A 72,089-nucleotide genomic window follows, 5' to 3' on the forward strand; every position below is an offset into this window, starting at 1 on the left:
TTCACACCCTTCCCCAAAAATGGACACATGTCATCTTCAATTTACTCAATTTCAAATTTATATCATTGTCATTACTTTTTTATTTATTTGCAAATGATTCAAGGTTTATTTTTTACCTACTACATCACTTTTATACTTGTCATTTTCCCTTTCATCTTTTAAAAAATATTCTTTGACATTGTTTATTTATCATTGTTTTATATGTTATTTTCAAATGAACCAAGGTCTACTTTTTACTTATCACATCACCTTTACACATGTCATCCCATCATTCACTCTCCAAAAAATACATTTTATTTTTCACCTCTTTACCTTTACTTTAAAGTATTTATTAAAATATCAAAGATCAAATGTGCTTTTAGGGTTTCATCTTACAAATTTTACATTTACCCTCATAAAAATGAAAAATCCAAAAAGAAATAAAATAAAGCTCATATCATTTCTTTTTTATTTTTAGTAGTTCATGTCATTGCTTTTTGTTTTTAGTAGTTCATGTCATTTTTGTTTGTTTGTAGTATTGGACCATTCTATCTTAAAAATATCTCAAAACCTCTATAAATAGTTTCATTTCCTATAAGCAATTTATGTTTTACATGCCCCATCTCTCAACCTAAAACTCTATCAAAATCTCTATTCAAATACTTTTAACCCTCTCTCAACTCACCCTCACCTCAAGAACTTTCAACCATCTCCCAACTCCCTACAAAGAAATCTCATCTTTCTAATCTTCAACTCTCAATTAAAATCCCCAATCTCAAGTTATTTCATTTAAAGACTCAAGTTCATTTAAGAACACAAGGGACAAGGTGGGTGTAAGTTTAGGTTATTTCTTTAAATACTTGTATCTTTTACTTCTAACCCTATCTTTATTTTATGTTCTGGATAGTCTTAAGTATGTAATGCACTCCTTCTCCCATACTCAGTAGGTTGAACTTCAGTTCGACCGAAATGATAGGAATTGAAGCCCTCTTCGACCTTTACTATCTCTCATAAATCATATGGGACACAAAGTACCCACATCATACATGCTTGGCAATTATGAAAAAATGTGTCCCCTTCATGTTGAGGTGGAAACACTAAGTTTTTAACCATGCATGTATGCATCAAGGTTATGGTCTTAAGGAAATTTCATTCATGAAATTTCTCTAAAATATTAAACCAATATTCCTACTCATAAATAATGTAGATCATATGGGGGTATGTTTTTCCATAAGATATCCCTAATGTCTCACATTAATATGAAAACCCCTCTCAAGGTAATATTTTCACTTGTTGCACACACCACCTCGAACATGCACCTTCATGCATTTTTTTATTTTTATTTTTATTTTTAAAATTTTTTCAAAAGATTGGACAAGTTTTAAAAATAACTACTTATGACGGAGAGGGTGGGGTGTCTAACACCTTCCCCATCCTCTAACTAGATTTCCTTACCTAGATCTTAGGTAGATCATACCCTTTTCCATAAATAAGAGTCACTATAATGACAAAATCAAATTTTAAAATCATTTCGGGTGCCTATTTACACCTATTTACCAAAAAGAATGGTGGCGACTCCAATCTAAGTAAAAATTGGATTTCAACAAAAACCTCATGTTTATAGTTCTCTAAAGACTTAGCATCCGACATATAATCAATATCCATTGCTCCATACCGGATGGCACTAGTGGAGACTTGTGAGTTGAAGGCTCCGATTGATGAACTTATGAGTTTGGATTTTATTAGACTGATTTTCTTACCTTGGGGAACTCTGGTTCTCTTTGTGAAGAAGAATGATAGTCCATTGCTACTATGTATCAACTATAGAAGATTAAACCAGGGGGTTATCAAGAACAAATTCCCTATTCCCTAGATTGAGGACTTCTTCAACCAACTACAGGGTACCTAACATTTTCCAAGATTGATATCAAATTTGGGTACTATCAACTGAGGATAAAGGAAAGAGACATTTTGAAGACCGCATTTTTGTACAAAGCTAAGGTGCTTTGAGTACTTAATGATGTCTTTTGGATTAACGAATGCACTGACGATGTTTATAGACCTAATGCACGGAATATTCTAGAGACACCTCGACGAATTTGTTATTGTATTCAAAGATGATACCTTAATCTACTCTAAATCAGGTGAAAACACAAAGAGCATTTGATGATCACGCTTCAAACTTTGAGAGAGCACTAGTTGTATGCGAATTCAACAAGCGTAAATTCTGGGTAATTGAGGTGAAATTTGTGGGACACGTGATATCGAATAAGGGGATTTCAGTAGATCCTACGAAGGTAGAAGCAGTATTGAATTGGAAGTAGCCCAAGACAATTATAGAGATTAGAAGTTTTCTTGGAATGACTGGGTATTACAAGATTTTTGTTGAGGGTTTTTGCACTCTTGCAACACCTTCGACACGATTAACTCAAAAAAGCATAAGGTTTGAAAGGGACGACAAGAGCGAATCAACATTCCAAGAATTGAATAAAAGATTGACAACCGCAACATTAATATGATAGTCAAAATCCCTAAATCCTTATTTTATCGGTTACGATTCTCTCTCATCTTATTTGTTTCTACAATTTAAACATGGCCGGCTCAACCATGAAGCCATTTAGGCAATCACCCAAGGCCCCATTTTGAGGGAAGGCTCCCCAAAAAAACTTCAGATTTTCATGGTAAAATCCTACCAATAAAATTATTATTTTTTTATAATAAACCCTTACCCCTAATTAAGAGAAAGCTTTAAAAAAATCATTTATAAAGTTCTCATAGTGGAAATTCCACCCCCTAGTTGCAATAATGGTCCTATAAAATCCTATCACTCTGTCATGATCTGCTATGGAGCTGGAGCAATGAAACAACATTTTTTTCTTTTGATGGTTTGACCTTGCTCGATATGAAAATTAGCAAAAATTAACCTTGTGGTGCTAGCATTTGCAATAAAAGAGCTTGTATGATTGTTCGTGGAAAATGGGAGGGAAAATGATTTCTCCTAGAAAACGTGATTGTTTTGCATTCATAGGACTTTTTTTTTTCACATGTTTCATAATACATTTTTTTTTCGAGATATTTTAAAATATAAGGGGTGTTTAAGATATGTATCATATAATTAAATGTTACGTTTTAGCTTAGGAAAACCTCTCTAAAAAACTAATATGATGTTAAATATCCATAATACGTTATTTGTTGCAATTCTCTCTAGCTAAATGATTATCTCTCATATTCTTTGTCTTTGCAATTTAAAAAGGGCAAGCTCAACCATAAGGCCAAAATCTAGAAATCCTTATTTTATTGGTTGCGATTCTTTATGGTTGTACGATTCTCTCATATATTTTTTGTCTCTTTAATTTAAATAGGACCAGCTCAGCCATAAGGCTATTTAAGCAATCTCTTAAAACCCCACTTTGAGGGAAGACCCAAAAAAAAAAACTTTAGATTTTCACGATGAAATCCTACCCATAATTTTTTTTTAATGTTATAATCATTTCTCTTAATGAAGAGAAGGCCCTAAAAAATTCTTTTTAAAATTCTCATAGTGGAAAATCCACCCCCTTACTTGCAATAATGGTCCTATAACATCCTATCACTCTGTCATTATTTGTTATGGGGATGGAGCGATGAAACAACATTTAGTTTCTTTTATTGGTTCGACCCTAATCACCATAATAATTAGCAAAAATTGACATTTTGGTGCTTGCATTTAGAACAAAAGAGTCTATATGATTGCTCGTGGAAAATGAGAGGGACAATGGTTTCTCTTAGAAATTAAATGTGATTGTTTGGCATTCATAAGACTTTTTTTTACACATATTTCATAACACTTTTTTTCCGAGATATTTAAAAATATAACGGGTGTTTAAGATATGTATCACATAATTAAGGGTTAAGTTTTTAGCTTTAGGAAAGTCTTTCTAAAATACAAATATGAAGACCAAAAACCAAAAATCCTTATTTTGTTGGTTGCAATTCTCTCTGGCTATATGATTCTCTCTCGTATTCTTTGCCTTGATCTTTAATTTAAACAGGACCGGCTCAACCATAAGGCCATTTAGGCAATCGCCTAAGCCCCACGTTGAGGGAAGGCACCCCAAAAAAACTTTAGATTTTCATGGTAAAATCCTACCCACAAAATTATTTTTTTACATAATAAACCCTTGCCCCTAATTAAAAGAAGGATCCAAATTATTCTTTTTAAAGTTCTTATAGTTGAAATTCCACCTGCCATGTTGCAATAATGGTCATGTAACATCCTATCAGTCCGTTGTGATTTGCTATGGAGATGGAGCGATGATTTTTTATTTTTATTTTTTGTTTTATTGGTTCGACCCTGATCACCATGAAAATTTGAAAAAATTGACATTGTGATATTGCAATTTGGGTCTATATGATTGCTCATGGAAAATGGGAGGGAAAATTATTTCTCTTAGAAAATTTGATTGTTTGATATTCAAATGATTTTTTTTTTTTGCACATGTTTTATAATAAATTTTTTTTTTTAAATATGTATTTAAGATATGTGTCACATAATTAAGGGTTAAGTTTTTGTCTTATTTTTTTGATAATAAATAATAAAATTAACATTGTTTTTGTAATTTTCCCAATAAATTATTTGTCAACATATTGTGAAAGATCTTCCTCATTATGGATTAGTTTCATGTACCCTTCAAGTTTAAAATAATGTAGCACTACTTGGGTGAAGGATCCATTGGAATTTATTGGTAGTGTTATTGCATTTTCTTTTAATAATAATTATTATATTTACTAATAATTCATTAAATGCAATCAAAGTAATTTATTAAATGCAACATTATTTTAATTTTTAAAATTCACTTTATAAATAGTAAAAAATGCAGCAACAAAAGCCCATGATTCAGAGGAGTCTATACTTTAACAGTATTTGATTTCATCTTCAATCTCTTTAGAAATTCCTAATTTTGTTTGTCAAAAAATTCAAAATGTCTTCAACTATCTTTTCTTATTTTCTAAGGTTTGAAGAAAATAAAATCTTGAGGTTGAAGATGAGATTAATCATTTTTACCTTTGAGACCGAAGACAATAAGTTTTCGGGGGGAAAATGGTAATTTAATAATATTCCCCTGTAAAATTGATGATATTAGGTTTACCCCATGCAAAATACAAGATCTTGGTACTCCCTCATCGAAAGTCGATGTTGTTTTTTTTATTTTTTTATTTTTTATATTGATAAATTAATAGTGAAACTTTGATTTTATTCAAATTTTGATTTCGGTAATTTAAATTATTGGATGACATTTTGAATAAAATCAAAATTTCGCAGTTAACTATGAACAAAAAAGAGAGGTTGACTTTCGATTATGGAGTTAACTCTTATCTTGCATTTATCAAGAGCATGAATATAATAGAGAAACATTTTCCTTACTAACTCTTAGTAAGATTTTAAGACTTACTAAGGGTCGTCTTTCTCAAATGGACTACCACATTAGAAATCCAACACCATAGTTAATTGAGAGAATGTAATAAAAAGCCAAAAAAAAAAAAAAAAAGATCTTTTGGACTTGATCCAAGATTTTGAAAGTGGACAACTATGAAACTCACATAATTCCAAATTTTAACAGTAAAAATAACTTTGATTTTCAAAGTTCGTACAATTTTGTCCCTTACAACCTTGAAGATAGTAAGGCTAGATGGACTCAACATAGTATCATCAGTGTCACATAGGTATTGAAAATGTTAAAGATGAGGATATTTAGATTTTTTTTTTGTTAGTTTCAAAGAAAAGACCATGGTTCATAGGTATTTTAAATTAGAGCGCTACGATTGGCACCCCAAATTTTACGCATTACATCCAAATTTCTTAAATCATTTATCACACTCCAATTAAATATTAAAACACACCATTCGAATATTACAAAAGTTTTCTACTCAAATTATTATCTCAACATTACAAAATTAGGGCTTAAAATAGGTTGGGTTCAAGGCGGGTATGTGTCTACCCATATCTGGATATTTTTTATTCGGGTCCAAATCTGGATTTGACTCGAATCCTACTAGATTAAATTATATTCGATTTTTTTTTTTTGTACTTTCATTAAACCTATATCCGGATTTGATTTGACCGAATTGATTGATTTGGGTCGATCAGATTGAATATTTTCAAACTATTTCAAAATAATTTATTAAAAAATGTGACTTAAATGATTTGAAATAAAGACATCTCCCCTTTTGAAAAGAAGTTTTGATCACTATACATAATATTAATTTATTGATAAATGATAGACTAAAAAATATAAAAATATAACATACAACATACAAAATAATATATTATTTGGATATAGACGAATATAGTGATGGATCCATATCCAACTCAAATCAAGGGACATCAACCCATATCCTACCCATATTTTTAATTCGGATATGCTTGAAGAAACCAAACCTGCTAAAATCAGATTCGAATGACTCAGATTTCGAAAAAAATTTGACCCATTTTAAGTCCTATACAAAATATTATAACACTCCTTCAAATAATTTCAATAGTTGTTTAAAAAAATTAAAAACCCAAAAAATAGAAATCTAGCAAAATAATGGTAGACTTTTTATTGGCACTCTAGCAATCAAGTATTTATTTTCTTTATTTTTAATTAGGGTGTAATAATTAAAAGTTGGGGGTGCCAATAATAATTCTTTTAAATTATTTAATATTTTTATTATATTATTGAATAATTATTGTGGTGGTGTTAACAAAAGTTGATGTGACAATAGAAGTTATCTTATTCAATTAAATATAATTATTTGAAATTATTGAGAGAGATATGGGATTAATTTGTTAAGAATATAGATTATTCATGAATTTTTTTTTATAATACAGATTCTTTGTATTAAAATGAATTTTCAGCTGAAACAGATTTAGCAACAGATGTCGTCGATAGATCAACAAGTGGTTTGTCAATCATTTATAATATCGAAATATTTGATAAAGACGTCTTTATCAAAGTTCCTTTATCAAAGACCGTCTCTAGAAGAAAGACTAAACATGTATAAACCTGCTCTAGATTTAAACTAGCGAACTGAAGAGAGAAAAGACGACTAAAAAAATCCTAATTTTCTAGAGAGAGAAAAAAAAAAGTTTCAATTTTACTTCTCTGTAAAACCCTAATTTCGATAGTTCTCGAATTTTTCCCTCTTTTTTTCCTCGACCAAAAGTGCTTCAGCTTCATCGATCGAATTAAGTGAAACATCTCTATTTTTCACTTCTAATCGAACAATCCATGCAGAGATAGTTGATTCAAGTTAAAGTCTGAATCTTTTTTAGTTGTTTTGAGTTTTTGGGGATTTTTGTTTAGGTGATTTTTGTTGTTGTGCATGTGAACTCGAAGAATTTTTTATTTCTAGGGTTAACTTAGATTCATCAAGGCTGGCGGGTTTCAAGGTCAAATGATGGCGGATCTGCCTGGTTTCCGCCCTTGTTTGAGATTCATAGAAAAGGGGATTTTTCTAGGGTTAGGGTTTGAGTGTGTGGTGGAGAAGGAGAATAATCTTGAGGAATTGTTGGAGTGGCAAGTATGTTGAGCGTGCTTCGTGTGCACCTTCCGTCCGACATTCCCATCGTGGGCTGTGAGCTTACACCATACGTGCTGTTGCGGCGCCCTGATAGCTCAATCACCACTGATGATGTTCCCGAATTTGCCCCACTAAATGGGTACTACTTGAGATACAAGTGGTAAGTATTGAAGAATTATCAAACTTGGAAACTGTTTGTTTGCACTTGTTGTCAGGAAAGATTCAACCTTTTTGAATCCCTTATCAATAACATGCAGGAATTGTAATTGGGGTTGTTCTTTGGTTTAATGCTTTAAAAAAAAAGGAGGAAGAAAACGTGCAGGAATTGTATCGACTTGTTAAAGTTTCCCCTGAATTTGTTGTTGGTTACTTAGTTTTGTATCATTGTCAGTAAAGATTCAACCTTTTTAATCTCTTATCAATAACATGCAGGAATTGTAATTGGGGTTGTTCTTTGGTTTAATCCTTTAAAAAATGGGGGAGAAAGAAAACATGCAGGAATTGTATCCGGTTGTTAAAGTTTTCCCTGAATTTGTTGTTTACAGTTGTTGTATTGTTTTCAAGAAAGATTCAACCTTTTGAATCTCTTACCAATAACATACAGGAATTGTAATGGGGGTTGTTCTCTGGTTTGGGTCTTGCCTTAACCCCAATCATCTTTAAAAAAACAAGCATGCAGGAATTGTATCTGGTTGTAATGTTTTTTGTGAATTAGTTTTATCCGGTTGTATCGTTTTCGGGGAAGATTTGACCTTTTTAATATCTTATCAATAACATGCAGGAATTGTAATTGGGGTTGTTCTTTGGTTTAATCCTTTAAAAAAAAGGGGGAGAAAGAAAACATGCAGGAATTGAATCCGGTTGTTAAAGTTTTCCCTGAATTTGTTGTTTAGAGTTTTTGTATTGTTTTCAAGAAAGATTCAACCTTTTGAATCTCTTACCAATAACATGCAGGAATTGTAATGTGGGTTGTTCTCTGGTATGGGTCTTGCCTTAACCCCAATAATCTTTAAAAAAAACAAACATGCAGGAATTGTATCTGGTTGTTAATGTTTTTCGTGAATTAGTTGTTGGTTACTTAGTTTTTGTATTGTTTTCAGGAAAGATTCAACCTTTTGAATCCCTTTTCAATAACAGGCAGGAATTGTAATTAGGGTTGTTCTCTTGTTTGGGTATTGCCTTAAATATTCCTTCATAAAAAGAAAACATGCAGGAATTATATCCCATTGTTAATGTTTTTCCTGAATTTGTTGTTGGTTACTTAGTTTTTGTATTGTTATCAGGAAAGATTCAACCTTTTGAATCCCTTATCCATAACATGCAGGAATTGTAACTGGGGTTGTTCTCTGGTTTGGGTCTTGCCTTAAATAGTGCTTTAAAAAAAAGAAAAGGAAGAGAACATGCAGGAATTGTATCCGGTTACTAATGATTTACCTGAATTTATTGTTGGTTACTTAGTTTTTGTATTGTTTTCAGGAAAGATTCAATCTTTTGAATCCCTAATCAACAACATGCAGGAAGTGTATCTGGTTGTGAATGTTTTTTGTGAATTTGTTGTTGGTTTTTTGTTTTGTTATGTTTGGTATCTTTAAGCAGATGTAGTTGAACTGTGGGATAAAAAATGAATATTGTTGAGTCATTAGTTTTATAATGTGTGGTTGTAGATGATGACAATTAAGGGCCTGTTCAGATTGCCCGTTTTGCATCGAATAATATATTTTTTTGTTGAACTCTTAAATGTAATTTTTACAAGGGGTGCAAAAATGGCTATAAGGGATTGCCGATATGTTAATTTTCTACTTGGTAGCAAAAAAGGAAGTCTTTTTTGGTGGTTTGTAATTTTGAGACTGTCGATTTATTAATTTTCATATTAAGTACAAAAATCGGGAAATATTCTATCAATGTCTCCTTTTGGTCTTCATCGAAGTGGAGATACTTTGGTATGTTTCATGGAAAAGGAAAACTCTCAAAATTTAATACATTGTGTGTGATACTCATATTTAAAAATAATATCCAACGTACTTATGGGATGCTCCCTTGTGAAGCCTATAACACAAATGTGCCCATGCACACTACTATAGTAATGATAGAAGGGTGAGTATGTTGACCAAAATTCACATTAAATAATCTCTTCGATTAACCTATTGGCGAGTCTTTCCTTATCCACTGGCTTGAGCGATGCATGGGTTTTAGAGGGAGATTAAGGATGGGTTGTTCTCGGAGAGATCTTTCTACTGGTCCTTTCAGGTGGAGGATGGGAATGTGTTTCCTTTGTTGGCAATCTGGGTGCCAAATTTTTTGTCTAAGATCTCTTTCTTTATCTGGACTGCTTCCTTGCACAACATCCTTACTTTGGATGGCCTCATTTGTAGGGGACTACGCACTCCCAACTTTTGCACCATGTGTAGGAGAAATGGAGAATCTGCTAGGCACTTGTTCCTGAATTGTTTGCTGGTTCATGAGATTTGGATGTGCTTTGGGATCCCTTTTGCGTGTCAAGCTGCTTCTCCGACTATTAAAGGTCCTTTTGAGTCATGGATGGGTTTGGGTTCCTCGTTCTCGCTAACTAAGCGTATTCTGTGGATTCTTACTCTTTTTGCCTTTTGTTGGGGTATTTGGAAGGGGAGGAACCAGCGAGTCTTTCAAGGAAATGGAGGAACCAGTGAGTCTTTGAAGAGTTGAAAGGTGTTTTCTTTGAGGATTTCATTGGTAGATTAGAGTGGGTTTGTAGACTGTCTTGATGTAGCCCGAGTGTTTGATTGTTTTGCACTCTTTGGTTTGATCTATCTTGTTTGTACTCTTTGTTGGTCATCTCGACCACTTTTTAATACAAATTGCATTTACCTATTAAAAAAAAGAGATAATCTTTTTATATTACAAAAGTACTCTTTAAGTGCCGTAAAAAGTAGCATTTTTAAAAATATGTTCATTTGCTTTCTTCTAAATAGAAGGGTGAGTATTTTGAATGATAGTTAATACGTCTACTCTTTTATTTCTCCTAAAAAGTATGGTGGGTATTGTTTACATTAATTAATTTTTTTTTAAAACAGTTTTATTTCTCTAAACTCTCTTCCTCCTAAAATTTGTTCAATATGCACCTGCCTACTCCTTTATCTGATAAACTCTTTCTCCCTTTTGAAAACTGTACTAAGTGACTCACCTCTCTTTTATCTCCTTACAGATAAAGATCCTCTTATTTTATTTCCTTACGGTAGCCAAGACACTAACCCTACCTGTACCTATTCTTTTTTCTTCTCTATATTTTTCATTTAATTTGTACTAAGAGTTAATTTATCTGTTTTTTTTCCTTATATTTTTACATCTGATTTTTCAGTCGTATGCATCATGCGTGCATTCTACAAGTATATCATAATAGATAATACTAAAGAAAGACATGCCAAAATATAAGGAAAATGCTTCCATAAACAATATAGTTCTAACTAAATATAAATGGATTTATAAAAGGAAAAGTGTCAAATTGCCATAATTATGTTTAACAACTTAATGGCATGTGGAGGATTTAACACAACAAAATAAATGGTAAAACTAGAGTACCTATAGTGATGTGTCGGGACGGTGGGACACGTGTATTTGGTATCGACACATAAAAATACATAAAAGTGTCAAGCCTTTTTTATATAGATCGTGTCTGATATTTATGTTAATTTATCGAGTTTTCCATATTCAGATGCATTAGATTTTCCTTATTTCTCTTTTTTATTTTGTAGGTATCGCATCCAAAGTGACAAAAAGGTTGCCATTTGTAGTATACATCCATCTGAACAAGCAACCTTGCAATGCGTGGGTTGTGTCAAGGCAAAAATACCGGTCGCCAAAAGTTACCATTGCTCTTCTAAGTGCTTTTCAGATGCATGGCAACATCATCGTACTTTACATGATCGGGCGGCAAGTGCTGTAAATGAAAATGGAACGGAGGAGGAAGAGCTGTTTGGACGCTTTAATAGTTCTGGTTCAACACCAAGCATAGGACATAACCCAAGTTTAAATAATGGTTCTACTCCTTTATATCCCACAATCGTCACAGAAAGGAATGGTGGTGAAACTTGGTTTGAAGTGGGGCGCTCTAAAACTTATACACCAACAGCTGATGATATTGGTCATGTTCTTAAATTTGAGTGTGTAGCCGTAGACACAGAAACACAATTGCCCGTGGGGCATGTTTACCCTATCTTGACTTCCCGTGTCATTCCGGCTCCCACTCCTAGTCCCCGATTTTTGATTCCTGTTAATGGAGTTGATGTGATGGGGAATTTAGATTTACATGGTCGTACTGCCTCATCGGGAACCTTTACTGTCCTTTCATACAACATTCTCTCAGATGCTTATGCCACAAATGAATTATATAATTATTGCCCTTCTTGGGCCCTTTCTTGGCCTTACCGCAGACAAAATTTGTTGAGAGAGATTGTTGGTTATCGTGCTGACATCCTTTGTCTTCAGGAGGTACTTTGTGCAAACTTATTTGTGCAGTTTTTTTCCGTTTTGAAATGTAATAGTTGACTGTGTTTTGATGTGCCCAAAGAATATCTATCTTACTTGATAAAAATGGATAAGCTTATGTTTCCTTCCTCTCGGACTCTACTATACATTTTCATGAAATAATGAGTATGGTACTTTGTGTTCTGACATTGAAAATGGTCCCCAAGTCACAAGGACATCCTCCTGTTTACAAATTTTAATCCAATTAAGCATGTTTATGGCTTCCTCCTTTCAGGTTCAGAGTGACCATTTTGATGAATTTTTTGCCCCTGAGCTCGAGAAACATGGTTATCAAGCTCTCTACAAGAGAAAGACAGCAGAGGTTGGTTCACAAACTTGTTTCTTTGTGCTCTTGACCTCTAAAACTATTTCCTTATATTCATGTACTTGTTAATGTTTGCAGGTTAACAATGGAACTGGTTATGCAATTGATGGTTGTGCAACATTTTTCCGTAGAGACAGATTTTCACATGTCAAAAAATATGAGGTCTGGAATATTTTAGTAGTTACTTGTTCTTTACCATGTACTAGAAGGTGGCATGTTCAATGCACATCTCTGAAAGGTTTATTGTAATTTAAAATATTAGTTAAAGGGTGGTTTTGAAGTTTATTACATAGTTAAAGTTATATGTTTTTTAAATTTTTTTGAAAACTAATCAACGTGATTTTGGGGATGTGGGGTCGCAATTTTATTTGATTTTGATCTAAATGACCCTGATTATATTAAGTTTATATGTGAAGGTGGGGCATTTTTGGAATCCCAATTTTGGTGTTGAATTACTACTACCCCGCCTTCTCTCATTATAATAGTAAAGATAAAAGGTTCACTCTTATTTGCAGGTTGAATTTAATAAGGCTGCACAATCATTGACTGAGGCTGTGGTTCCAAGCGCTCAGAAGAAAACTGCTTTAAATCGACTGTTGAAGGTCACATGAGTGTGCATATTATCTTGGCTTATACCCAGATTCTCCTCAATTGTCTATTGCTCTATTAATTCGATTGATTGTTTGGATTTTTTTATAGGATAATATTGCACTAATTGTGGTTTTGGAAGCTAAGTTTAGTAACCAGGGGACTGATACTTCTGGAAAACGACAGCTTCTTTGTGTGGTAAGAAAATAATCAGACTTCTTTACTTGCCTTGTCTATGGCTCTTTATGATTCTAACCTGTTTCATGTTGAGTTGGTAGCAAACGTATTTATCCGTGCATTCGTGATATTTGGAGCTCTGTTTGGAGGAAACTTTTGAAACAATTTTTTTGTGGAGGTTATTAATCTGAGTTGGAACATGTAGGGGCCATATCTGCCGCACTCCTTAATTTCACCCTTAAGCCTGTCTACACATTCTTAATTTCACACTTTCACCCTAGTTCCTTTGGATTCATTATGATCCTAGTTGCATAGAGGAGTGGATTTGAATGTGGTTGTAAGGGGAGATAGCTTAGGATGGATGTGCATAGATTACTGTAGAGAAATTCAAGATAATATAGTAATATACTTGTTTATAAAAGTAGGCAAGGTACCCCGGGTGCACAAAGTAGAGGAGTTCTTGCAAAGACAAGGATTTCATCCATGTAAACTGGGGTGGTGGGGTCATAGTTGCTAAATTCACGACTTATTGTTGGATTTTTTTTATAAAAAAAAATGATATTCAACACTCAATTTTCAAATTAGTAAAAAATTTAAATATTAGAATACGGGTGCACAATGTAGAGGAGTCCTTGCAAAGACAAGGATTCCATCTATGTAAACTGGGGTGGGGGGTCATATTTGCTAAATTCACGAATTATTGTTGGATTTAAAATAAATAAAATGATATTCAACAATCAATTTCCAAATAAGTAAAAATTAAAAATATTAGAAATGTATCTTACATGTTTTAACTCATATTTGCATATAAAAATTTGTGAATGTGAGGGGACAATTGTTTTTTAAAGAAAACTAAACCTAACTAGTAACAACCTCTTCCATATTCCTGCCCTTATCTTTTCACTTTCTCATCATTTTCTCTGCCACTCATATTTATTTAATCTCTATTAGTTGATGAGACTACAGGCTCGCCTAGCAAAATAAAATTGATGAGACTAGAGGAGTCAACGCGAAGCTAGAATTATGTTGGGAGATGTTGGAGTCCCAACGGTTTTAGGATAAGTAGAACTAAGATCGAGTGTGTGGAGTTTAAATTAACTACTGACCTCTATGAAGAGGAATGTCCAATAAAAATTGATGGTTTGGAAATACCTTGAAGTGGTCATTTTCATTAACTTGGATCTATTTTGCGTGAGGATGAAGAGATTGAGTTGAGCCCAAAAAGGAAGATGAGCCCCAGAATGGAAATAAAGACATTTTAGTCGAGCATTCCTTAGCTTCAAAAACCCAGACTTTCTTTTCCTCCCATATCCCCAAAAAAATAGCCAAGGGGATAATAATCCATAGCTTCCTCTTGAATGCCAAGAACAACGAGCCAAGCGATAACCAACTCTCGCGAAGCACTCGGATGGATCAAGGGGAGCACCAAGAAACCCCAAATAATCATCAGAACTGCAACCAAAACTTCTAGCCTTCTTGCAATGCAAGAGCACATGGTCTAACTCCCTGTCCATCTTGAAATGATACCTCTTTTAATAACATTATCCGACGAATCGTCCCCAAACTTTAAATTTGCTTTTATCAGTGGCTGAAGTCTTGGCGTTCCAGGCATTGCTAGCTGTGCTTATGGCAGTCCCTGGACTAACATTATATCATACATTTTTTGGTGGGTTTATGATGAATTAGTGGTGAAATGAAAAGGATACAAAATCAAGAAGATTGCCCTACTTCTTAAAAGCATAAAAATATGTAAATATTTTTTTATATAGTAAACATATAAATTGATTATCTATCTAATTGATGATAATGTCTATTGGCATCCATCAAATGGTGGACATTCTTAAGGCGACCCGATTTTCTTACATCCTCCATGTGTGTACTAATATTAAGCTATGCATGAATACTTATATTAAACCAATACTTTTGCAATTTAATTATTTTAAAGTCAAATCCCAACTTAGAATATGGTCATGGCAGTGCTCCAACTTGCAATATACAGACTAAATATTTTAAGAATGTGTCTGTGTAATCAGTGTATGGAATATCTTTAAGTACATTAATTAGGAATCAGGAGCATCTTGTCATCCTAATGGTCTTTTCTGTGTGGCATTGGAGTACAGGCGAATACGCATGTAAGCGTTCACCAAGATCTCAAGGATGTTAAGCTCTGGCAGGTACTCATCCTAGCATTTTCTTTTTCTTGTCTAATTGATATTTGCTTCTGGATTCAGTGCGAATCAACAAAAATGTTCCTTTATTTTATTTTATTTTAATCTTATCAGGTCCAAACTCTCTTAAAAGGATTGGAGAAAATAGCTGTCAGTGCAGATATTCCAATGTTAGTTTGTGGGGATTTTAATTCTGTTCCTGGAAGGTTTGGCCTTTTTTCTGAGACGATTTCAGTTCTAATGTAGAATGTGTAATTCATCTTAGGGTATTTTCTAAATTGCCCCCCCTGTTAAATTAGTGATATTAGGTTTACCCCCTTGCAAAGTGCAAGATTTGGTTTAACTCCCTTGACCGTAAGTCAATGTTGCATTTTCTTGATAATTTAACGGTGAAAGCTTGATTTTTTTCAAAAATGCTCTTCAAATACTTAAATGTCTAAATCAAAATTTGGAAAAAAAAAATCAAACTTTCACTGATAAATCATCAAGAAAAAGCAACCTAATCTTGCATTTTGCAAGGGGGTAAACTTGATATCACCAATTGAACAGGGGGGTGTTTCTAAAATACCTTTCATCTTAACATCACATCTCATGGAGAACATTGGACTTGATTGCAGTGCTCCTCATGCACTTCTTGCAATGGGTAAGGTTGAGCCAACACATCCAGATTTGGCAGTCGACCCTCTTGGAATATCGCGCCCTGCCAGCAAGTTAACTCATCAGCTACCACTGGTAAGTGTAGTTTTGGATATCAAGAACTTCTGTTGGTTGTGACTAGGGTTACCCAATTTGTTATTGAGGTAACAAACCGCGAATTGGTTTGAATCGAACCAATTCGTGGTACATTTTGCAATGGGTTCATGAAATGCGACGGAACATACTCCATTAATTTACTGTAATATTTTATATTAACCCGTTAAACATTCAAACAATGTCATGCTCCTTTGACCTTTGTCTTTATTAATAGATTAATGAAAAACGATCAAATGCTCTCATCTTCAATCTAAAATTAAAAAAAGATTGATCTTTTTTCTTTCCAAAACCTACTACCTTCAATATCTTTTTTACCCTACATCAATCTTGAAATTCCGTCATCTCTGTCTACCCCTATGAACTGGGTTCATTCTAGAGTGGCAAACCTTGAATCGCGAACCCAAATTCAAACATAGCAAACCCACAAATTAGGTAACATAGGTTGTGACTTAATTTCTGTTACAGGTCAGCGCTTACTCATCCTTTGCAAGAATGGGTGTTAGCCTTGGTTTAGAGCAACAAAGAAGGAGAATGGATCCCACCACAAATGAACCTTTGTTTACGAATTGCACAAGGGATTTTATTTGCACCCATGATTACATATTTTACACAGGTAGACTTTTTTAAAAGATATTCTTTGTCAACCTGTATGTTCCATGATTGATTCATATTTTCATTTCCATCCATTTTCTATATATCAATTTTAGTAATAGAATTTTGCATGGGAAAGCATCCTAATGTATCGGCATGTGGTTTTAGCGGACACTTTAACGGTAGAATCCTTGTTGGAGCTCTTGGACGAGGAGAGTTTACGGAAAGATACAGCGCTCCCATCTCCAGAGTGGTCCTCTGATCATATAGCACTCTTAGCTGAATTCCGCTGCAAGCCTAGAACAAGACGTTGATGGTGCAGGGTAAGCAGCTGATTTCTTTACCTTCTTACTTAGTTTCCTTTGTTATGTTGCTTGTTAGAAAAGTGCTAAAGCTCATGATGCTTACGGCTTATCCAACCAAGGCTTTGGAAAATGTGGATTGTTATGTCTCCACTGCAAGATAGTTCAGTTTCATTTTCATTTTTTTTTTTTCTATCCAACACCTTGGGGAAAAAAATAATAAGCTGTTCTATATCTGTTAGCATCAATGTAAAACAATACTTTATCCCAAACCTTGGGAAAAGGTCAATAATGTGACGAGTCTGTACTAATTTACACGATAGAATTGGGGTTCCGAGGTGCTGGATTTGGAAACCACCTCTTCATTGTTCCCAATAGAATAAATTGGATTGGACTATCATCTTGAACTAGTGGAGGCGGCATGCATTTTGCATATTATGGAATAACCCTACTTATTCTACTTATATGGTGTTATGTGTAAAATTGGTCAACAACAAATGTACCTGAGATTAGATTTATTTATAAAGAGTAGTTTTTAATAAAAAAAATGCAATTTTATCATAGTGTAAACAGATAATTCCTTGGGGCACCTCCCGCATCCAAAGACAATGTTGGGTTGGCCTAACCAGCCCCCAACTTTGTGGGCCAACTCCCGTAGGGGGCATTTGAGTTCACTGTTGTGTTGGCTTGTCATTGTGTTAGTGTTGCATGAGGAAAGAGGCACTTGGTTGCCTCAATTTGATAAATTGGCTGGCTTGCATGTGTTAGGACAATGCAGGGTGCGATGTTGAGTCACTTCCCTGCAGCCAAACAGCCTGACCAATGAAGGATGTTATGTTTTGTTATCAATTAACATAAAAGTCTTCAACTTGAGGAGGCTTGTAAAGCATAAACCAAGCAAGCGAACTCTTAAGTAATGCATCTATATATGTTTATATTTATATCATGTTAGTCATAAAATAACAAAATGGTTATTTTTATTGTAAGTACTAGAAACTAGTACTAAGATTTATCACATTGGTGACCTTTAGAATCTACATCTTTATAATTAGAAACTACAGACTAAATTCCCAACTAATGATGCTAACATCGATCCATGGTGGAGGGACCAGACTTTCCATTTTAATAGTAAATGCACAAACTTATCAATGGCCTTCTGAAAAAAGGCTTAGTTTCGGACGAGTTCAATAGAAATTAGATATTCACATTCTATGAGATCACCGTTGATTGAAAGGCGTGATGGAGTTGTTATATATATGTGTATTTTATCATAGTAATGTTATGGGATTTTTAGATTGGAGTTGGGTTTTTTTGTGGAAGTGGTTTTCTAGTTATATGAGGGTAGTGGTAACCAACCACTATCCCATTGGGTTTAGAACTCTACTCCACCTCGAATTTGAATCCTAGTTGATCTTTAGTCCTCCCCCCTATATATTTGGGTATTGGGTTGTACTTTGTATTAAGTCAATTCTTCTAGGGTTTGGGAGAGAAAGGGAGATGGTGTACAAGAGTTTCAAGGCTTGGGTTTGGATTTAAATCCTTGAATGGTTATTTCTTGTATTGTTCTCCTTTGATTTCTTAGTGAAGAAGATTAGATCTATCAGTGGATATAGGCATCGTTGCCGAACCACGCAAATCTTGGTGTGTTTTGGTTTGTTTTTTGATTTTCTTCGTAATCGTATTGAAAATGGATCTCCATATTCATTACAATTGGTATTAGAACAATTAGATTCGTACAGAGAAATCGGTTGTATTTTGGAGATTGATTTCTCTTGTTTTTTGTGGAGGAACACATCATAAAATTAAGATTTAATGTGATGACAATGAAGGGTTCGAACACGAAGTTCAAGGTTGAGAGATTCATCGGAAGTGGTTTTAATAACTGACAAATTAGGGTGAAGGATATCTTGGTCAATAAGGCCTAGTTAGGGCGTTGAAAAGGAAGTCTATAAATCAGAGAAGATGACTGATGCGGATTGAGAAAACATCGAGGTGAAAACGATTAGCATGAGTTGGCCCTATCTTGTAGATAACGTTTTGTTTAACGTTATGGAGGAAGAATCAACACTGAAACTTTGGGAGAAATTGGAAAATCTTTACATGGTTAAGAGCTTGACCAACAAGTTTTTTTGAAAAAGGCAATTATATGCCTTGAAGATGGCAGATGATGCGTATCTCTTAGAACACATGAATCTATTCAATCAGATATTGGATCAATTGCACAAAGTTGATGTTAAGTTGGAGGAAGAAGACAAGGCTTTTATTCTTCTAGCCTTGCTTTCAGATTCCTACGACGATTTGGTGACAACGCTTCTTTACGAGAAAGATACAGTGAAGTTGGAAGAGGTCAAAGCAGCACTCCTATCTAATGATATTAGAAGGAAGCCCAATCTTAAAGGTAACGGTCAAGGGTTGATTGTTCGTGGAGGAATTAACAAGGAATGACTTCCAATACGGGATCTGAAAATACTAGGAATAGATCAAAATCTAAGGGCAATGGCAACGTACAGTGTTAATACCCTAAGGAATATGGTCACATCAAGACTTTCCTGTTCGTGCGAAAAAGGAACAAAAAAAAGTAGGGATAGTTCTGGCAGTGCAACTATTGTAGTGGCCATGAATATTACTATGAAGATTCTCTCACAGTCTCCAAGGTAAGCACACTTTCTTTGATAATGAGTGGATATTAGACTAGGTTGTTTGGTCACATGCTTTAGGAAAGATTATTTTGATACCTTCCAAGAAAGGAAGACAGGTGTGGTATCCTTGAGTGATGGATATGTTTGTGATGTCACGGAAATTGGTACAGTAAAAATCAAAATGTTTGATGGAGTGATACGTACTTTGGGTGTAGTGGCTTTTGTCCCAAAGATGCGAAATAATCTAATATCACTTGGCAAGTTGGGCTCCATGGGTGGTAGGTATTCAATTGGAGATGGAGTTAAGAAAATTACACGTGGTTGTATGGTTCTAATCAGGGAAGAAAATTTTGGTAGGGTTGTATCGTCTAGTGGGAAATACAGTGATACATGGTATTTCCAAGACTTCGATGGTGATTGGAAACGGGTGTATAGAGTAGTAGACTTCTACATAGAGTCTTTCAAAGATGGGGCAAAAACGGATTTGAGTTTCCAAATTGCATATGATTGTGAGGAAGTTCCTACAATTTGAAAGGACAAATCGAGGACCCTATCTGGAGTTGACTAGGTAGTCAGCTCAAGGTAACTACACATGTATTGGCCATGTGATCGAGTCGGGGTAGACCAGGATGATTCGATAGTGTGTGTAACGGGTGATTTAAACGGCCAATGGTTGTTTGCAGTGTTAGCAAATATAGGTGACTGATTTGGGTTGATTTAGGTTTGAGGTGGAGTTGCATCCCAGGTATAGGTGATGCAAAGCTCGTCGTGGAGGACATGTACAGTTTATCTCCAAGTTGGTTATGGTATTTAGGCCAAGGTGGAGTGGTGGGCACGTGTGACAAGTGATTATCCAATGTGATCTTTGGTATGACTGTGGCAAAAGCCAAGGTGGGGATTGTTATATTTATGTGTCTTTTGTCATAGCCGTTGGATTGGATTTCAATCTAATGGTTAGGATAAGTTTCACTTTTGGAATCTTATAAATAGTAATGTTATGGGATTTTTAGATTTGGATTGGGTTTTCTTGTGGAAGTAATTTTCTAGTTACATTAGGATAGTGGTAACCAATCATTATCCCATTGGGTTTAGAACTCTACTCCAACTCTAATTTGAATCATTGTTGATCTTTAATCTTCTCCCTCATATATTTGGGTATTGGGTTATACTATGTACTAGTCAATTCTTTTAGGGTTTGAGAGAAAGGGAGAGGGGTGTACAAAGGTTTCAAGGCTTGGGTTTGGGATTAAAACCTTGAGTGATTATTTCTTGTATTATTCTCCTTTGATTTCTTAGTGAAGAAGGTGGATTTGTCCGTGGACATAGTATCTCCAAATTTACAACATGAATGACTAGAAGCATTAGCGGTCTAAAGAAAGGGGCATATTCAGACAACTTAACCTAAATTAGGAAAGTGGCAACTTTGGGGTATTTCTTTCCCATTAATCTTAGTATCTCATTCTTACTACTAGTGTTGTTAACAATTGCATTGCATATATTCTTATATTCTTCTTGGTTATACTTACCTTCAAACCTCTAGTTCTTAAGGTGTCCTTCCATATGCATATACTCCATCTCTAGAATCATTGACGACAGTACATCTACAAATAGCATACGCCAAGGAATTATTTACGCAATTTTTGTAGAACACTTGTTCACATATTAATTTATATAATTGTATGGGTGATCTATGTAAACTATATGGAGGAATGTTGTAGATTTGGATCTAGATTCATGCATTACTTTTATGTTAAGTTGCTCTATTCATTGCTTGACAACACCCTTTTGTATGTAGGCCCCGACTGACTGCCAAGAAAATGGTATGGATGAAGATAGATTCCGTAAAGTTATTTGAAGAAGGGTAAAAATGCTCCACGTGTTTCAACAAATAGTTTCTTTATTGAGGCCCATCGTGATCTCTGTTTAATGCTACTTGTTTTCTTTTTTACCTCGATAGGAAAATTAATGAATACATCTTGTTCAAAACTTTTGTGCTCATCTTGCTTTGTTCAATAGGTATAAATTTCATCCAAGAACTGCTCACCTGGTCCAAATATTTAGTTTCCTCTATAAAAAAAAGCAAAATGTATCAAAATATTGAGTTATTTCCACTTTTAGCCGACCCAAAATCTCTAAGCCTGACTTTGCATAAAATTTTTGGTGGAACCCTCATAACATGACACGTCGTTTTTGTATTTATTTCATGTCCCTACTTTTTTTTATTAATATTTGGGATACCTCCTTGGAGAGTGGAGACACCACGGGTAGCCTAAAGGAGACGGTTCTACAGAAATTTTAAGCAGGATGGGCGCTTCAAAGTTTTTTCCCAAATCTTTGGGATAAGGCTTTGATGACGGTGATAGATCAAACTGGTTGTGAACTAGGTAGGTGATGGGGAACTCTTCAAAGATCTTTAAAGTGTATAGTTTGTTGTTGTTGAAGATGAGTTTTTTCTGAGTCAGAGAAACATAGAATGTGTTTTATGGTGTGCTGTGAAACAAGTTTTTGTAGTGAGGAGTAAGAGAGTTGGGGCGTGATTTGGTTCACACTTGGGGTGGGTTTGATTGCATCAAAAACATTTGTTTGGGAAAATCATTTGCCCTGTAAGCAATTATCCAATAAAATGATTTTTCAGCATTTAATTATGAAAAATTCTATAGAAACTCATTTTCACTATTTGATAGTATTGCTCGTGTATCATTAAAAAAGTTTTGAGAGATTCTATTGGCACACGAACTTTTACAAAGGGCACCACAATTCATGTGATAGTAACAAAGATTTAGCACAGACAGACACATCTTGGGGTGCTCTTAGCAAAAGTTGGTGTGGCACATCGAAGGAAACTTTTAAAGGTTTTTTTTTTTTTTTTTTCCAATCCATTTAAGAGAATTTTCAGGGTTGTTAAAAGTGGATTCTAAGTTGCCCCCACCCAAAAAAAATAAAAATAAAATGGTGGGCATTAGGATCTATCAAGTACTTTTCCTCCTCAAAGTTGAATGGTCTTAACTATTAATGATCCTCAAACCTTAAATATCATTGATATTCGATCGTAATACTCTCATTGGCAATCTGTTGAGTAAAAAGATTTAAACTCTTTTCTGATTGATGTAAATTACAGAAATATCTCATTTACAAAAATTAAAAAATAACTATTTCTTTCTACTTGTTTGGGGTATAGACGTCTACACCATTAAACTTTGAACAGAAATATCATCATAATACAATGTTTTAATACAATAATTTTAATGTCAAAGTTAGTCGCAATGTCTAATACTATAACATTGCCAAGAAAAATACCACTCGTCATAAAATAATAAAAAAAGATAAGTATTGTGTCCGATGGGCAAAGTTGATTTTTTTTGTTTGAAGATTAAGAGGGGGTTAGGCTGACCACCAACCAGGAGAAACAAGATTACTTTCTGTCATCGGTATGCCCAAAAGCATCCTTACTAGGTGACATGTTAAGGAAAGAAGCTAGAAAGTCAGCTTGGTTAGGAGAACTTAATCCTTCATAAGTGGGCTGCTCCGGTCTTGATCACTATAACTATGGGCAATGGTGTTGCATCAAAATACACAATATCATTGAGAGTGCTGATAATCTGATTTAGGCATGTGACAGCTCAATTGACTTATCTAATGTGACAGGCTTGGGAATTGTTGATGTGCTCTCTTTGGGATACATAACTACGATTCCCCATAGAAAGATGTAATTCTATATCCTGAGTAGAACACATCTACAATTTTCGAACCTATCATGTCAGATAAATCGATTGGGTATGTCATGTGTCTAGCTCAGATTATCATGATTATCATTCATCGCCCAACTACTATCCTCATAAAATAATTATAAAATAGACATTGTTAAAGTATGTTGTTGAAGCGCAATAAATATACTTTGGAGTCTGAAGTGACAACCAATCAAGAAAGAAAACTACCCTCTTCTTTTTCTTTTTTTTTTTCCACTCCAAAAGTTGTAAATAAGAGATTTCGGTGATGGAGAATCAATGTTTAAAACTCATTTTGACTTCTCGTCTCGTCCATAAACAAGACTGAGACGTCTCGAACGAGTTTTTTGATACATTTGAGTCATCTCATTCAACAATGAGAAAATTGAATTATGATTTTAAATATTGTCCAATATGGTTGACTTATCTATCTGTCTCATAGGTGAACATTATCGAGACATGTAGGACTAGTCATCTCAGTCTCGTACGAGATTTAAACCATGTGTAGAATGAGTTGTAAAAGAATATATGGAGTACAAAGGCCAAAAGAAGCCCGGGCAAAAGATTAAACTTGCACTTTAGTTTCAAACAAACATAGCTTTGAGAGCATAACTCAAAATAATTATTATTAAACAAATTTACAAAGCTTACTAAAAGAAGGTAATTTTAGCAAGGAGTAGAAGAGTCGTGTTGGGGTGACATAGGATTTACTACGATTCTCACAATTCTGATCTGGAGTTGCGCACATAATCGTAGATGATTTTTACTCGTATCACAAGAAAACACATCTATGGTTATGTGTCCACCTCCACATCAGAATTGTGAGAATCGTAGTAAATCCTATGTCACCCCAGCATTAGAGGGGGTACTTCTTATTCCTTCTATTTGGAAAAAACTTCGATAGAACCCTCTTCTTTGGATTACACGAGACATTTCCAAAGAGATATCTCAAATATTGATAAAAAAAAAGTAGGGTATGAAATAAATACAAAAATCACATGTCATATTGCGAGGAGGGTTTTGCCAAAATTTTGAATCGGACGGCCCGCTAAAGTCCCTCTTTCTATTCTTTTTGTAATTTTTGTTTTAGTATTTTGAGTCCGATGTTAATTTAAAATGTCTTTATTAAATATTTTAATGTTTGTAAGAAATTTTTGATTTTTTTTTTTAGATTAATTTTTTATTATTTAATTTTTATTTCTTTTTTACTATTTTAGATAAAATTTTACTCTTTTTGAAATAAAAAAGGGTTATCTTCTTCTATTGACACCTCTGCTACCAGCAAAAAGTGCTTATTCATACACTCCATAAGCATGAAAACATGCACCAAATGCATTAAAGTTTTGAATGTTTGAACAAATTTCGGTTGGATAAAATTTTCAAATCCTTTTCCAGCTTTAAATGTCAGACTTAATGGAAACCACATGCTCACAACTAATTAAATTTATATCTCCAACTACACTTATCTTCCTCCATTTCTCTAGTCATCATCAAATTTATAGATAGTGGGCCCCACAACTGCCTTGCTCTACTACCAAAAATGTGTACTGTAGCATTAAAATCCATCTGAGTCTACTTGTCACTGAGCCGAGTCAACTCAACTCGATTGGATTTTCCAAGGGCCAAAACTAGAAAACTCGATCTATCTAGCCAGCTTGAAAAATACACCAACAGGGGTTTGCTCGCTCAAATTGTGTGATCGAAACTTTGTGGGCTCCTGACTTTCTTTATTACCTGTGGGGAACTCTCGTAGGCTTGGGGTGTGCACTGTACGCCAAACTAGCAACGGATTGGTTTGGTATCGGATCAGTACCACTCCAATACTGATCTGAATTTTTTTAAATATGTAACCAATCGAACGGATTAATGAATATGTGAACCGAATCCGATCAGTTTCATTTCATCTTTAATTCGAAATCAATCCGATCTGAATACATCCTTACTTTCAAATGATCAATGTCCAAAAAATTTAAAAAAATATACTTTCCAACTACAAATGTTTTATCTATATGTATTTATATGAAATTAAGAATAATAATATAAATATTAAAATATGTTAGGATCGGATTTTTTTCAAAGCGGATTGGTATAGATCTAAATCTGATATAAAATTATTTCAGATCTAAGATTCCAATCCGAAAATTCGATTTTTCATATTTTTCGGATTGAATCGGTTCAGACATCGGATATATTTCGAATCATTGTCAGCCCTAACTATACGGACTAGTCCCATCCTAAAAGGGGTGTGATTATAGAATGCGATATTAAAAAAAAAGTTCAAAAACTTGATCGAGTTATTTGATTGTTATATAATATTTAGAAGGATATCTTAGAAAACTAAACTTAAAAAAAAAAAAAAAAAAAATTTAATTAATATATTTTTATTTGACTCATGTGTTTTTACTTGACTCGATTTGATGGACATTCAAGTCAAATTTTTGAGTTCTAAAACAATTGATGGTTACAATTCATTTTTTCCTTTTTTTAGGTCATTGATGTTACCATCCATCATTGGACATGTGTCATTGAGTGTAGATAGATTGTGTTTTGTGGGGCTAGTGTTTTAAAAGGTGTTAGATGCTTATGACTCATAATCTTGGAAGAGATTTTTCCAAAAGATTTTAATTTAAAAGCATGATAGATCGTATAAGATTCATTGACTTATGTTTTTGAAATAGTCAGATATCTAACATCTTCGAGACCTTTTGATATCTCGTGTTAACTTTATTTTCCTTAGAAACTTGGTCTATCTTAGATTTTTTTTATTTATTTTTATGATTCTTATACAACTAACCTTTATTCAAATAATAATAGTATTTATTATGTAAAGGGAAATTTTAAAAAAAAATCTATATTTTAAATTATTTATCAAAATAGTAACAAGTTTTCAAAAATTATCAAAAGAATATCAAATCGACACTTTAATGCGGATGTACTTTCCTATGAATTTTCGATTTTTTTTCATTTCTTTTCTTATGGTTCTTCTTCTTCTTCTTCTTCTTCTCTTCTCATCCTTTGAGGCTCTAGCGATGACACATCAACAAAGGTAATAAAGGTAATTTTTCCTACTTTTAAATTATGAATAAGTATATCTAGATCAAGATAAATTTTTTTAAAAAAATCAAGATCTAGATAAAAATTAGAAAAAAATTAAGATAAATTAAAAAAAAAAAAATCAAGATCTTGATTGATAAAAATCTTTTCACCTTCAATTTGGAGAGATGATGATCATATTGGAGGATACTCTTCATTATTTAGGACTGAGGATCGACAGGTATCCTGTTATTGTGTCGCTTGTGGCAAGAGAGAAATATCCCGATCTCATTTATCAGTGTCTTGGAGTTTTACCTCCTATTGATGGATCTCACTTTAGTATTATTAGCCTTACATGACTACGTCATACATTTGAGAGATGGCCAGATAGATAGACGTCTATGGATGAGGTAAAATTTAATTATTTATTATTATTATTATAATAATTTTAATATATATATATATTTATTTATTAATATTTTACATTTATATTAGGTACATCATTATACTCGTGCCTATCTATTGGTATTATATGGAGCCACATTATTTTCAGATGCATCTAGTAAAAGTGTTGATACAAGTTTATTATATTTATTTATGGATTTATCTATTACATATTGTTATGTTTGAGGTGCCACTATTCTTGTATATTTATACCATGTTCTTATTAAATTTGTAAGGAACGAGCGAAAGCAACTTCAAGGCTTATGGGATGTACGTCATTATTACAAGTGTGTGCACACGAGCAATTGCCAATTACCAGACCCATACTTAATGAGCCAAGATGTTGTATTCCCCAGAGCATATAGATGGATGACATCTAATAAGATATATATTGGAGATCTGCATCATAGCGTCTTATCGTTCCAGACCAAATTAGATTTTTCTTCTTTCCTTCATGGTAATTATGTTTAATTAAAATTTTTAAATATTATTATTATAACTTTTTTATATTTAGTCATTTTAATAATTTATTTATTCTTTTTTAAGTTTTCTAGACCCCATATATGCATGTTGATCATGATATAGAGATTATGTGCATAGCCTGGAATCTGAGCTTACATTGATCTTGCGTAATTTTTTTATACACTATCTTATACCATCCCGCGGATCGATGCATGAGACAGTTCAATCTATAGCAGATTATCCTGGGTCTTATCATAGTGTGGCTACAGGAGAGAGGAGATGTATAGTATCACCTACAACGATAAGAGATTAGGATGAAAGATTTGATAGATTTTGTGTATATGGTCAATTATATTAAAACTTGAAAGGTAATCTTAAATATTAAATATCAATTATGTTAATTATGTTAATTATTCAAGATTTTTGTCGTAAGTTTTAAATTTTTTAGTCAATTGGCCATCTAAGAAGTTTCAGAGATGGTATAATTACCCTCGGATACATAATCTAGCACTGTACTACTTTGAACCACAATATATATCTCGTGGTTATACGGATGAGTTGTATGCATTATACAAGGATCGATATTATAATGTAGTAAGTTATAACACTTATTTTAATTATTTTTAAGATATTTATGAATAAAAATATATACCTAATATATTTATTTATTTTTCATGAATTTATTTTCAATACGTTGATTCCTCAAATACGTGAAATGGATGTTCATAGAAGAGTCATAAGTTATTGTTTCGGCCTTGACATTATTACCATCATTGCCTATTCAGATACCGAGATCGAGTGAGATGATTTATAGAGTTTCACAGTGACGACATTATCGACGTCAGCCTGAACCTGAGCCAGTGTAGGAGGAGGATGAGGATGGGGAAGAAGGTGATGAGAATTATGAGCAACAACATGATGAGGTTGATCGTGTTCAGGCCAGTCAAGGTGATTATATACTAGTGCATATTAATTAGGATGAGGATATGGTATGTGCAAATCTCAAAACTAGCTATTTTTTAAATTTGTTGAGTCATGCATATGATGTTTCACACACAGTTGGATCATCATATAGATATCATATGCAGATTTCACAGACTCCCATTATGATATGCACTCATCATTTTTCCCTATAAAGTCATATCAACTTGTAAAGTCATATGGACATCACATGCAGTATCCACAAACCCCTGTTGAGTAATCTCAACCCCCATCTGCTGAGGATTTGGGTATTATTTTTCTTGAGATATAGTCCATGAAGAAATGTGACTAAAAATCTGCATGAGAATTATTGAAGGCTGATTTAATCGAGACAAGCATTATTGGTATTAGACATTTACTATGTTTTATATTATGATTTATTACTTGTATATCTACGTGATATTTTTACCCCTCACTTATTAGTTTCATTAAAATTAATCTACAAATCCCTTATTTGTTTAGTAAAAACAAAAAAATAGACTAGTTAAATGCACAATAAACATGAATGTAATTTAAATTATTATTTATTTTTGCTAAGCTAACAAGGGATTAGTAGTTGATGGAGATGAAGATGGGTTCAACGAGATTTGAATCTAGGTCATGCGAACAATGTTTCTCAAGCCTTCATTACTTAGCTAAGTGGCATCTTTATACAATTTGAATTGTTATGGTGTACTTCATTTCTAGAGTTAAAATGAAGACAACAAAACTAATAATGCTCAGTACATAAATATGATCACCCACCCGCATTGAAAAATTGGATTAAAAAATTTATATTAGATATTATAAAAGATTTCATGATTATCTTTCTAGTTAAATTCATAAGTGTATTATAAAATAAATCATTTACAAGGTACAATAAACTTCAAAAATCCGATATTACTCTAGAATCAAGCACGCGGTCATAAATGTACATATTCTATGAAAACACTTAAAACTAAGTGTGTGATATGTTTGAATATCTTGTAAAGGGCCTTTAGTTCAAGACCTATGCTTTTTGGGCATTTTAAGGTAGTTTTAACATGTTTACACCAAATAGAGATTTAAGATATGTTTCAATTTCTTTTCTCATGATTAAGTGTTCTAGAAACTTCTTTACATCGATCGAAAGTGCACTTCTTACGATTAGCTTTATGTAAAAATTAAGTATGAAGTTACGACTACTAAGCATAATTTTTATGGAGATTTTTCACCAATATATCAACTATTTAAACTTGTATGATTTTTTTCATATCTATTAACAAATGTTAGTCACTACTTATTTACTAGAATTTCTTTAAGTAATGAAATGTTGAACTCGACAATAAGTAGTAAGTTCGATACTAAGTGGTAAACTCGACACGTTTACATTAAATGTGTTTTTTTTATTAATGAAAGAGTTTCTATTTGCTCCCGAACAAATACTTATTCTCAATTCTCAATATCAACTATTTTAATTAATTAGATTTAAAAAAAAAAAAAAAATATATATATATATATATATATATATATATGCAATTTATTTCTAAATTCCAGTTTCGATACACAATAAAATAAATGATAGAGCAGATTGTTTACGAGGTTCATTGCACAATTTAGCAATTATGTCCTGAGTTCTTGCGAATCAATCCACTATTTTAAAATCTAAATATTACATGACAATCATTTATAGATATACAAAATTAAATATATAAACATTAAAAAATTACAATTATTTTCAAATTGAATCTTTACATGTTGATCGATTGTGTCTAATATTTCCGCAACAGCTATAATGTAATGGTCACACATCTTGAATGTCAATTTTCCTTCTGTTGACTTTTCGACGATCAGGTCGACATCCAGTCATTGGCGGTATAAAAAAAAATTCTTGTTGCAGAGGATTTTCTAATTCATATGAAACTAAAATACCTTCCATAGAAGTTGTATAATACTGTTTATATCTTTCAATAGTGAATTATTTCAAATAAAATTGATATTTATCTTATCTTTTAATATCACATGCTTTTATTGCATGTTGACATTGAATACGTATTTGAGTCCATTTTTCACACGTACAATATCTTTGATCCATTTGAAATATGTGTATTTTTTGTTTTACGCTATCATACACCTCAAATCTCATATCATTAATAATTAAAAGTTAATAACTAATAGTCTTTTGTATTATTTTTCATATTTTATTTTCAATCCTTGAAACTAATTGAGAATCACAAGACTCTTTAATCTACTTCTATTATGTAATTCAATTATTTTACACATCTAAAATGAGGGATGCGAGAATGACTTATTGCCCAATGAACTAATGTATGTGTTGGATCTTCTTCTGATATAATCCAATTATATATTTTGATATTTTTTCTCTTAATTAATTCTAATTAATTTTTATAATCAATTTCAGTGTAAGTTTTAGCCACATTTTCTAAAAGTTTACAAAATAAATATTCTTTCTAAATTTTGTTGAAAATGTTGAATAGAAAAAAATAAAATGATGAAGGAAAAATATTTATCAATTACAAATATTATTCCTTTTTATTTATTTGAAATAAATGAAATTTTGTTAAAATTATAAAATCTAAGTGACATTTAAAAGTCATTCATAAGTATCTTTATTTTCTTTTTCAATTATTGAATATACAAGTGAAAAAATATCATAATTTGAATCGTGAGTAATCACAATAAATAGTATGTCTTGATATTTATTTTTTAAGAATATATCATATAATCTTACAATAGGTAAACATCTATTTTTAAAATCATATATGCATGTCTTAAAGAAAATAAAAATACATTGAAAATGACTATTTTGACTAATCTTAAAAAATTGGAAGTTTCTTGGATTTTTTTTATAAATAGTTTAGTAAAAATATTCAATATTTTTATATGTCTCAATTGCACAGTCATATATTTCACGATTGATTTTTTCTCTTATTTTTCAAGTTTTTATATATATGGTAGATACATTATATTTATCTTTAATATCAGTATTATGGATTGGAGAGAATAAAATTGATTATTTCTTATGCGAGTTAAAATTTTATCCTTCATTCAATTACTACTAGTTTGAGAATGAGGTCGTAAATCCATTCTACACATACACTTGTGAATTGTGTTAAACTTACGTATAGTAAATAAATCATCATTTGCAAAAAAAAAATAGCATATATATGCCACTCACAGTTTGGACCATGACATTTAGCTATAACTTTTTTTTTTTTATTAAGAATATATTTTATAGAAAAATTATTTGAAATAACTAAAAAAATAATTTTTTCTCTTAACTCAACTACATTATTAAATTTTTTATTAATATAAATATGAAATATATTTTTATCGTCATTGGATGATGAATTCAAATTGTTATCAATAAATGTATCTAAATCACTATCAGAATTATTTTGTGTTGTAATATTAGGTTCATTTGAACCGTAAGCAATATTATGATTGATATCGGTATTTAAATATTGATTCGATGAGTTAGGTCCACTTTGACCATAATTCGATTGATACGTTCCAATATTTTCATGTTGTACTATAAAAATAATTATACTTTGAGAATTTTGATTACTATTTAATATAAATTCTCAAGTTCCTTGTTCAAAAATATCAATTAAAAAATTTTCATTATCTAAATTGATAACTGACCTTATCGAAAATTATTGTCAAATATTACAAAAAAAATAAATAAATAAAAGCTTGTAACTTGGAATATGTAATTCTGAGGAAGTCGATAAAAACATGTATTTCCACCAATATATATGATACCTTCAACGTAACTTCCATATCGACAAATAATAACTCTTGTAGACATCTTTGATTGAATTATAAAATCTTGTAATAGAATTATAAGAATTAAAAAGGGGTATGAAAATTGTGTGAGTGAAAATTATGAGAAATATGAGTGTATAATATAAGTTTATGTAGAGTGCAACGGTCAGAAATTTCAAATTTTCCTAACGGATATATAATGTTCATAAAACAGTTGTATTTAGAACATTTCGACACTTAAAGTGCCGATTTATTTTCTTTTGATAATTTTTAAAATTTTGTTACTATTTTCATAAATAATTTAAAATATAGATTTTTTTATATATAATTTTCTCTCATGTAAACAAGTATTTATTGTGTAAAAGATCAATACGCCCTTGTCTTTTTCACTAAAAGACAAAATAAGGATGGGTATTATTGAAAAAAAATTGTTGGATAATACTGACATTTCGACGAAGTATTGGACGTTAGCATTCCCCATATATATAAATCAAAGCCTAAATAAAAAATTGGGATCAAATGAGTGGAAAAATTCAATGTAGTCTAAAGTCATATCTTCTCTTAATCCAAATGTGTTTTGTAACCATTATCACTGTTTAAATGTATCTGTTACTTTTTAAGAATCTTCAAACTTTTGCACTTCGTCCTAATTAGGGTTGTAATTGACACATTTCTTACACGTAATCAAATCATATTAGTTGAATTTTCCTTAGTTTATCACCTAGAAAAGAAATTCCTACATTTTTCACTTTCATGCATCTCACCATCCTCAACATCCTCATCTCTATTTAAATACCCACTATATCATGATTACTCAACATTTATTTCACAAAAGGAATAAATAAATAAATAATCTGAAAAGATACACAACTTTTATTAAAATTTCCATTCTACTACATTATTCATTTTAATTTCGAAAACATGCATAACGAGATTGCAAGGATTTTAAAGTGAAGATCTCACTGATTAAAAATAGTGAGACCATTGGTATTTATTTGAAAAGTGACAATCTCATGGTGAGTTGGCAATATCATTGCTATTTATTTTAAAAGTGACAATCTCACTGATTTTTAAAAAGGTGACGATTTCGCTAAAAAACATGTTGTTTTGAGAGAAAAAAAAAAACTACCCATATTAAGACAGGACTTCACATGATGACAAACATAGTAATTGAAACTGAACCTCTCCCTTCCCTTCCATATCCCATCTATTAAACAAGAGAAAAAGCATAAAAGAAAATCATTCAAACCATCTCTTCACAACATCCTCTTGTGTGTGTATGTGTTTGTGTGTCTAGTAGCATCGCCATGGGATCAACCAATGTGAGACTGATGTTCTTGTACATGTTGGTGTTGATTGGGTTTGTAAGGCCTGATGTAAGCCAAGATAGAAAAGAGTGTACACCTCAATTGGTCGGTCTCGCACAGTGTCTACCTTACGTCAGTGGAACGGGTAAGGCCCCGACCCCGGGCTGCTGCACTGGTCTTGAACAAGTCCTAACAAAGAGCAAGAAGTGTCTATGCGTCCTTGTTAGAGATCGTAACGATCCCAACCTTGGTTTTAAGATCAACGCCACCCTCGCTTTGAGTCTCCCTAGCATGTGCAAATCCGCCGCTACTGTTGCGGACTGTCCCGGTATGTATAATTAGTATATTCTTAGTAACCAAGTTTGGATTTGGCAATTTTTTGGATCGGGTGTCGGTTTAATTTGGATAAATCTAGAAAAGTTTCGGGGATTGTACAAATGATGTTTTTGGATTTCTTCCCAAAAATCCATCAAACTTCAATCTCCCCTAAAAACCCCATATTGTTTTTGAAATTTGAAGATTCAATGAAATCTTGAAGTTGAAAAGTGTTTGTGTGTGTGTGGTTGCAATTAATCCGTAAATCGCCGATTATTTCGTTCATTAGTCAATTTAATTGGATTGTCCCTTAGAGAAATTTTGAAAAAATTGGGAGAATTTTGTGACTGTATGTATAAATATAAATACACGATATTATGACCCCGAGAGCTAAGGGAACCATTTGATTTGAATTGTTATGATTCTGATTCTGAATTCTGATTTTGATTGTTTGAATTAGATTATAGAAATTGATTTTCAAAATTCAGAATCTTGTTTAGCTACACTATTTGCATAAACTAAGTTCAGAATCTTCTCTTATTATGTACCAAAAACACACCCAAAAAAAAAAAAAGTTCACTTTAGTACAAAACCTCAAGAAACCCAATTTTTCTCATTTTAGCAGATTTCTGATTCTGATTATTAGAAAATTGCTTCTATAATCCAAACCAAACATAATATTAGATTCTATATTTATACTTTGAGCAGTAATTAATTCGGATTCTAGATTCCATTACACATGTTACATTTACATACTTGGTTTGTGTATTAAGATAATGTTAGATATTAGTTCTTAATCACACATATGGCTAATACTATTTTATTTTTCGACCATTTGATTGGTTTCGATGGTGGCTATGAATCAAGCTCTTCTAAACTTGCCTCCTAATTCGACCGAGGCTCAAGTTTTCAACCAATTTGATAAAGGCCTTCATGGGACTCCCCCAACGTCTGGAGGTAATTTTTTTTTTTTTTTTTGTCTTTTTAAAGAAAAGTTAATTTGTTATTGATCTTATTTTATCATCTTTGGATATTTGTGGTTTTTGTTAAAAGGGAGTCCAACTAGTGCAAATGTTGGAGCACCAGATAAAAGTAGTGGAGGGATGGGGAAGAGATGGTTGGGAGTGGACATGGTTTTCGGTGTTTCACTACTATGTTTGACATCAATCTTAGTCATGGGTATTTACTAAGATCTTATGCATTTGATTTTACTTAGATTTCTCATGTATCTTTGCTTATGAACAATAATTTCTAATCTCTTTCTGTACCTATGTACCAAGTTTATGGATTTTTTTAATATAATGTAGTTGGATGTCATGTTGATCCCAATAAATCAATCCCTCATAGTTAGAGAGGATGTGAGAGGTCGCTCCTATGTAAGTCCGTGAGTTTTGTTCTTTCTTAGCCCTTGATTACCTTAAAAAAAATCGCGTTAAGCTAAAGGTCAAAATTGTGATTTTAGTAATGCAAGGTTGTTGGATGACATGTCCATCTGAATGAATCGATCTTTCTGCAAAGGTCAATTTTTTTCTTGTTAGGAAAGAGAACAAACTTGTAAGAGAGTATTCTCAAACGAAATCGTGCTTCCCATGGCGTGGTTCCTAAAGCCCCGTACATTGCGATTTCGACCTTTCTAGAGAGAAAACTTTCGAAGAGTATATGATAGAAAGTCACAAATAATGAAAACTCTAGTGTTCTTGTTATTTTGACCTTCCTAGAGAGAAAACTTTCGAAGAGTATAGGATAGAAAGTCACAAAGAATGAAAATTCTCGTGTTCGACATAGCCAACCCAAGGGACAATAAATACATGTTACCTATGCAATTTCTTCTTCTTCTTCTTTGTTTTCAGATAAAAGAAAACTGATTCCCTGAGGTAGCTTTTAATTCCTATTCCCACATATCACTATCTTGATTGTTTGTTCGATTGTTTGTCTTTCTTGTGCACTTTATGAAGGAATTTAGGTTTTCGTACACCTTAAGATTTAGGCCATGAGCTATAAAGATTTCTTCTTTCACTATACCTTTAGTAAGTGAAGATCCCTAGATCTAGTAATATGCGATGAACAATAAAGAAACACGTACTTATGTGGATAAGCTAGGGATGCGTCCACAAATAAGAGATGAACAAGTTTCACTATATTTGAGAATGATTATAGTCCTGACCCTTGTTAGCAATTCAGAATACGACAAAATTTTGATGCATGAATAATTTGACTTCTATTCGATTTTGGATTGCAAAAACCCGGTATAAAATTCAATTAAAAATTTGATAAATGGAAAATATGTGGCATATGCTTCATACGTGTATTATCCTTTTCACATCAAAAATTTAAAAATAAAAAATTCAATTATATAATAGTGATGGTGATGATGAAATTGGTGATGGTAATAATGATGGTGGTGATACTTAGTATATTGATGTTATGGTATTGTTCCATTGAATTTTAAAAGAAGATCAAAGTCAAGGGACAAATCATTAATTTAGAAAATTAAGGTGTAATCTTAAATAAATGTAGAGAGACATGTCATTAATCTTTTAAAGATAGAAGGGACATTTGACATGTAAAAAGATGTGTTCCTCCAAAATTTTGTAGCATGACCACTTCAAAGTTGACTGATGTTACAAGTCACAACTTACAAGTTTATACTTTGCAACATACAACAAGTTATAGTAGCATTTTTTTTTCATCGAATTTTATAAAAATTCATAAAAGTCGTAAAAAAACATATTTTATTCTTTTCAAACTTAAAATCCATGAATTATTCAGAATGGTACAATAATTCGGAGAATAATACTTTCATTAAAAAAGTAAAAAATTTCGTGAATTTTTCAAGAACTAAACAGGAGATTATTAACAATGGTCCTAACTTATAAAAAATAATATATTTTTGAATTTGAAACCAACTTTACGAAACCAAAACACCACATTTTCTTATGCGGTCCCAAGTTAGATATTTGAAGAACAGTAGTCGTCGGGACCTCGATTCAAGAAACCAAACCCAACAACTCTTTAATTTTGACCCCTTGTAGGCAAGTGTTGGTGGGGGCAACTGCCCCCCACAAAACTTTAATTACATGCCCCATTTATCCCTCACTCCCTCACCTCTCTCCCCATTTGCCCCTACACTTTTCAATTTTTCGTTGATGACATTGCCTCTTGACCAGGCCGTCTCATATATTAATTGGAAATGACTTAAATATCCTTTTCTTCAACTTCTAACAAAAAAAAACATGTGAATTTCTCCCTAAAACCATTCATCTTCAAGTTCTTTAACTATACAACTAACCATAGTTTGCCCCCACTACAAGAAAATCCTGACTTCGCCCCCTGCTTGTGCTTGTAGGGAACATGTTGATTACATTATTTGCCTAACTTCTCTTTTTATGGACTTGTTGACGAGATTTTCATGTTAATTTCTAAGATTGACAATCAATTCAACTTAATCACAATCCGATAACGTCCTAATCTCTTAATTATTATTATTATTTTTAAAGCCAATTAGAAATCACCAATCATTCTGGCTGTTGGTATTTAGGTCAACAAATGGATGGTTAAAAATGCTAATCATAATGAATGTTTGATTGTTCCTTAGTGGGCCTATATTTTGCATCTTTAATCACAGGCCAGATCCAACATTAAATATCAAGGTCATGAGTCATGAATTATGTCCAAGTGGAGAAGGACCCCTTTCGATATGGGTCAAAAATGTAATTAAGTGGGGTCCACCTTGTCTCTCTTGATAAGAAATGGGGTCCCCTTCGAGTGTGATTTAATTGACTCACGAGTGTCGACGGATCGTGACCACACAATCTTATTGAAGAATTTTCATTCTTTTTTAGTAGATCCTTTTATCTTATTTTCTTTTAAAGTACTTATACTATTTGTTAATTACATATAGATCCAATCACCGTGATTCTCAATTGAAATACAAAATTCAAACAACTTCTCTTTTTTTTTATCGGTAATTCAAACACTTTCTTCAAATTAGAGTTTTTATATGTTTTGAAGCTCTTCTACTACTTTCAAACCCTAGATAATATCATCTCTTTGTATGGGCAATTTTATTTTCTCCATTTATATATATTTTTAATTTATTTTCAAAAATTTCAATTAATTGCATATCTTATTGCATCTAGCCAAGAAGATCTTTTTAATCTTATTCTTTAGGTTTGTTAAATAAACTTTAATTTTTTTTAGGGTTTTAAGGTGCACGCACTTGGAGCACATAACTTATTAAAAAAAAAAAAAGAGTTTCTCTTTTCTACCCGTAATGAAAAAAAAAAATTCATATCTGATCACCTTGTGGCATTCAAAATCATAATCTAATGAAATGGGATTGTAGAGGATAAAATTATGTAAACTTTAAAAAAAAAATTATTTTTCATCGTTGAATTTTATTTTTAAATTTGAGTGTTCGGTAGCCGTCCTTTTTAAACAGCTTGGATCAAACTCGAAAAATAGTTTTTAAATTTTATTTTTTTAAAATATGAATATTTTCATGAAATCTAGATGACTGTGTTGTTGGATTGTCAATGTGATAATCAATGTGGGTCCAACAATCCTTTTTAAGATTTGCAATCTAAAATAATAAATATGTGGGTAAAGAACGGGCAAGAGAGAGAAACTTTTTCTTTTTTTAAAAAGATAAGTTATGTGCTTACACGTCAGTGTGCTTTAGGTGCGTGCACTAAAAGTTCGTCAAATTATTAGAATTCTTTTTAAAAGTGTGTTTGATTTTTAGTTTCTCTTAATAACATTATATTGTTTCTGGCTGAGAAAATCTTCTTCTTTTTTAACCGGGTATCTCGGTAGTCCATATGTGGGAAAAGCCCAATCCATATTGACTTATTTTTTTGATCTCACAAAGGTTCATATTCTCCTCCAACCCACGAAACAAACCAAGGGGTCCTTGGGCTCACCTTTTGGCATCCAAAAACATGATTGAGACACTTTTCAATCAAAGATGTGGACATATCTCCTTTGATCTTGTACTTCTTTTTTAGACTAACAGAAATTTACCTAAATACCCCAATTTCAACTGTCAACCAAGTCTGTCTAAAACAAGGCAGTTTCAAATTCTTTAATCTTTATGGTAAATTAATTTTAAATCTATTTAACCTAATCTTCAATCCATTGTTTTGAATTTGCTTTAATCGCTTGTAAAAATAAAAAATTTATAATTTTCTATTAAAAACATTTTATCTTCTGCTTCAAAAATCTTATCTTGTTCTTTAGGTTTAAAGGTTAAAATAGATTGTTCTTAAAGTTAAAGACTAGTATAAAGACCATTAGTCAATAAGTTGAAGATGATTATTTCTATGAAGATAAATCAAAGAGGTTTTTTTTTAACTTTAGGTTAAAGATGAAGATAATGAGCTTATTTTCCAATGATTTATTAGAGAAGATCGAAGTTAAGGGTCGTGTAGGCTTTGATGAATATATATGTTTTTAAACCAATAACATTGCTCTCCTTGACTTGATTCTTTTCTTATAGACACCCCAATTTACACAAATCCTTTAAAGAAAGTTCAAAATTTTAAAATCTCAAGTTAATTTCAATTAAGAGTTTAAAGCCCTTCTACGGGCCCACATTGTATAATAATGTCATTTGACACACTTCTTCATGCATACATGCATCATCTCATATTATTTTGTATACCCAAACATTATCCCTAATCTAATCTAATTACATACCCACTTCCTTAACCCATTGCACTAAATCCATAAACCAACTTAAATTCGTATCCGTTTCCTAATCCAAATACACTCTCCATTAATCAATTCATTATTCATATCCTCATCGAATACCAAATTCACATTCAAGCATAGCTTAAATACCCAAACCTAGACCATCCTAAACTCATAACCCAAGCCCAAAATCAAAATCCAATTCTAAGCCCATACCAAACCCATTGTCTTACACCTCCTTCTAAAAAGAGACACATGTTGATCTTTCATAAGCCTCAACACCTAATGTTTCATCATAATGGGATAGTCAACTCCCTTGAGAAATCTCAAGAATACCCTCTTCAAAAAGTATGGTCAAACCAAAAAGATATTTTTTTTTTGATAAAATTTTTTAAAATCCAGAGAACTTCTAATCTTACCCATAAAAGATGAAAACCTTCAAGTACATACATGAAGTTCTCCCATTAGTCCATTTTAAAAATATACATCCATCAATTATGAGTTATTTACAAATAAATCAAGGTCTATTTTTTACCTACCATTCCACATTTACATATGTCACTCCCTTACTCATCATCCCAAAAATACTTTTATTTTCTTACCTATATTTACCAAAAAATCAAAGATAAAAAATGTTTTTAGGATTTTTTTTTCTCACAAATTTCATTTTTTACTTTCATAAAAATAAAAAATAAAAAATAATCAAAATCTCATGTTCATTCTTTTTATTTTTAGGATTTGACCACTTTGTCCTCAAAAGTTCTAAAAAAAACCCCCAATCTCTCAACCTAAAATTCTACCAAAATCTTTATTTTATCTCTCTAACCCTCTTTTAACTCAACTTTCAACTTAAAAGCTTTTATTCATCTCTCAACTCTCAACCAATAATACTCATCTTCGCTAACTATCTACCCTCAACTAAAATTCTCAATTTTCAAGTTATTTCTCTTAATATTCAAAATCATTTAAGAACATCAAGGGATAAGGTGAGTGTAGATTAGGATTTTCATTTAAGTACTTGCATCTTCTATTCCTAATCCTCTAATTATTTTGATAGTTTAAAAAGCCTTTAAGATGTAATGCACATCATCTCTCATCTCTAGTAGGTTGGACTTTAGCTCTCTAAAAAGAGTAGAGGTTAAAGCCTTATTTCCTTATAATATATCTCATGCATTATATTGTACATTATACACCCACTCATATATATATTTGACAATGATAAATAAATGCGTCATCATCATGTTGGGTTGAAACATTAAGGGGGCGATTGATTGCGCTTCAAAACGCGGAATTTCCAGCGTTTGCGTTGAAAAACGGCGTTTGACGATATTTTGCGTGTTTGTTAACGCTTTTAAATGCTGCGTTTTGACGCGATTTACGAATGTTAAACGCTGTTTTGAAAAGCGGACGAGAGACGCTTCGCGCAACCGCGTTTAAACGCAATCAAGTGAAATGACTACTATACCCTTCGACATATTTAGAAATTACAGCTTCTGTCCGCGATATTAACTTCGTTCATCGAAAGGGTTTTTCTTACCCATCGATTTCCTCAGCAGCAGCCGACTGAACTCATCGACGACGACGACCACCAGCTCCGATCTAACATATCGACGTCTCCGAAGACGACGCTAACTTCGTTCAAGTGAAACCCATCAACGACGACGGCGGAAAAACGATTTGAAATTCAAAAACCCATATCGATCGACACCCTTCATCGTTGAACTCAACCCCGATCAAGACAGCGACGAAGATCGACGGCATTGACGACCTCGTTTGCTATCGACGGCATTGAAGACGACGACTCGAAATCAATCCCTCCGTTTACCCCTTTTTCCGATCGAAACCCATTTTTCCAATCTCTGTGAGCTCTCTCTCTCTCTAATTGATTTCAATTTTTTTGAATAATTCTTGTCGAAATTGCATATTGAGTAGAAAATCTTCTGTTAGGGTTCTAATTTGTTGGTAGAATTTTATTAAAATAACAAAAATATAAATAATTTCTATAGATTTTTGCACCAAAAGAACATGTATATCGATCTAAATTTGTGTGAATAATTCGTGATGAAATTGTGTATTAAAGGTTGGATTAACAGAAATTTTTCTGTTAGTGTTCTAATTTCTTGGTAGATTTTTGTTAAAAAATAAATTAATAGAAATTAATAGATATTTTATTTGTTAGAAATTTTTTCCAACTTATTTTCTTTTCCATTTTAATATTTTTCCATTTTCCATTTCTATATTATGGATAAAAGTGACAAGTTTGATGACTCAAATGTAAGATACCATTATTATCATTGGATATTGTTTCCAACTGCCTTTGCTCCATGTTTAAATTTTTTTGCTTCAAGTATGATATTTTTAATAGACCATGTTTTGAGCTTGTAACTATAATCAATGTGGAGGGAGTTCATAAAATTATTTGTTTAGTATCGAAACTTAAAGAAACTCATCTTACAGTTATTGAGACGTTAGTTGTTAAAAAAAAATTGATGATTTTAGTTTTTTATTTTTCAGTAAATAATCCAACTATCATTAATCTGAACAATTTTCTATTTTCTAAACTAGGAGTAAAAATTAAGATGATTGTGATTTTTTAATTTGACCATTGATTCCCCATAAGTTTGAGTTGGGTTTTTAATTTTTATCAACCCGTGTTTGTATTTAGGAGAAAAATAGTTTGAGTTGGGTTTTTAATTTTTATCAACCTATGTTTGTATTTTGGAGAAAATAGGATTACTTCAGATTTGGCATTGATCTTTGAATAGTAGGTGGCATGGTCCTCAACATTAGCCATTGCTAGAATTGCAAATAAGTGAGAGACTACCATGATTAATAGGTCTCTAACTGCCTCAATGATGTTGTACAATCTCATCTCTTAATATGTGGCTATATTTTTCTGTTTTTGAATGCTTCAAGTTTGATGCCAATGATCTCAAGATTGTACAATTTGAAATAATTTGAGTGAGCTTCATTCAAAAAGCAAACAAGATGCAGAATTATGGTGGAATTATCTATATGATTTGTTTATTTTCGTTGGGATTAAATAAAAAATTAGTAACCTTGGGTATGATGTTAGTTTAGGAAACTTTTAGGAGTTTGATATTAATTGTCTAAAGTGGTCTTCTTTCTCTCTTCAGCCACTTTAGAAGAATCATAATTGTTGATAATTATATTGCTTGTAGGTGAATTATCATTACTTTCTATATGATATGTGAAGAGAGTGTCAATCACCTCCTCATCCATTGCCTTGGGACTAGAAGTATCTGGTCTCATTTTTTTTTTTTCTCTTTTAGACATTTACTCGACTCTCCCCTTTTCAATTCCATCCTTCTTTATTAGCTGGCTCAGATATTATTTTAATGCTAAATATGGGACTCTTTTGGAGAGTTGTTGTTTGCAGTTTGTTGGTCTATCTAAAAAGAAAGAAATAGAAGAACATTTGGGGCAAGGAGTCTTTGCCTAATTCTATTTTGGCAACCGTATGTTCATTTTGTCTAAAAGTTACAAAGAGTTTAGGGGTTCCTTCTTTGGGCTTTGTAAAGTATGTGATAGGTTTTGCCAATGCACATTACATGGCAATAAGGTTGGTAGATCCTCCTTGCAACCTGAACTATTTTTACCTCTCTAACAATTTTTTTTTCTTTCTATTGTACTAGTATACTCATTTAGAAATATCCAATCCAACTGTTTCCAATTTAATGTGTGTGATGTTTCCGATTTTGACATTAAGAAAACTTGGATTAAGCTTAGGCCACCATTGTATTCATTATAACTTTGAAATACTTACACTAACTAAAGGTTTAAATCGAAAGATACCTTTTCATATGCATAATAATGTCAAATTTTATATGCATTGTAATTTTTCAAAGCTTAGGCCACCATTGTAATTTTTGATGCATTCTGCGTACATTATGTTGAATTGTGTATTATGCAGGTATTTTGTTTATCAGGAAAATTTTATATGTCTATTTTTAAGAGGAAATGCTGCCGAAATTTCTATAGAATTATAAATTTTTCTATAATTTTTTATAGATTTATAAACATTTTAAAATTAAAATAATTATTTTTTAATTTTTTATATAATTTTATTATATTTATATATATATTTAGTGTAATTATATATGTATAGGGGTATTCTGGCAATTTTTATGCATTCTGGTTGCATTATCAACCTTAAGGGCATTCTGGTCATTTTACCCTACTACAGCAGATTTTAGAAGCTGTATCAAACAGTCCACAGTTAGATTCTAGTCAACAGCACAGCAGTTTTTAAAAGCTCTATCAAACAAGTTTTTCAGCTTTTCAGATTCTGACAGCAGAATCAGACAGCAGATTCAGACAGCAGAAGCTGACAGCAGTTTTAAGAAGCTGAATCAATCGCCCCCTAAGTTTTTAGCCTTGCATACATCCATTAAGATTGTGATATTAATGGAACTCCATCATGGAATCTCTATAAAAATTTCAAATCAACATTTTTACTCATAAAAATAATGTAGATTATATGGGTTATCCATTTTCATATGATTTTTCCAATGTCTCACAATGACATTAAAGCCTTCTTCAAGAGAATATTTTCACTTATTGCACATACTGCCTCTAAACATGCATTTTCATGCATATTTTATTGTCTTAAATTTTTTTTTTAAATTAGCCAAGTTTTAAAGGTAACCCCACATTTGATAGAGATGATGAGGTGCCTAACACCTTCCCCATTCTCTGAATGGATCTCCCTACTTAGATCTTAGGTAAATCATGCATTTTCCATATACGAGAGATACTACAATGATAAAATCAATTTCAAAATTATTTTAAGTGCCCATTGACACCCACTTCTAAAAAAGAATGGTAACGACTTCAAATAATGTAGCATTGAAGTTTTATAATAGACATCTCATATCTACATTTCCCATAGATGAATGAGAATTGACTTAAATGTCATTTTCTTCGACTTCAAACAAAAAATACTTGAACTATCTCTCCAAAACCAGTCATCTTCATGCCTTTCAACCTTACTATTGTTAAGAGTATATTAGGATGCAATATAAAAATATGCAATGTAATACACTGAATCATAGTTTTAGATGAGATCAAACCTTAAGAAATTATGATTAGATCATGGATTAGATCAATTAGATTTTTCATTTTCTATATAACCCTCTTAGGATTTATGTAATGATTATCTAAGATAAACAATAATATCTCATTCTTCTATATGGTATTAGAGCCATCAATATTCAAATCAAGCTCTAGATCTTGATTTATTTCTTTGGCGGGCGGCGATGTTGTCGCTCATCATACCACTACTCCATTGTCAATAATCATAACTTCATCTTAATTTTTTACCTTCCGCATCTTAATGATTGATTGTCATTATGTTGTACCCCATGCCATTAAATTTTGTCATATGTTGCTGCAACTATCGCTACAAACATAAAAGGAGGGGTTGGACTTTCCAATTTTGTAAGTTGCACTAGCAACAACCATTCCCCTTAAACCAAATCCCATTAAACCAACCTTTGACTTGATTTGGTACATCTCATGTACTTGTTGCAAAAACTACTCATTGCCCAAGTTGCATTCCTAACCAAGTCCATTTTCTTATCCCTATGCCCCAATCCATTTATTTCTTTTCCATATTGAACTTTTATTTTCAAGAATAAATCTCTACCTCCTATTCTCCAATTTATATCTCTTGATGGTCTCTATATTTTAATCATTCATAATCTCTATTGAGATAATCCAGCCACTCAATCCAATCCAATGCTTTTTGAAGAGATCACGGCGGATCTAATCTAGTGTACCACCAGTTCCGACAGACTACACAATAAGCGAGATGTGACAGTGATGAATTTCATAGATAGACGATGACTATCAATAGTACAAAGGATATTGTTCGATAATGTTAACCATCCAATTATGAGATTAAGGGTTATTTTTAATGTAACCAATCACACGTTCTTTATTCCAAGGAATATGTGAGTGCGGGAGGGTATTAGAGTATACTAGGATGCAATATAAAAATGTGTTGTGATGAACTGAAGCATAATTTTAGATTAGATCAAATCTTAAGAGATTAGGATTAGATTGGTTAGGGTTTCCATTTTCTATATATACCCTCTTTCTGTAATGATCATCTAAGAGAATCAATAACATCTCATTCCTCTATAACCATTACCTATTTGGAAAAGAAAGAAAGTTATTTAATATGAGGAGAAACTTTGGGATTTATTCTAAACTTTTTATAACCGACAAACATACTAAGATTAATAGGTTTTGGAACTCCCAATGGCCTAAGATAGCCATTTTACAACTACGTACTTAAAAATGATATTTAACTAATCCATAATTCTATACTCTTGAATATAGTTCTTCAAAGTTTTGTCTGTTTAACATATAGCCTATATGTAATAATTGGGATTTTTGGACAATCAATTAGTGCTAGAAAAAAATCATATGTTTTGTTTTCCATCTTGGTTTTGATATAGATGGTGAAGAAGTGATTTTTTATATTCAAATTTGTAAGAGATAGTCCCACATCGCGTAGGTATCATGACCTTAGGCTGTATATAAATCTAGGGCAATCGTCACCTTACAATCCTGTTTTGTGAGGATATTTAGGCCCATGGGCTTTTACAAGATATCAAAATGGGTAACCACAGGGATATAATAGACACGTTACACACGTGAGCAGGAGCGTAAGAGATGGTCTCACATCGCTTAGTATCATGATCTTGGGCTGTATATAAACCTGAGATAATCATCACCTTACAAGCCGGTTTTGTGAGGATGAGTTAAGCCCATAGGCTTCCACAAAATTAAATGATTCTTTAGGAACCCTTATGTTCAAAGCATTTGACCAAAAACTTGGGTTGGGCTAGATTTAGTATCTTAGGCCGAGCCTTGAGTTGATTTAGGTTTGATTCAAGACTCGAGAATCTTGTTTCACTATACTTTATTTTGAAATTTATTTTAAAATATAGATTCATGATCTCATTTCATTGACCGCATGGTTCTGATATGAAATATTATATACCCGAGTACAAAAACATTTGTAAAAAAAAAAAGCAATAAAAAGAAGAAGAAGCCGAGAATAGATTCCAAGACAAACATTATGTACTCAAACATTTAATCTATTAAATCATTTATTTAATGTATAGATCATTAAAGTTTAAAAAGAAACATGAAATCACAACTGTTAAAATACCAAAATTTCAATGATTTGAATAAAACGTGAATCTTGAGAACATATTCAATTATGAGTCAATGTTTCGTATTAAATATCTCAAAAAAAAAAAAAAAAAAAGCTATAATATTTTAAAGTTCAGAAATTGTGGGTGTTTCTCTTTTTTACATAAAAAATATTAAATATAATGCATAACTTGATAGAGTGAGGGACGATGATTTATTAAAAGAGTCCAGATCGTATATACCAGAAGGAGGAAGGTCAAAACTTGCCTCTTAACTTTGATAAAGAGTCGTGATTTTCTAACTCAAAAATTTTCACTCGTTCATGTGGCAAGGGCATAGAACCATAGATCTTTTTCTTCGGATTAAAGAAAAGGGTTTGGACCATTAATGGATTAGACACTTACAAGTAGGCAAAATCAGGTATTGATGGGCCTTAAGTTTGTAGTGGAAGTGGGCTGAGCATGAACTTATGGGTACTTTTGGACTCAATTGTTAATGGGTTGGATTTTGAGTTGGGAAAATCAAGTCCGAAAAGATAGATCTTCACACAAGTTCGACTAGGCTTACTATAAAAGTGACCAAAAATGGTCTTACTAAGCTCCATCCACCATAAAATAAAAAATAAAAAAGACCTTGAAATACACCAAAAAAGTCCTTGATATTTGTAACAAATATCATGGCTAGTCTAATCCCAAGGTCAAAGCAGGTCGTGGCTCTGATACCATGATAAATTTCTAATTAACTGAAAATTCAGATTAAATCTTGATATTTGGTGAGATTACATTTAAATAATGAAAATAGGTATAAGATAGTTATAAAATTATCATAACAACAGAAGGATTGTCCAAAAACAATTACGTGTATCTTGGATTTTATCTTTTGTTGGTCGAAAGTGTATAAGGAGTTTAAGGGTCTATTTTTTTGAGGATTTCGTGTATAAGTGGGATAGTATATGTTGTTCTATTCGTGAGTAGTGCTGTTTTGTAGGGCCTCTCCAGGTTGGTCATCTCGATCGATTTGGGTTTATTATTTGAATACAATACTATTTATCAAAAAAAAAAAAATACCATAACTACATCAAGATGATTCGATAGATCACAAGATCGTTTAATAAACTACAACATTACCAACCTCTAATAAGAAAATCATTAGTGTTTAATAGAAGATCTTCGTGATAAGTTGTGGGGTGTGTGGGACACAAGTTTTATCCCCCTTTGACGAGTTTTAACTTTTAACTCTCTTCCCTCGATGTATACGATTTAGACTCTTGTCACAAATGAGTTTTGATACAAGAGTTAACTCGAGTCGTCTCCACTCCACTCAGACGAGTTTCACAACAGAGCTCCACTTGGTTGAACTTGAACCAAGCCAATACGTTCACCTACCTCTCTACACACTTAACAATAGAAAAAATATATATTAATAAAAGTCGGAGTAAAGGGAAAAGATTTGGTAACATAAAGGTCAGTCGTAAGGACGAATCACATATTTTCAAGACTATTTTACACACTAATCATCAATCAAGTGGGCCCACTAGAAAAGTCATGGTGGGACCCAAAGGAGGGTGGCTTTTTTATTTTCAAACTGATGACTTTTACGTACGTTGTCCTCCTTGTACAAGATTTGACAGAAAATGATTTCGTGGCCCTTGTCATCAATCTGAATTCTCAAACCCAAAACCACCCCCTAAGCTGGTCTTTTAAGCCCATTTTCTTAATTAAAAAAAATTATCATCTTTAAACTCTTTAATTGCTATTATAAATAATTTTTAATCTATTCAACCTCGACTTCGATCCATCTCTGATATAAAACCCTTGATTTTTATCTAAAATTTTGATGTCTTCTATTTTTAAATTCTTTTTTTTTTTTTAAATAATTGGTAACCTACTTTTTTAATGAGTTCTGATGACATTTGAGCCTAAGTCTTTGGTATCATCACCTGAAAATTGAAAGAGATAAGATTTTTATGTTGAATATGTGACTAAAAATTTATATCCAAGATGTTAAGGATTATTGATTTTGAAAAAAAAATTAAAAATTTTAATTTGAGATTGAAGTGAAAGGGAGTTAACTCATTCTTGTGAGTTTAATTTAAAGGTTTTTGTAGATGGGATATTATGACCTAATTTGTAACTTGATAAAAAAAAAAAAAAAAAAAATTGAGAATGATATAATTTGAGAAAGATTGGATCTCCTTTACTAATTTGAGGTAAATCTCATAAATCTAAAAGGATTTAAATAATATTACTTGTTGACTCACAAAACCCAAATGTAGGAGATACTCATAGAATAATTTTTTAATCAATTAATCTTAGCTAATTAATTTTAGATCAAACTAATCACAATCCAAATCCAAATATAATTTCTTAGCAATCCAAACATTCAGTCTAATCTTATCAATTAACATTGTTAGTATGTAACATGATTTATCATATTATTATACTCCCGACTATCAAAAGAAAGGCTCAAATTGAATCTTTGCCAATATGCAAGCAATGGGTGCGATTAACGTCGTGATCTCTCTTCTAGACTTTGTCAATGGATGTTTTCTTCCATGACAAGTTTTTCATCCCATTTGAATATTGGCATGTTATGTAAAGATACGATATCGTATCTAATCCTAATCTCTTAAGATTTGATCTAATCTAAATATATGATTCAACATTATTATATTGCATCCTATTATACTCTAATATTTTGATTCTGAGGTCACCCATTAGAACTTTCTAGGAACTCGATGTGAGCATAGGTCGGTTGATCTAATGTCGTTGCGTCTTTTCAAGGGATAAATAAAACTACAAATTGGGGAAGAGGACATTTCAACAGGACATGATCATGGTTCGATCATCAATGATCTCAAGGATCACTTCTCTTAGTCAATTTTGGGTACCTAACATTGGGATCTTAAAATTAAATAATGGTAGGTAAAAAGTTCTACCCAAGACTTTCAAGACCGCTAGTATTGGAAAGAATCAAAGGGATTTAATTAAAGATTTAATATGTGGGCATTCAGGTCATTTTCATTAGTTTTTTAGATAAGACTTAGGTCAAGAAAGTCTCTCTCTCTCAATCGTCAAACTCGGTTTCAAGAAGTCAAAACCTCTCCTTCTCTGTAAATTCTTCAATATCTTCTTCTTTTCTTCACTTCTCATTTCTTCTCTGAAGCTCACTAAAAAAATATGCATCTCTTCGCTCAGTTCCTCTGTTTCTTGATCTTCTCCTCACTCTTCTTCACAATCTCTTCTTCGACTCCAAAAATCTCCAACAATGGCGCCACAGCCTACGATGTCTTGGCCGAGTACGGACTCCCGATTGGACTCTTACCAGAAGGAGTAATCGATTACTCACTCGACGAAGACGGCCGATTCGAGGTCGAGTTGGAAAAACCCTGTTACGTTCACTTCGATTACTTGGTTTATTACGATAGCAAGATCACTGGTACTCTCAAGATCGGTTCGATTACGGATCTCGATGGAATCGAGGTGAAAAAGCTGTTCCTTTGGCTCAATGTTGATGAAATCAAGGTCGATTTGCCTTCATCAGATAATATTTACTTTCAAGTTGGATGGATCAACAAAAAGCTTGATATTGATCAGTTCGAAACCATCCATGCTTGCAAGGATAAAGTTATGGTTTCGCCAGATATCTTGAAGGTATCCTTCTTTTCTATCTATTTTTTAGGTCTTTTTACTGATTTGTTTTTTTATTTTTTTATTGGATTACTAGTGGCTAGGTGTAAAATCTAGGGCAATAAATTAGAACCCAGAAATGAGTAACCTCCTTTTTTGGGATTTAATTGGAAAGGTAGAGAGGTGTTTGGCCTCAGGAATTAGTCTCTCCTGGCTAGAATAAATCCGGATAAGAGTTATAGGTTGTCTTTTAGGAATTAGTCTTCCTCTTTTTCTGGTTTTTTTAATGAATTTTTTTCTTGTTTTATTGCATTATTAGTGTTTAGGTGTAAGATCTAGAGCAAGAAATCAGAACCCATAAACATAGTCACACAATTCTCCAATTTTTTGTAAAATTATCCCACTTAGGCACTAGGCAAGTAAATCGGCAAATTGATGAATTAATCAGTAATTTATTGATTAATATTGGAATTTATTTTCTTCAATATTTAAATATCAAGAACAAGATAGAGTTTTTAGGGAGGTTGTAGATGATGAATGTTGGTACGAAACCTAAAATGACCATTGCTATGTTTTCCAAAATTCTCTATTTTTTTTTACAGAACATTCCCGAATTCATCTGAATTGAACCCCCTCACCGACCCAATCCGAACTTTGTTGCTATGCCTAGATGCCCCCTTTTTAGGGATTTTATTGAAAAAGGTTGAGAAGTGTTTGGTTCTACTAATTGGTTTATCTTGGATTGACTTAATTCTGGACATGAATTATATGTTATTTGACTTGTATAGATATTAGGGATTAGCACAAATGCACCGTAATGCTTGTATTATCTTTGGATTTTAGCAAATTTTCAAGCATTTTTCTATGTTACCTGGTTTGTCGATTTGCTTGGATTGAATCTGGGTTCATAATTCACGGTTCATGGCTTTAGAATGAAACTGGTTCGTAGGGTAGTAAAAATATTTTTGCTAATTAGGCAAGATTTTGTAAAATAGATTAAAATTTTAGTTTTTTCCAGACCGTGGAGAGTTGAACACTTGCAGTTCCTTTGCATTGGAACCAGCTGGAGTGCTACGTCAGGGCTTTTTTTATGTTATTACTTATAGTATGCTTGTCAATTAGCGATAATCTTAATTATTGTGGTTTCATTGCATTTCACAAATCCAATGTGTACCAAACCACAAATTGGTTCAGTTTGTGCCAATTTGTGGTTCATGGTTTTAGGAACAAATCTGATAATCGAGGTACTATTTTGTATTTTGCTTTGTAGTCATTTTCCATTAAGTGAAGAAAATGTGAGAAATCTTGGTGAACTCTTAAAGTTGATTTAAATGGTGTCCACTATAATATTGGTTTTGTGCGGTATCACTTACCTAAGGGCTTATATATAGTTGCTCTACTCTAAGGACTGGCTAACCAACATAGATCTGCATCTCTCTTTTCCCGCGGTGCTCGCTTGACTAAGTAGCGTTGTTCTCCCCCCTGGCATTTCTGATGTACGATTAAATGCTTCCCAACAAGGAAAGAAAATGATGTTGTTGAAAGCCACTCTTGAAGACTTAAGAAAAGAAGAAGAAGAAAGGATTGAAAAGAACCAAGTCGCATGGTACTGGAGGTCTCCCAACAGAAAAAAAGGAAAAAAAATGTAAAAGAAGAAATAAGAAAAGGGAAAGAAAGGAAAAAAGCTGAAATGGAAGGAAAGAATGAAGAAGAAAAAGAAACAGAGTTCAAAAAAATGTTTATCTAAGGGTTGCAAAGAGTGAAGTCGTAAATAGATTATTTTAGGTCTTCATTACTCATACGACCTAGGCTTGAGTTTTTTTATAGTGAAATTAATCTTTCGAACATCTCTAAGTGATTCATACTAAGAACTGGGTCCACACACCCAATAAGATGAGTTAGCCCACGATTGAGCCACCAAACCTATCAAATGGGTTGGTCCAATAATCAAATAAGCTGCTCATGACTTCTTTTCTTAAAGAGTGTACGAGTTTATTTAAAATTTTAAAACCACCAAAATTGGAATAAGATAAATTTGACTTTTAGACCAATTAACTGAAGTTCAATAAGATGGACATAATTGCAAAATCATTCCTACACTAAGTCTATAAAATACTAAAGCCAAATAACATGGAAAGTTTGGATCATTTTCCCTCAAATGAATTAAGTTCCCTTCTAGATTTCAGAGAATAAACAAAGGTCTCCAACACAATTTTTTATAGGAAAGATCAAGCCTAAAAGCCTTTCTCTTGAAACAAAATCTCCTTTGCGATTGATTAACCATGAAAAATGATATGAAGAATTCTATACCCCTAGAAAATCAAGGGACACACTAGTTGGCTCTTATCTTCTCATAAATCCTATTTGATTGTAAAACACTCCTTGATTGTGTGCCACTAAGACATATCACCATTTTCATCAAACCATTCAAAACAAGATAATTTTGCATCCCTAACTTGTGATGCACAAAATAAGACGATGATTAATTTGATGAAAAATGGTGTTATAGATCTTCGTCACACATACTCTAGGAGTCTTTTTCCCAACAATCAATAAGAAGAAATTCATATCACTAGACGACCAAGGGTAAACTTGATTGGTCCTAGTCCTTATCTTTTCATAAAGGGGTGGGCTATTTGCACCCAACATTTGTTCTTAGTACACGACCTTAAAGACCAAATTAGAAAAATGGTAAAACGACCAAATTGACCCTAACGAAAAAAAACTTTCTACACCCACTTGAAAAGGGCAAACTTTTGTTTCGGTCAGAAGGTATCGAAAATTTTCATTGTGACTTGGTAGGATCCTATCAAATCTACCTGAAAGGACTCGGTAGGAACCTATTGATTGGGACGCTGTAGAAACCTACTTAGTCCTTTTAGGTAGATTTGGTAGAATTCTACCGATTCTATGTTGGAGAATTTAGTATTGACCTACTGAATGAAGCTTCATTTAATTTGTTTTCGCTATCGAGATTTTTTAACAATCCTTATATCAAGAATTGAGGTTTCCACGATCAATTTTAACCTACTTTGCAAGCTCTAAGGGTAAAGCTCTTCGGGTATTGCTTCTTGTACCGTGATACCTTAGTTGAAACTTCATACATGCAATGAAGACAAGTGAGCGAGAGATGCAAAGGACAAAGAAAAATGAGAGAGCGAGGAGGAGGAAAAGAAAACGTCCAAATGAGATTTGGTTGGGATGATGGGTGCAAAGAGTACCTAAAAAAATAATGGTTGAAAAGAATATTTCAGAATTTTGGGAAGGTGCAAGGGTAAATGGGTGAGGAGGCCACAAATGATGGGTGCAAATAGCCCAATCCTTCCATAAATCCTATTTGATCATTACTCGTAGGAGAACATTTTTTGACTGAGTATAATCGATATTTGTATCACCATTTTTTTGCTAGGAAAACAAGGTGGTTAATAGTCAACATGAAAGTGCGTTCAACAACATTTGAATGTTAGGTCGTGGGATCAACTCTCTACAAGCTTTTACCAACTTAGCTAAGTTGGCACCTTTTATCACTAGTTTCATTATATCATTCAAAATCATCCGTCATCTTATATTGTCAAGGTAAAGCTGTGGATCAACTTTGTACACGCTTTTACCAACTTAGCTAAGTTGGCGCCTTCTATCACCATTTTCATTACATCATGCAAAATCATCTATCATCTTATATTATCAAGGTAAAGGTGAGGAGTTCGATGTCGACAAATTTATTGACTTATTAGAAAATAATGGCTAATCAACGTGTCCCATGATTTTTTACTGATATATATTTTTTCGTATCATTCTTCATGTTTTAGTAGTTAAGGACTCGTAGACTTGATTTTTTAAGAGGCTTTTCTTCTCTTCGAGCTTAGGTTTTATCTTCTATAGAGGTTGAAGTCCAAGTGTTATCTTTTGAAGGAAAATATTCTTCTTGGTTGATAAAGCAAGCATAATGACAAAAAAGAGTTCTATATTACTAAAAGATTAAGGGACACATTAATCAACCCTATCTTCTCATAACTCATATTTAATGTTAATTATATGAAAACAGTCTTTGAGCGAACATAACTATGATTTGTATTACCATTTTCATCAAATCATGTGTCATCTTTGAGAATACTAAAATTAATAGCATTAGTATCATGCGTCCTTTTGATTGATTAGATGAAAATGTTACATTCGCTCAATGAGTGTTCTTTGATTAACAATCAACCAGGATTTATGAAAGGATAAATAGGTCAACGTGTCCTTGGTTTTAGTAATATGAATTTCTTCCTATTATTATTATTATTATTTTTTTTTATTGATTGAGAAGGAAATTTTTCTTCAGGAGAAATACTTGTAGGGTTGATTTTTTCTCTAGGGTTTTCTTCTTTACAGACTTGAGTTTGATTGATTAAGAATAATGATTTGTTTTAGGAGAATGATTATTGGCTTAATCTTCTCTAGAGGTTGGAGTTTTAAGAGCTGTGTTGTAAAGCTTTGATTCTTCTTTGGAGGAAGGTTTGTGAGTTTAGGTCTTTTGAGGGATAATGATCTAAGCTCCTCTTAATTCCTTTGGCTTTGATATTTATTGACTTAGGATAGGAGTGACTTTTCAATTATGCTATGGTTTTATTGGGATTTAGTTAATTTGTTTAAAGGTCAAATTTGTCTTACTCTAATTTTAGTGGTTTTATACATTTGTGATGAGCCATTTATCTATGAGTGGAGCTAATGACTAGGTTATTTGGTTCTTGGGTTGGCCTATTTGATTTTTCATTGGTTCAATCATGGGAAAATCATCTTATTAGTTATGTGGGCTTAGTCCTTGGTATGGATTACTTAGACATGTTTAGATGATGAATTTTATTTGCAAAAAGATAGAGTCTCAGACCGTAAGAGGCCATTCCCAGTTAGTGTGGGCCTAATTTGTATGTGTAGGTTTGCCCATTTACAGCTTTTAGGGACGTGATTTGTGAGGAATGTAGGGTCTTTTTTACAATACCAATGTCTACGACATGTCAAATAAAAAAAATGTCGTGTAAGTTTTCACTTGAATCAATAGAGTTTTCTTAAGCATTTACATGTCTTTTTGACATGACACTCCAGTGATGAAGCTATATTTTAGTTTTGTTAAGATATAGTCAGAAGCAATGCTTTTAAATTTGTGCGAGGCTTATGCTTTGAAGGAATATATATCCATAGGGTGGCAATATATATTTATATATCCATGGGTTGGGATCAAGTGACAATCCTTAGTCTTATAGGGTTAGAAGTTTTGAAAGGTTCGGATTTTTTTTTCTTTTTCTGAAGGTGATCTCTATGATGATGAGATTGCCCTCTTAAAAAATCAGGCCATTCTGAAACTTTTAACTCCTTCAAAAGTGGTTTATAAATTGAAAAATTATCGACCGTTAATTTTTAGCGTTAAATTGTTAACAACTTTTGAGTTTTGTAATCATTTTCCATTAAGTGAAGAAAATGAGAGAAATCTTTATGCAATTTTAAAATTGATTTAAATGGTGTCCCCTATAATATTGGTTTTGTAGGCAATCACAATTTTTTTATTTTTTTATATAGGTAAACATAAATTTTATTAAAAGATAATGAAAAGACGGTCGAGCTGACCAACTCTCTATGACGGCCTCGAAACACAAACACAAGACCCCATATCAAATCTTGAGGTACTAAGTGGTGTCTCGAAATTTTGACATGATTTCCTCTGTTTATGTTAGCATTCCAAGGCACTCAAATACCTATTCACCTGATAAACGATATAAATAATACCCTGTATATTTACATCAATAGAAAAACAACAGAATTTTACATACATATACTAGCATAAGATAGATCAGAGTGCAGAAGAAATAAATAATATAACCAGATGATCCTCACTAATTTGCTCTATATTTACTTAGTCAAATGTTGGGTCTGAAACTAAAAAAAAAACGAGAAGGAAAGGGTGCGTAACATGAGGCATCTAGTAGGTAAATAAACAATTTCGACTAATATCTCTCATAGTATAAACGAGTAAGCATTCTCAATCATTTTAATACATGTAAAGTTTTACAGAATAAATTATAATTAACTGGTACATATAATTAAGGATGAGCAATTACATAGTTAAAATCCACATTTCATCAATTAACAATACTCATATTATACCATTTTTTTATACAATTCTAATTGATAAACTTGAAACAGTAAACATGCTTTTCATACTATAATTTAAAATAATGCAACAGATACATAATACACAATGATAGAGTAGTGGAATTAGAGAGTTGGGATTCTATGACTAGATAGTTTCCAATCGGGACATCGTGTTCCAGTACTTCACTGGTATGGAACTCCATCGTTAGTTTTTTTGAGTTTGTGTCTGGTTGGTGCAACTTACCACACTTGGATAACCATTTATCTGACTTAGGTTGGCGTTTGACGTTACGTAATAAATAGGTCTCTTCTCGACGTGTTAAGACGTTTGATTACTTTAAACTGTTAGTGATCACTGACTAGTCATTTTCGTCAATGTTTATTAAGCATGCATGTGATTTCCATTATACATCCCCACTCGTGACTACCTTCACATTACATGTTCACTGAAAAAGATAGAAAGGAATAAACTCAGATTCTAGTTGTGACACCATTCTCATACGTATCGTATATCACGTATGAGCTTGGTTGTCCCTACTGTATATCCCAAGATAGTATATCACTCTGGATAATATGACGGATTATCTCTTCAGATATTCGTAAACTCTTTAATAGTTCACAAAATAAATACATATACATATCATTTTTTCTTTGAAAACAAATAAGAAATTAACATCACAGTATTGAAAATGGATATTCAGTTTCCTACTAATGCAACTGTGCCCATCCGGGCTAAATGAAATTTATAATACAGTGCACTCTTGCACAAATTTAAACAGTGTTTCGTGCTAATAGAAAATAAATAAACATGCAATTTATCTTATGGCAACAAAAAGTAAATTAACCTTGGATATTTGTTCATCAACCCACACATATCACAATAATGTAAAATGCAGATATCACCATTTGGGTGTAATTATGACATTTTACCGTTTCATCTCTCTTTTCCGCTTTTTTTTTTTTTTCTGGTATTAGTATTTCTTCGATATTTATCTAATCAATGTAAATTCATTTAATATAAAATCATTTTTCAAACTTTAAAATTCGTTTTTATCATTTAAATTAAAAAAACTATAAAATTTGGATCAAAACCGGGTCCTAGCAGTGGCACAAGACCGAACTGACGGTAATAATTCGGTGAAATATTCCACCCACATATAAATTGTTATAAAACACAATTAAACACATATTTCTAATGAATTTGAAATAAACTAAGAAAATCCTAAGTTTTGAAACAAAATCGCAAATTTGAATAATCTTAAATGCATTTTTAAAATCTACGATTACCAATAAGAATCATAAGCCCCCTATCTATCGTTGGTCGTTAGAAACAAATAATATGCATGAAAATCAAAGCAAACGATGCGTAAATTGAGACAAACTAGACTTCGATATGGCTGATTTTGAAAACGAACCTGGTAATTTCGAAGATCTTGACAATGACGTCCTTTTTTCCCTTTTTCGATAGATGATGGTTTGGACTTTAAGTCGATGAAATTTTGGGTTGAAATGGATGAAATCCGTTTTATGGTTTAGCTGATTTTTGATGAAAAATGGAGGAGAAGAAAAAGAGAAAATAATGACGTGGATTTGTAATGTTTGATTATGCGAACAACTTTCCCTTCTTCGCCGATGGTCAACGGTACCCTGATTGCAACAAAATCGTGACTCAAAGTTGGTTGAAAACCAACGTTTTTCTTTTAACATTTTTGCTAGTTTTTGACGCATTGGAGAAGACAATGAATATTAAAAAATATAAGAATTATTTATATAAAAAAATATCCAACATAGATTTGCATGTCTCTTTTTATGCGGTGCTTGCTCGATTAGTAAGCGTTGTTCTCCCCTTGGCATTTTTGATGTGCAAATACAATTGAATGTTTCCTGACAAAGAAAGAAAATGATGGTGTTGAAAGCTATTCTCGAAGCCTAGCTTCCCATTGTGGTGTATTAGTGATGATACTACAACTCTGATTTTAGTTGGTTTCCTCCTTTTTTGTTGGAGGGTATTGTATGTATATCATATAATACCTAAACCACAAGGGGTTGGCCTAGTGGCAAGCTGAGCCTTGATAAGCTCCTTAGGAAGGTCAAGTGTTCAAAACCCCACAAAACAATGAATTCCTTGGGGCCACCCTCCAGGGTCTGGTTGACCCTCAACTCAACCAGTTGCACGTAGGACTTTCTAAGGGAGTGTTGTGTGTGACCGTGGGATTAGTCTCACCCGAAGGGTGGGGATACCCATGATAAGCGAAAAAAAAAATGCATATCATGTAATACCTAACGAATTCAAAATGTTTAGCCAATTCTTCTACTACTGGTAGAGTGACGTTTTAAGCGTGTTCATGTACCATAAAAAAAAATCCAGGTTATTTGTTGTGGTAGTTGATGGTCTACGAATAAGGAATGATATGAGGTCTGGGTGAACTTGTGTATTTTCTTGCAGTGGCAAGATTTGGGACTGTAGTTTCCTCCGTTTCCTGTAATGTAGGTTCATATCTGGATTCAATTAGATGGAATGGATTTCTTAACTTGCATCGGGTCATGTAAGTGTATCAATTTTTTGTTGCATATCTGTCAATGTGGATGCATATGATAGACCAAATTCTGAATTCAATTAAGTCAAATGCCTTGTTGATAAGTTTGCTTATAATATGTATAGTATACACAATCATATATGTATATATTTTTTTTGGAGATAGAGAACACATAATATATCTTTCTAATTCAAAGAACCAGAATAATTCACTCATTGTTGGACGTGGCTGAAAAATCCATCTAATACATGAATTATTCCTGGATAATTGAAAATTATAATATTTTAGAAATCGCCAAAATAATTAATTATTTTCAAAAAAAATATTTTCCTAGGAAGTTTTTATGAAAAATCTGAATTATTCTTGAACTTTTCCTGGCCCAAATTCTGCCTCATCTGAACTTGTCAATTAGGGTCAAATGCACACATTGGTCTGTGTATTAATGGACATATATATGTTTTTCAGTTAGCAATCAAATGTTTCAACTGTTTTAGTTTCCCATTAATTACTTTTTCACTCAAGTATTTTGGTCCAGGACATCATTTTGCATATACACATCAATTATTTTTAACAAAAGTCCACTTGGATCTTTTTGGGCTGTGGAGACTGATGTGATCGGGTCTTCGTTGAGCCTTTCATCATATGCTTGTTGACATGGACTGGTACCCTTTTAATTAAAATTATATTTACTAAACCCAAAGGCTTGGTGAGATGGCCAAGAGCATGCTTCAGGAAGCAGAGGTCTTGAGTTCGAGTCTCCCTTCTCCCTTGAGAAGCACTGTAATGATGTCTAACAAGCATTATTGAGAGTTGTTACTCTAAATGATACTTTCTCATGCATTTTTATCATCATTCTAATCATCGTCAAAGCCTTATCCCAAGGATTTGACGTTACCTAAAAGAGTTGTGTTCCTTCATTTCACTTCACCTCACGTCTTCTATCATTGAAGTGTGTTCATATCCACTTTCACCATCTGTATCCATGCTCTTCTGCTTGTCTTGCATAAGTTAATATAAATTAGCAGCTTTTGTTTGTTTGGCGTAAACTTTACCCAGATTTTAGAAGTGTTTTCTTTGAGGATTTTGTATTTAGGTGGAATGTTGTTTGCTTTTCTTAGCCCGTAGATATTCTACTTTGGTGGTCATCTCTTGCACATTCTACCCTTTTGCAATAAAGTTTTTTTACTTTAAAAATAAAATATTAAAAATAGCAGCTTTTGTGCCAGGTCTTAGTAGAGCTTGAATCAGTAGCACTGTAATAATGTTTAACAGACATTATTGGGAGTTGTTCCAAATAATGTTCATTTTTCATACATTTTGATCGAAGCCGTATCTTAAGAACTTGGGATGTTGTTAAATGAATCATGGTCCTCCATTCCACTCTGTCCATAGCCACGCCTTGTGTGTGCTCCCATCCAGGTTCACTATCTCAATTCACATCATTTCAGTTGTTTTCTATTAATTAAAGGAAAATGCTGAACTGACTTTGTTGGACACTGCGCTCAACATTGTGCTGATGTGGCAGTGTGCAGAGAACCGTAGATTTTGAAGTTGTATCTTGAGGAAAAAAAATCTATGGTTCTCTGTACACTGCCATGTCAGTTCAGTGTTGAACAAAGTCAGTTTAGAATAACTCTTAGTTAAATAATATTAGCAGGTTTTCCACCTTTTCACACACGCACAAAGACACCCCCACCCACCCACAAGTCTACCTGTTCACACACGCACACACAAGTCCGACTTTGAAGCGGCCAGCCTGCTTCAAAATTTTGAAAGAACCCTCCTTGCATCATGACATGTAACATTTTGGCTTTAGTTCAATCCCTTTTTCATAAATATTTATAATGTGCAAGGAGGGGTTCCTTCAAAATATTGAAGCAGGCTAGCCGCTTCAAAGTCCCCAGTGCCACCACACCCAAACCTACACAGGCCTTCTCTTTTACTAGAGTTTGCATTGTTTATGCGTCTTATAAAGAGATAGTGATAGAAATATTATGTACTTGTTGGTTAACTTGGTTATGCAATTTTGCAGGTTCCAGCGCCTGTGATGGAAATATCGACTCTAGTCACAGAGTAGATGAAAACTTAATCGTCTTAGCTTAGAAAGAGTGAGATATTAGACTGTAACCATGTATGGTTCTCAAGCTTGGTTTTACTAAAATATTAAAATGTAAACCAAAGACCCCTTCTCCTTAGGAATCAGAAGATGCATGTATGTATGTAATACTATGTATAATGTCAGTCAGTTGGTGTACCTCAAGTCTTTATGGAATTAAACTACCACTAAACTTGCATGATGTGCTTTTAAGGTAACTCAGTTTATCAGTTTCCCATCTAAGCCAACCACATACTTCTCCAAAACTTGGTTACTTTTAAATTACTGAGCCAGTCATATATATAATATTTATGGAAATAGCCATATACCTGATTTTGTAATTATTATTTTTACCAAAATGGGGTTTTGCATGGTCATATTTGTTATTTGGTTGTTTACTAAAATGGTTTGCCTTGTTTGAGATGAGATGACTTGGATGAGTCAAATGAAAATATGTTAAATTTATAATATTTAAAAATAGTAATTTTTTTTAAAAGTTTAGAAATATTTTTTTAGTACTTTAAAGTAAATAATAATATTTATTTTTGAGAAATTTACCAACTTATGGATGACAGATCTCAAATAAGCATAATTAAATCTAAACAAAATTTATATCTTATGATGTTATTAGATTATAAAATGGGATCCTAAGTTATCTAATGGGATAAGATTGAGTTTGGTGTCTAATATAATCGATTGAAAGGAATCCCCTTTAAGAGATGTACAGCACAAGGATGAGTTTGATGGGATCCACTTTGGTTCTTGGTCTGAAAAAGACAAAGCAGAAAAAGGAAATCTTTTTCAAACTACTGTTCTTGTTGGGGGAAACCATCTATTTATAATTCCTTTACCCTGATTTAGCTTATAGATTAGATTATAAGGAGGAGAAGATGAACAACAATTTTACTCACTAGCTGAACCAGAAGAACGATAAAAATGGGAAAATCATTTTGTTTGATACATCGCAGATTATGTCATAGCTTCCGGTTGATCTTTCTACTTGAATGCCCAAGACGATCAACTATCCAAGTTGAGTGGTATTGTCTTAATATGCATTTCTATGAGTGAATTTTTTCATCCTTTTGCTTGGAACTCAGGGCCAACTTGATCTCATTAAGCATCTTCGTAATAACTGTTGTTGTCAACGTCTGTATATAGATTGTCACTGGTGTGGTCTTCTCTCTCGTTCATTTTAGAATATATCATAATCATGTTTCTAGCTTGCTACTCTTGCTTGTTGTGTTATGTTGTGGTTTGCTTTCAATTTTTATATTTCTGCCTCTTTTAGCATTACTGATGAATTTAAAATCAAAATTCTGAGAGTGAAAATATAATGCATAGAACGGAATGAAGTCGTTTTATGTATCTGACTATGGACCATGGTTTTAAAACTCGTCCAAGATCGACATGTATCACCCGAGTTAACTCGATATTAGAGTTGAACGAGACTAACTCACAAGTCATTTTTTTGACCGAGATTTAATACCTCACGTTCAATTTTTTTATTTTTTGAACAAAATGTTTCAAACGTATCGAAAAACTCATCTGAGACAACTCGATATCGGGCCTGGACGAAATAAGACGTGAAACTGAGTTTTAAAACCATGCTATAGACATGACTCTGAATTGAAGTTCCTTTCTTTCCCCAGTTTTCTTAACTTTTAAGATGGGTGGAGAAATATAAACGAGATTCTCCAACTCATCTCATCTCATCTCATCCAACTCCTTTAGATCATCCAATCTCATATTCTTTACACATTTTTTATTCGGATCTGTTTCTAGGGCTAAATTCGGATAAAATCCGACCCATTTTAGTTGGTATTGATTCGATTCTTAAATGTAACGCTTTGTTATCTTACTTTAGATTCAAGTCTTTCTCAATTTATACTCCGTTTCTTCACGCAATTCTCAGCAAAAATGGCGATTTTTCAAAGATTTCTCTTCTCTGCAAATTTCTTCCTCTCTCTCCTCTGTTTGTCAACAACCACCATTCTTCAATATCAAGCTTTCGCCATCACAACTGTTCACGATCTCCTCCCCCAATTTGGATTCCCAAAGGGTCTCATCCCTGATGCCGTAAACTCCTACTCTCTGTCCGACAGCGGGGACTTCGAAATCAATCTTGAACGCCAATGTTACGTCCACTTCGACAATTTAGTCTTCTACGATAAAAAGATTAAAGGGAAATTGAAATACGGAGTAATTTCTGATGTTTCAGGGATTCAAGCAAAGAAAATGTTTGTTTGGGTATCGGTTACTGGAATTGAGGTTGATTCAGATTTGGGTTTCTTGGAATTTTATGTTGGGTTTTTTTCAGAGAAGTTACCGATAGAACAATTTGAGAGAATCCCCAAGTGTAAGAGCAAGGCGTGTGGAAGGAGAGAGCGATTCTCAGAACCAGAAGAAGATGAAGTTTCTTTGATTTCGGAGGTAAAATTTAATTATTAATTTTTTTAATCCTTTATTTCTTTTTTTATTAAACAAATTGCATATTATGAATATTGATGAGATATGGGATCTTGTTAAATATAACTATGAATTAATAATCATGATTTTAAAACTTGATATGCAATTATTTGAGTAATTAGTTGGATGATAGTAGCCTAGTTTGGATTCGGTAGGAATTCATTTGGTTAATTTCGGAATGTTTCGTAAAAGAAAAATCGATTTTTTTGTGTGTGTGTGGAAAATATGCAATTGATGTTTTGGGTTGCTTACCAAAAACCTTCCTCTTCAACATATCTAAAATCCCTATCTTATTATTGATATATGAATGTCAAAGAAAATAAAGTTCTGAGGGTGAAGGGTAAAATCGTTACCATATTCAGCATTAATTGAGAAATCATTGATTAATTCTTTGATTCGTCAATTTAATTGGTTAGTCCCTTATTAGAACTTAACGAACCTTTGGAAAAATTCGGAGAATTCTGTGACTATGAGTTGGATATATTCGTAATCTATAAACCAACAAGGGGGTTGGTGAGATGGCAAGATCATGCCTCAAGAAGTAGAGGTCCTGAGTTTGAATCACTTCACCCCTTATTAGCCACCACCAGGGGTGGAGCTATTAAGGAGCTGGTGGGGGCAATTGCCCCAACAGAACTTTGAGACACCCCTATATTTTCAACTAATTACATGCGCCATTTGTCCCCACTCCCTCACCTCTCCCCATTTGCCCCCACACCCTCACCTCGCCCCCCGCCCCCCGGCATTGGCTTCTCATATACTAATTGGAAATGACCTAAATATCATTTTCTTCAACTTCTAACCAAAAACCTCTGAATTTCTTCCTAAAACCATTCATCTTCAACTTCTTCAACTATACAACTAACCATAGTTTGCCCCCACTACAAGAAAATCCTGGCTCCACCCTTGGCCACCACCCTGATGCTTTAAACGGTCAAGTACACAAGGCACGTGCTAGAAGTGGTGATGAACGTGTCCATTGGATTAGTTGGACTAAGTATGGTTTGTCACATTGCAAAACAACTTTGAGGTTGTGGGTTCAAGTCCAGGTTCCCTATCAGAAAAAAAAAACCCATATAATCTATTTATGCATATTTAAAAATATATATAATACTTAATAGTTTACTCATTAAGCAATGATGTACAAAATAAGGTATATGTAGTTAATGTGAGGTTATTATTCTTATATTCTTGTAAGAATATTATTGCTTTTACTCTCATTCTCTCAAATACTTGTGCACACGTTTACTGGAACTTTGTTGATCTCCATTTCTACATTTCATATTGGTTGTTTATTGTATTTTAATGATTTATAAATGCGGTTTAGTATTTGTTTGTTCATTTATATAATACTAGAGTTTGCATGTGCCCACGGCACAGGCACCCTCTTTGGGACTAAAGTGGTAAAAGCGAAAGAAAAACGATAAAGTTGGGGTATTATTAATTTTTTTGAGGTTAAAGGGTAAAAGATAAAAAACAATAAAGTAGGTTAAAGAGGGAATATAGTAAAGTTAGAGGAGAAAAAAATAAATAAAGTGGACTCCACAAAAATTGTTGTTGGATGAGATATTTATCCTAGTTGGATGGAAGTTTGTACCCCACAAAAGTGGGCCTTACAGTTGTGTTTTATAATATAGTAGTTTCAACAACAAAAAATCTTCAATGTTTCTATTATTTTCACAACATTTTCACAAAAAATGTATTAATTTCCATATTTATTGAAATTTAATACCTTGATTTTAGTTCATTGTCATGTTAGAGTCATTTTTTCTTTGATGACAGTGATAATGTCATTCCAAAAAAAGTTGGTACAATTACTAAGCGCGACAACAAGGACTTCTTGTTGCACATCCTAATGAGCATTATCAAAAACAATGTCAAAAAGTTCCAAAAAATAGATAGTGCCTGCTTAATTCTGACAGATTAGTTGTGACCAGAAAAAAAAAATGAAGACGAGCATTGTCACGTACTCACATCCATGTACTGATGTTACCCAAACTTAAGAATTCTTTTTAGTAAGCCGATCCTCTTCTATAATAATCAACCCCTTTCAATAAAAAATGGGGAAAAAAAAAAACCAATTTAGAACCATGAAACCTCCAGCATTAGTTAATTGGGGAACATTTAATAATTTTAAGTCGAGCAAAATAACTCAATTTAGTGTATGAAGAGTTATGCACCTTAATGGTATGAATAACATTTTCTATAATGGTTGATATGATCCTAAAATAATCAACCACTTGTAAGAAAAATGGGGCAAAAGATCAATTTAGAACCATGAAACCACCAACACCAGTTAATTGGGGAACATCAAACAATTTTAGTCAAGCAAAGTAATTCAATTTAGTGGATGAAGAGTTATGCACCTTAAAGGTATGAATAAAATTTTCTATAATGATTGCCTTAAGGTCCTATGAAGTTAGACTATGAACATATCTAATGAAGGGTTTCAGGTATGATGATGTCAAGAAGCTAATAATTTAGGTTGTAAAATTGGGGTGGCACCCTTGTTTAGTAGGCAGCTTTTACCTCACATGCTCCTCCAACTTCCAACCATAAAACAGTTCAAATTCTAATTTTTGGGGACACTTCTGCTTCCAACATGGAGCCCCGACCCGTCTAGTAACTCAGGGTAACACTAGCTGCTCTATTTGATGATTTTTGGAAAATCTTTTGGGAGAGAAGTTCCTTTATTTCGTGATCTCTTTTTGTAGTACGAAATCATGATGTTTCCACATTGTTGTAGAAAATTTTCTTCTGGCACTTTATATGGGGGGCCCATCTATTTTCATCTTGCACTAGATGTTTCTTCTTTGGATTTTCATGCTTGCAACAAATTCAGTCACTATGGAGTGACTTTCTTGTACTAAGAACCACAAATAATGGATCATACATTTAGGAAGGCTAAAAATTGCACACTTACAACTTTTTTGGGTTCCCCCCCCCCCCCCCCCCCCAAAAAAAAAAAAAAAAAAAAAAAAAAAAAAAAAACACCACCCCAAATCCTTTTTTTCTTTTCTTGAAAAGTATAACTTTAATAATGAGAGAGGTGGTCCAGGGACCATCCAAACACATAAAGTCTCAATTGGACGGGAATTTATCCAAAAACACTTCTTTGAACTCATCAAAAGGCATAAACCACAAGAACATGAAGCCAAATATACTGATAATGACTTTGTAGATGGATTGCTCATTTACCTTCAATGATTCTACTTTTCCTTAACTTCCCCCAATTTATCACAAAAGGTATTAGGACCAGTAGGATTCTCTCTATGCAAAGAATGCCTTGATCTGCCCACTTTGATACAATGCCATTGTAGAGTTGGGGAAGACCCAGAAAATATAGTACAATCAACAATGATAGGAAAGATGATCAACCGTCAGACCTATATCTAGGGTTTTGGAAGCTCTCAATCATTGTTACCCGTGGGTGTGGTTTTTAGTCTCAAACCATTTAAATTTGTCATATCTGTGTGATTGCTTTCTGATTATTGTTAATAGATCCTCAGTTTTGGTAACATACACTACAATTTTTTTTTGTTAATCTTTAAATTTCTGTAACATAAGCTATTTTTTCTGATGGAAGGTGAATATATTTTGAACTTGTTTCAGGTGTAAGCCAGTGTTAATGCCCTCTCTTCATACAATACTGCCAATTCAGTTTGAAGCTCTCCAGTTTAATTCCTTACTTTGTTTCCTTGATTAAATTATCAATCAAGAAATGTATGCATTATGGGATTAAAGTATGCATCTTTATTCTCGAAATTAATTTTCGGTTGATAATCTAGTGAGCTGTGTTGATAATGGTGGGATCCAAAATTACTTGAACAATTAAACAAGAAAGAAATCAGCCACAACTCACGGATTTACGTTGAAAGTTTCAAAACCAGGGAAAAACCACGGAGCCACACCGATTTCACTATGCCCAAAGGCCAAAAACCAAAAAAAACAAAAAAATAACCATCTTTCTCCAGTAGAAAACGTCTATAAATACTCTGAACGAGTTAGGTTTAGCAACCCGACCCCCCAACACAAAAGTACAAAATTTTCCTTCAGGTGTAGTACATTATTAGTATTCAAATTCCTTGTTACCTTGTCTATCAACCCATTTTCTCACCATCAATCAGCTGAACTACAACTCCTATACCTATTTTCCCTCCATAATTTGGAAGTCTTGAACTCACCATCTCACCTTTATGAAGTATAGGTGAGAGGCTCCTCTTGCCAAAGTGACCACCTTGCCTTGCGTTTTGTGTACTGTGGTTTTCATGCCCTTCTTTTTGGGGGTTGGGCATTGTTCTTTTGGAACCCTTTTCGTCATTGTTAATTAACCAATTACTCCAAGAGACTGAATTGTTGGAGAGGGGGAAAATTATGAATATAAGAGGGTTATGGGACTTAATTGGGGTATGACACAACTGAGAGTGGAGGGAAAATAGGTATAGATGGGTTGGGTTTGAGTTTAAGTTTTCTAACATGACCATTAAATGGTTTGATAACTTTTCATAATACCCTTTACCTCAACACGACACACGACCCATTGCCACCCCTACCCGAGAGTGGAGGAAAAAACACCCTCAACTGTCATTTTCTTAAGTCGATTTCCCCAAGTTGCTCCTTTTGAGATTTGAACCCAAGATGTTGTGCTAGTTGTGATGCCTTCTAACCATTCTAACAAAAGCACCTTGGAGTCCTGTCTTTGGGGGTTTTAAAACATTGCTTATGTCCCTACTATTTATAATGAAATAGACATTAAACTAAATTTACTTTTAGACTTTGTTTCCAAATTCATACAAATGAAATGGATTTTTTAAGGAAATATACCCATTTAACTGAGCTTACCTTTTATACCCTTCTTGAACCTGAAATAAACTTGAAACCCTAAATGCATTTCTAACATTTCCGTGATTTTGTTAAAAGAAAAAAATTATAAATAAAAAAATTATATATTAAAAAAAAAACAGTATATTTTATTCGATATATGCACACAAAAAAAAAAAAAAAAAAGAGGCTAAGCATGTAAAATCACATAGGTGATAAGCTGGTGTGCATTTTGGTAAAAATAAATAAATACCAAAATGGGCATATGGCTGAACCAGTAATGTTAGCAATCTACGTCTAATTGAACTCTTTTTACTGCCTTTAAAATACCTTGTTGTACATTTATTTATTTTAAGGAATTAATGACACTATGGCATTCTAGATATTACTATTGGAAAATGCTGAAATGACAAAAAGAATTTACTACGATTCTCACAAGTCTGACGTGGGATGTACAGATAACCATAGATGTGTTTCCTCGTGATATGAGCAAAAATCATCTACGGTTATGTATGCATGTCCACGTCAGAATTGTGAGAATCATAGTAAATCCTGTGTCATCCCAGCACGACTCAAATTTTTTTAGGTATCCATTTTCTAGAGAATACCTAGCTAGTATTTCAACTGTATATCGGATGGACCTAAATCGATCGAAATTAACTTGGCTGAGTAAATTGAATTTTGTACTTTTGATGTAAAATTTATTAATATTTAATTTATTTATGAAAAATGAATTTTTGTGATTCAACATTTATATAATAAGATTGCTCGAGGTGTAATGACTCTCAAAGACACTTTGAATAGTGACAATGACACTTTGAAGATCAGTAGATAGTTGTAATTTTCCACTTGATCGTCTAGGATGGAAATATCGACTCTAGTCACACGGAGTAGATGAAAACTTGATCGTGTTAGTTAAGAAAGAGTGAGATATTAGACTGTAACCATGTATGGGTTCTCAAGCTTGATTTTACTAAAGTATTAAAATGTAAGCCAAAGACTCCTTCCCCTTACGAATCTGAAGATGTATGTGATACTAAGGGTCAGTTGGTATGTGCTTTAAGGTAACTCAATTTCCCATCTAAGTCAACCACATACTTCTCCAAAACTTAATTACTTTTAAATTACTGAGTCAGTCATATATATAATAGTTATGGAAATGGCGATATACCTGATTTTGTAATTATTTATGTTTACTAAAATGGTTTATATATATATTTTGAGTCGTTGTAATATGATTTGCCAGGTGGCCTACTCAAATGGCTCCGTGACATGACAAGTTCAGGTACCATAGATCTGTATGCATTGGGATACATGGTTCCCTTGGAGATACACTTTTTTATGGGAAAGTGTAATCGTGTATCTCAAGATATACATATCTACGGTACCTGAACTTGTCCACATCATGGAGTCATTTGAGTATGCCACCTGGCGATTCATATTAACAGGACTCGTATATTTTGTACGGTCATATTTGTTATTTGGTTGTTTACTAAAATGGTTTGAGTTCTTTGAGATGAGATGACTTAGATGAGTCAACCGAAAATATGTTAAATTTATAATATTTAAAAATAGTTTTTTTTTTTTTTTTAAAGTTTAGAAATATTTTTTTAGTACTTTAAAATAAATAATAAAAGAATAATAATTTTCTAAAACCCCTCTGGCACAGGCCCTCTAACGTGGCATGTGTTAGAACCATAGACTATTTTCCTTATGATACATAACTACACATATTTATGGGGATGTACAGTTGTGTATCCCAAGGGAAAACATTATGATTCTAGCCCATCCCACATCAAGGGTCGACAGAAAATCACAATTCATAATATTGTTTATTTTTTGAGAAATTTACCAACTTATGGATGACAACACACATCCCAAAATATTTATCAAGAATAATGATTTTTTGAAACCACCCCAACCCCACCCTCCAACCCCAACCCCAACCCCAACCCCAACCCCACATATTTATGGAGATGTATAGTTGTGTATCTCAAGGGAAAAATCTTTGGTTCTAACCCATGCCACGTTAGGGGACGTGTGTCTGGGGGGCATCAGAAAATCACATCTCATTTATCGCATTCAAATTGATCTCAATTACATCGACCCTTATTCCCTGGATTATAATTGGCAAGCATCGTTCAAAACTTGAAAATGAAGGAGTACATTCCCTCTAAAGATGCAATGGGAAATACATAGAAGTTGCATTCATCCTAGCAAAAATCTCTTGTAGATTTTCTTTTAACAGCAAATAGGAAGGTAGTGGTTTCCCTAGTTTTGTTTTTTTTTTTTTTTACTAACAAAATGCACATGCAGCCTAAATAAGGGTCCCGTTCGGCACCCTAAGTTTTACCACACACTTTAACAAACGCGTTTTGTCCTACATGGGTTAGAAGTTTCGGAATGGGCTGATTTTTGGTGAGGATGATCTCCATGGTGAGGAGATCATCCTCACCAAAAATCAGCTCATTCCAAAGCTTCTAATCCCATAAAAAATGATTTACAAAAAATGGACGGTCCACGATTATTCAACTTGTAAACATGGGGCTAAACATTTCGGAATGGGCTGATTTTTGGGGAGGATGATCTTTTAATCATAGAGATCATCCTCACGAAAAATCAGCCCATTCCAAAACTTCTAACCCATGTAGGACAGAAAACGTTTGTTAAAGTGTGTGGTAAAACTTAGGGTGCTGAACATTTCCCATTAAATAATTATGAAAAAAATATAAAAATTTTTCTTGTTATGATTAATATAATTGACTTGTTTCTAAATAATGATATTTATGTCAACCTTTAAAGTTACTCATTTTGTAGGGTAAATTCCCATACAATTACTAAAACATTCCATATTGCCAATTGTAAGTTATACGCATATTTCACCTTCACATTTCATTACATTAATGATAACGGATTTGACATGTTGTTTTGTATTTAAAATCGTTTCATGTCATCAAGATATGTATTATTCTTTTTAATTTAAAATTTTAAATAAATAAATATCCAACAGTTGGTTATTAACTTAATCAATTATATCCAACTATATATGTCAAATCCCTCTAAAATAAAATTACGTCAACATAAAGAAGCAAAAAAATCAATTACAACCTCTTCTTTTTCTTCACTACTTTAATCCAAACTCCCATCATCGTCTTTTTTTTTTCACTATTTTAGAATTAATTGACAAGATGTTCAAATCCCATACAAAATCGGAAGCATAGAGGAATAAATGTATGATTTCTTAACCATTTTTGTTTACCTTTTTTGTTGAAGTCTTAAGTATTGTTGTTCACCTTCATAATTTTATGAAAGGAAAATTGATGGAAGATCCAACTAAATTATATAATATTGTCTACTTCTTTCCCAAATTATAATTTTTTTAACATATTTTGATCTTATTCGTTACTTGTAAATTCCTTTTGATTTCAATTAGGATTTGAATAAACACTTTATGGATAATTATATATTTTCTAATTTCAGACACAAAATTATACAATTGAAAAACTATTCCAATTATGATACAATTGATTTTGTTAATAAAGTAGGTTGGACCTTTACTCTATTCCTTTAGTAAGGAATAGCAGTCTGGTGAAGGAAGGGGTGATCTCCTTTCTCCCCCTATAACCCCCATATCCCTTCCAAGGAACGTTACCCCCTAATCTCTTCGGGGTGGGGGGAGACATTCGGACTCTCCTACAGGCATACATTGAACCGGTCTCTTTATTCTTCTAACTTGAAGAGTTCAAGCAACTACATTTAGGGAAGCCCCAAATGAGTATACTCAACTTCCTATTTATAACTCAATAGGAAATATTTTATACCTACTTGCCTTCAAAATCCACAACTTATAAAGTTATTGTATAATATAAATGTAAGGGCCAATCAAAGGATTCATGCTATTAGAAATGTGTTTCTAAGAAGTTTCAAACGTGCCATCTAGGGGTGTCAATGGGTT

At 32.8% G+C, this 72,089-nt stretch overlaps 4 protein-coding genes across 4 annotated transcripts; all 4 read left to right on the top strand.

The window, feature by feature from the left end:
• The first annotated feature begins 6,984 nt into the window (after positions 1-6,984).
• On the top strand, positions 6,985-21,675 carry LOC147386900 (carbon catabolite repressor protein 4 homolog 2-like). The gene is made up of 12 exons (XM_086424691.1): positions 6,985-7,681; positions 11,250-11,985; positions 12,257-12,343; positions 12,425-12,508; positions 12,862-12,948; positions 13,046-13,132; positions 15,232-15,285; positions 15,394-15,485; positions 15,897-16,011; positions 16,498-16,645; positions 16,792-16,946; positions 21,360-21,675. Exons 1-11 carry the CDS (start codon positions 7,524-7,526, stop codon positions 16,935-16,937), a joined length of 1,794 nt encoding a protein of 597 aa, XP_086280817.1. The 5' UTR covers positions 6,985-7,523; the 3' UTR covers positions 16,938-16,946; positions 21,360-21,675.
• An 11,450-nt stretch (positions 21,676-33,125) lies between these two features.
• On the top strand, positions 33,126-34,915 carry LOC147386901 (non-specific lipid transfer protein GPI-anchored 14-like). The gene is made up of 3 exons (XM_086424323.1): positions 33,126-33,591; positions 34,446-34,535; positions 34,632-34,915. The coding sequence occupies exons 1-3, from the start codon at positions 33,264-33,266 to the stop codon at positions 34,766-34,768; spliced, it is 555 nt and encodes a 184-aa protein (XP_086280449.1). The 5' UTR covers positions 33,126-33,263; the 3' UTR covers positions 34,769-34,915.
• A 14,617-nt stretch (positions 34,916-49,532) lies between these two features.
• LOC147386902 (uncharacterized protein At5g01610-like) lies at positions 49,533-61,065 on the top strand. Its single transcript, XM_086422215.1, has 2 exons — positions 49,533-50,110; positions 60,785-61,065. Exons 1-2 carry the CDS (start codon positions 49,637-49,639, stop codon positions 60,827-60,829), a joined length of 519 nt encoding a protein of 172 aa, XP_086278341.1. The 5' UTR covers positions 49,533-49,636; the 3' UTR covers positions 60,830-61,065.
• Positions 61,066-62,307: 1,242 nt separating this feature from the next.
• On the top strand, positions 62,308-67,100 carry LOC147386903 (uncharacterized). Its single transcript, XM_086422213.1, has 2 exons — positions 62,308-63,277; positions 66,926-67,100. The coding sequence occupies exons 1-2, from the start codon at positions 62,765-62,767 to the stop codon at positions 66,929-66,931; spliced, it is 519 nt and encodes a 172-aa protein (XP_086278339.1). The 5' UTR covers positions 62,308-62,764; the 3' UTR covers positions 66,932-67,100.
• The last annotated feature ends 4,989 nt before the right edge of the window (positions 67,101-72,089 follow it).

The sequence above is a fragment of the Akebia trifoliata genome, chromosome 14 (genome assembly GCF_017979445.1).
Source record: "Akebia trifoliata isolate Shusen 1 chromosome 14, ASM1797944v1, whole genome shotgun sequence".
In the NCBI taxonomy this organism is placed as follows: Eukaryota; Viridiplantae; Streptophyta; class Magnoliopsida; order Ranunculales; family Lardizabalaceae; genus Akebia; species Akebia trifoliata.

Excerpts from the sequence above, each read along its gene's own strand:
- LOC147386900 (XM_086424691.1), top strand. The coding sequence starts at position 7,524 with ATGTTGAGCGTGCTTCGTGTGCACCTTCCGTCCGACATTCCCATCGTG. Across the intron at positions 11,986-12,256 it reads ACATCCTTTGTCTTCAGGAG|GTTCAGAGTGACCATTTTGA; the intron begins GTACTTTGTGCA and ends TCCTCCTTTCAG. Across the intron at positions 16,012-16,497 it reads TAACTCATCAGCTACCACTG|GTCAGCGCTTACTCATCCTT; the intron begins GTAAGTGTAGTT and ends TTTCTGTTACAG.
- LOC147386901 (XM_086424323.1), top strand. The coding sequence starts at position 33,264 with ATGGGATCAACCAATGTGAGACTGATGTTCTTGTACATGTTGGTGTTG. Across the intron at positions 33,592-34,445 it reads TACTGTTGCGGACTGTCCCG|CTCTTCTAAACTTGCCTCCT; the intron begins GTATGTATAATT and ends CTATGAATCAAG. Across the intron at positions 34,536-34,631 it reads GACTCCCCCAACGTCTGGAG|GGAGTCCAACTAGTGCAAAT; the intron begins GTAATTTTTTTT and ends TTTTGTTAAAAG.
- LOC147386902 (XM_086422215.1), top strand. The coding sequence starts at position 49,637 with ATGCATCTCTTCGCTCAGTTCCTCTGTTTCTTGATCTTCTCCTCACTC. Across the intron at positions 50,111-60,784 it reads TTTCGCCAGATATCTTGAAG|GTTCCAGCGCCTGTGATGGA; the intron begins GTATCCTTCTTT and ends GCAATTTTGCAG.
- LOC147386903 (XM_086422213.1), top strand. The coding sequence starts at position 62,765 with ATGGCGATTTTTCAAAGATTTCTCTTCTCTGCAAATTTCTTCCTCTCT.